The sequence below is a fragment of the Lactuca saligna genome, chromosome 1 (assembly GCF_052625555.1).
Source record: "Lactuca saligna cultivar CGN05327 chromosome 1, ASM5262555v1, whole genome shotgun sequence".
Lineage (NCBI taxonomy): Eukaryota > Viridiplantae > Streptophyta > Magnoliopsida > Asterales > Asteraceae > Lactuca > Lactuca saligna.
The window spans coordinates 190,304,547-190,376,635 of record NC_136417.1 but is presented as its reverse complement, the minus strand read 5'-3'; the positions used below and the strand labels follow the sequence as shown (position 1 = coordinate 190,376,635).

The 72,089-nt window shown below is 37.3% G+C and overlaps 3 protein-coding genes across 3 annotated transcripts; 1 reads left to right on the top strand and 2 right to left on the bottom strand.

The window, feature by feature from the left end:
• Positions 1-29,283: 29,283 nt before the first annotated feature.
• LOC145014491 (protein FAR-RED IMPAIRED RESPONSE 1-like) lies at positions 29,284-32,192 on the bottom strand. The gene is made up of 5 exons (XM_078972875.1): positions 32,136-32,192; positions 31,900-31,976; positions 31,564-31,825; positions 30,100-30,554; positions 29,284-29,533 (listed from the first exon to the last, which is right to left on the bottom strand). Exons 1-5 carry the CDS (start codon positions 32,190-32,192, stop codon positions 29,284-29,286), a joined length of 1,101 nt encoding a protein of 366 aa, XP_078829001.1.
• Positions 32,193-33,957: 1,765 nt separating this feature from the next.
• On the top strand, positions 33,958-35,733 carry LOC145047008 (sulfate adenylyltransferase subunit). The gene is made up of 3 exons (XM_078995261.1): positions 33,958-34,291; positions 34,885-35,100; positions 35,256-35,733. The coding sequence occupies exons 1-3, from the start codon at positions 34,091-34,093 to the stop codon at positions 35,454-35,456; spliced, it is 618 nt and encodes a 205-aa protein (XP_078851387.1). The 5' UTR covers positions 33,958-34,090; the 3' UTR covers positions 35,457-35,733.
• Positions 35,734-37,800: 2,067 nt separating this feature from the next.
• LOC145047000 (alkaline ceramidase-like) lies at positions 37,801-40,493 on the bottom strand. Its single transcript, XM_078995256.1, has 3 exons — positions 40,325-40,493; positions 39,320-39,681; positions 37,801-38,555 (listed from the first exon to the last, which is right to left on the bottom strand). Exons 2-3 carry the CDS (start codon positions 39,571-39,573, stop codon positions 38,042-38,044), a joined length of 768 nt encoding a protein of 255 aa, XP_078851382.1. The 5' UTR covers positions 39,574-39,681; positions 40,325-40,493; the 3' UTR covers positions 37,801-38,041.
• Between the last annotated feature and the right edge of the window lie 31,596 nt (positions 40,494-72,089).

Here is a 72,089-nt window from a genome sequence, read left to right as displayed (position 1 = left end):
GCATGGAGACCCCTACTACCCACAACAAGGCAACGAAGGATGGATTGAAGAGGATCCGGAGGAGGACGAGGAGCCCATTGAGTTGGATGGCGGGGACGACTCCGGGACAGACTCAGAACCGGAAATAGTCAACCCTCCACCCATTAGGAGGAACTTTCAAGGACCGACTCCCATCTGGGGAAGTCACCTCATCCACTGGAGCCAACAACAAAGTATACGCTCTCCCTATGGAATGTGCCGAGATTTCTACGATGTCTGAGGTGGAGGTTCAGCCGATCGGGCACCCCCGGTTATGGTGGGTAAATTCGCCAATTAGTCCTACCAATCGGGGGTTCAAGCAAACCGAATCCCAGAGGTAAACGTGGAAGTACAAATCCACACGGCTGATATCAACCGCCTAGAGATGTTACAGAACGACATCCACATCCGCGCCGAAGCATTCCAAGCACAAGCGAATGCAGCCTTCGCAGAATTGAGGGAACAACAAGCCGCCCTTGATAGGCGTCTTATGGAGTCGAAGCAATCAGATGCAGAATCGAGCTACAAGCGCAACACCCGTCGCAAGTAGTACTTGTGAAAACCTCAAATTTTGTTATAACTTAGGACCTTGGCTAAAAGTATTTAAATTTCTCGAACTTTGTAATCGAAGACCCTTATAAGGGTCAAATTTTCATGATCGTTGTATCAACTTTTATATTAATATAAGTGACACTATTATTACTACGTTGAGTAATTCGTTCAAACCTTGAAAGTCATCGAGAAACCAAATACTTGTTTCATACTTTCAGTCTTGCAAATAACTTTCATTTTTCTATGCTATCATCTATTGTTGAACCATGGCGATTTGGTTCATGAGACACATTCATTTGTCACTTATTCTTATCCATATCATCATCTTTTAAACGTATAGTTAAAGATGTCGCCACGCAGGAATACAAGACGAAACCCTATCAATGAAACACCGATACCACCACCACCTTCACCTTCACCTCCTCAATTTGATGTTGTCATGTTCCAAGCAGCAGTCACCGCAGCGGTAGCAGCTGCCATGTCACAACTAAATAACTCGAGTACTAATGACTCGAGAACTGGCACACACCTTTCCAACCATGGCGAGAGTCATGGGCAACCCCGAGAATGCACTTATAAGGACTTTACTAATGCCAAACCTCGTATGTTTTATAGAACTGGTGGTGTGATGGCTCTAAGATAGTGGATTGAAAGGACAGAAGCAGTCTTTGAAATCTGCTCCTGTCCCGAGCACAGCAAGGTCAAATTTGCAACCTTCACACTCATTGATAGAGCTTTAACATGGTGGAACGGCCACGTTAAAGTACTTACTCTAATTGTGGCAAACTCCATCAGCTGGGAGAGCCTCAAAGCCATGATGATGAGAGAATACTGCTCACGGGGAGAGATTCAAAGGCTTGAACATGAACTCTGGACTCTCGGGATTGTTGGTACCGACATCGCAACATATACCAACAGATTCTACGAGCTGGCAATCCTTTGCCCAGATATGATTGCTCCTGAGAGCAAGAAAATAGAGAGGTACATATGGGGACTGACGACCCAATTACGATCAAGTGTGTTAGCTTCCAAACCTGACACCTTTGAAAGTGCTAGGGAACTGGCACAATCTCTGATTGACTACAGAATTCATCAGAACTCAACCGTTTTTGCACCAGAACCACGGAGAGGAACCAACAACAACAACAACAGGAAGAGAGTATGGAATAGAGGGAAGGGTGGGCCTTCCCAAGAATCCACAAAGAAACAACTAGTTTCGGTGAATGCTACCACGGTACCTACTACAACTCCTACAAATACCTACCCAACAAAGCCTTATGAAGGTAACCGTCCAAAGTGCACCAAGTGCACTTACCACCACCATGGACCTTGTCGGGAAATGCAGTGCGCCAACTGCAACAGAAAGGGACACACAGCCCGTTTCTGCAAGGAGCCCGCAAGGCCAATCACCCAAATCCCCAGTATAGGTATAGGCTAGACTTGCTACGGTTGTGGTGAGGTGGGCCACTACAGGAGGAACTGCCCTAAGGCAGCAAGCACCGACGGTGTGGGACAAGTTTTGACTATAGGCCACGACGAAGCTATAATAGACCCAACTGTAGTTACTGGTACGTTCCTCCTCGATAATTCATATGTATGCATATTATTCGATAGTGGAGCGGAGAGAAGCTTCGTGAGTCAAAACTTTATTCACTTACTTAAACCTAAACCTAGCAAACTAGAAATTTCATTCACTATAGAGATGGCCAACGGAAAAACTGAAAACACTAACTACATATACAAGGATTGTACGTTAACTTTAGACAGTCATTCTTTCCCAATAAATCTCATGTCGGTTCCTATTAAAAGTTTTGACGTCATAGTCGGTATGGATTGGTTAAGTCTTCTTCGCACCGATATTATGTGTTTTGAAAAAGCAGTTCGCCGTAATCTTCCTAACAACGAGACATTAGTGATTTACGGCGACAAATCAAGTACGAACCTTCGTATCATTTCGTGCATCCAAGATCGAAAGTGTTTACGGAAGGATTGTCGAGCATTCCTAGCGCACATCGTCGATACAAGCCAGGAACTAAAGGACATCAAGAACATTCCATAAGTACGCGATTTTCTCGATATCTTTCCAGAAGAACTACCAGGATTACCACCATAACGCCAAGTCGATTCAGAATCAACTTAGTTCCAGGTGCTACCCCAGTAGCGAAATCGCCTTATCGTCTGGCACCAGCAGAGATGCAAGAACTTTCCAGTCAACTTAATGAACTCCTGCAAAAAGGATTCATAAGACCAAGTTTCTCACCTTGGGGAGCATAGGTCTTGTTCGTAAAGAAGAAGGACGGATCGTTCCGTATGTGCATCGACTACAGAGAGCTGAACAAACTTACTGTCAAGAACCGTTATTCTCTACCCCGCATTGACGATTTGTTTCATCAACTTCAAGGAGCAAACTACTTCTCGAAGATAGATCTACGATCCAGATATCACCAATTACGGGTACTTGAGGGGGATATTCCTAAGACAGCTTTCCGAACTCGTTATGGACACTACGAATTTGTAGTAATGCCATTTGGATTAACAAACGCACCAGCAGTATTTATGGACCTAATGAATAGGGTATGCTGTCCCTACTTAGATCAGTTCTTCATTGTCTTTATCGATGATATACTTATCTACTCCCGAAGTAAGGAAGAGCATAGTCAACACCTACGAAAAGTCCTAGAAACACTGCGATCAGATAAACTCTATGCGAAGTTCTCTAAATGCGAATTTTGGATTCGAAGAGTCGAATTTTTGGGCCACGTAGTTAGCGAGAAAGGGATACACTTGGACCCCTCCAAAATCAAGGCCATCGAGAACTGGTCGGCACCGAAGACACCTACAGAAATTCATCAATTTCTAGGTCTCACTGGCTACTATCGCAGATTTATAAAGAACTTCTCTAGCATTGCGAAACCTCTTACTACATTAACCCAGAAAGGCGTGGCCTTTGACTGGGAAGAAAAACAAGAGAAGGCATTCCAAACACTGAAACAGGCCTTGTGCACCGCACCGATACTATCCCTCCCCGAAGGGATAGAAGACTTCGTAGTGTATTGCAATGCGTCAAATCAAGGACTTGGTTGTGTTCTTATGCAAAGAGGGAAAGTTATTGCTTATGCCTCCCGACAGCTTAAGACACACAAAGTGAACTATACGACACACAATCTTGAGTTAGGAGCACTGATATTTTCTCTGAAGATCTGGAGACACTACTTATACGGAACAAAGAGTACTATTTTCACTGATCACAAGAGCCTTCAACACATTTTCGATCAGAAGGAACTCAACATGTGACAACGACGATGGGTTGAGTTACTAAATGACTACGAATGTGAAATTCGTTATCATCCTGGCTAGGCCAACGTGGTAGCTGATGCCCTCAGTTGAAAGGAATACACTGGTCGGAGGGTCAGATCTCTGACTATGACTATCCATTCCCACTTATCCACACAAATTAAAGAGGCACAAATGGAAGCTTTGCGACCTGAAAATGTGGTGGGTGAATCCCTGCGGGGAATGGAAAAGAATCTAGAAGTCAAGGGTGGCGGAGCATATTATCTTACGGACCGAATCTGGACGCTAAGACATGGCGGGTTCAGAGACGTAGTAATGACTGAAGCACACAACACGAGGTATTCCGTTCACCCGGGTTCAGATAAGATGTATCTAGATCTTAAGAACTTGTACTGGTGGCCTAACATGAAAGCAGAAATTGCTACCTTCGTAAGTAAATGCCTTACTTGCGCTAAGGTTAAGATCGAGTATCAGAAACCTTCAGGATTACTACAACAACCGGAGATACCAGAATGGAAATGGGAACGGATTACTATGGAATTCATAACCAAGTTGCCCAAGAAGACGGGTGGACTCGACACGATATGGGTCATCGTCGACAGGTTGACCAAATCCGCGCATTTCCTACCCATCAAGGAGACTGACAAAATGGAAAAGCTTACAAGAACTTACTTAAGGGAAGTAGTGCGACTGCATGGTGTTCCGATATCCATTATCTCCAACCAAGATAGTAGATTCACTTCAAGATTCTGGCAGTCACTACAAGGTTCCCTGGGGACTAAGCTAGACATGAGAACAGCCTACCACCCACAAACAGACGGGCAGAGTGAGAGAACGATACAGACCTTAGAAGATATGTTGAGAGCCTGTGTGATTGACTTTGGAAAGGCATGGGATATCCATTTACCCCTTGTCGAATTTTCATACAACAATAGTTATCATACAAGCATAAAGGCTGCTCCGTTCGAAGCCCTCTATGGTCGAAAGTGCAGATCCCCTCTATGCTAGGCTGAAGTTGGTGATACCCAGTTAGCTAAAGGAAGAGTTCCTGGACGCACTATCATCGGTCCAGAAATCATACGAGAAACAACTGAGAAGATCGTTCAGATTCGTGAACGATTGAAAGCCTCTAGAGACCGACAGAAAAGCTACGCTAACCAAAGGAGGAAACCTTTGAAATTCCAGGTAGGGGACCACGTTTTATTAAAGGTCTCACCGTGGAAGGGTTTAATATGCTTTGGAAAGCGGGGGAAACTAAATCCAAGATACATAGGGCCTTTCGAGATTCTTGCCAGAATCGGCCCTGTGGCTTACAAGCTTAACCTACCGCGTGAACTTAGTAACATACATCCAACCTTCCACGTCTCAAACTTGAAAAAGTGTCTGTCCGATGAGACTCTTGTTATTCCACTCAACGAAATCGAGATCAACGAGAGTCTTAACTTTGTGGAAGAACCAGTAGAAATCGTGGACCAAGAGGTCAAACAAACAAAACAAAGTCGCATACCCATCGTGAAGGTTCGCTGGAACGCCAAGCGGGGACCTGAATTCACATGGGAACGCGAAGATCAGATGAAACAAAAGTACCCTCATCTCTTTCATGTTCACTAGTGTCCTTACTACTTTAAATTTCGGGACGAAATTCCCTCTAACGGGGGGATGATGTGACAACCCGATATTTCAACTCTTTGTAATGGCCTAATAGGTCAAGTATTGTAACCATTTTTGAGTTAATCAAAATAAACGTTGATAATAAAATGTCCAAAAAGTTTCTATTTAACTACCTACTATGTTTTGTATCATTAAACCGGGATCGTACATAAAAGATAATGCCCAAACCCGACTTCGTATATTGAAATTAAGATTTTTCCAATTTCGGCTTAGCATCAGACAGCTAAAAACTCGAATTGGAGATCGAGCGACTTTTGGCCAGAATGACCTAAACGAGAATCGAAGGTCTCGACAATGGTAATTCAGCGGTAAAAAGTCTGGCAAAAACCGACGTCAGATAAAGAAGTTATGAATTTTTAAAGAAATTCCTTAATCACGTCATTTTAATAAATAAATAATAAAAATAATTTCGGAATTTGCCGACGGAATCTAAACGAAAGTTGTAGAGCGCAGTCTCACCTTCGCGGGGATATAAAGAACGTCAAAAACGGAGTCGTATGAAGAAGATATGAATTTTTGAAGTTTATTAAATAAATTGTATATTTATTTAATTATAAATTCTTGGTATTATCCGAAGGAGTCAGCACCTAGGGCCGAAGTACGCGTCGCGTACCCTCGTACGCCCTGCGTACTCAAGGCCAAGGCCACGGATCGTCCACGTTCCAGTCTATGCGAAGCCTAGCCTGTCCCATCCGAAGTCCGAGGCAGTCGAGGACTCGGTCATGCGTGACGTACGCATACGCCCCGCGTACGAGCGTACGTCCCGCGTACGGAGGCGGTTCCAACCTCCTATAAATAGGATGCGAGGGTTCTCGGAAAATTTGCTCATTCTCTCTCACTTTTCTTGCGTTTTACCTCGTTTTCCGTGCCCGCACTACCCCGAAGCCCTGGTCATTTTGTGCAAGTCCCAAAGGTCGATTTTACTCCCGAGATGCCCTAGAGATGTTGCGGCGCCAGTTTAATCTCATATTTTAGGATCCTATTTGTAATTGATTTTGAACATGTAACGTTTGACAAATGTAAACTTTCAATTATATATATATATATATATATATATATATATATATATATATATATATATATATATGGTTGTATTGCTTTCTTTACTATGTATTCACTTGTTACGCTACCACATGAAGTCATCCGCCCCCGAACGTTTCCGCCGTTCAGGTTTGGGGGTTTGACAGTCTGTAGAAAAGATATCCAAAGGATTTATATGGGTAGCCAATGAAAATACACCGCTCACTTCGAGGTTCAAGCTTGTCATGAGTTTCTCGTCTTACAAAAGTTTCACAACCCCAAACCTAGATATGTGCCAATGAGGGAACCTTCACTGTCGACATCTCGTGAGGTGTTTTTGCAACCTTCTTTGTCGGGACTAGATTAAGGATATGGGCAGCAATCTCTAAGTCATACCCCCAGAACGATATCGGAAGAGAAGCTTGACTTATCATGGAATGAACCATGTCCAACAAGGTTCGATTACGCCTCTCAGCAACACCATTAAGCTATGGTGTCCTAAGAGGTTTCAATTGTGAAACAATTACACATTCCTTAAGATAGTCATGGAACTCGATACTAAGATACCCACCACCCTTATTGGATCATGAACCGTAACATACTTGAAACGTCCCAAAACACGACCCAAAAATTTTTGTTTAAATATTACTAAAAATTGAATCATCAAGTATCACTTATAATAAAACCATGGAGTGAGTAACACAAATGTCATAATAACTGTGTCAAAACAAATTGTATCAATCATATAAATATCCAAAATAAACTCCCAGGATAAACTGGAGTTGTGGTGTGTGCGATGCCATCATCCCGAGCTCTTCCCTATACTAGCGGAAGTACCTGAAACCAAAACTGAAAACTGTAAGCACGAATATTAGTGAGCTCCCCTAAACTACCACATACCATACAATAACACATAAACAACTATTAGGCCTTACCCACTGCATCGGACCGGAGTCCGGAAATTGCTTTGGACCGAAGTCCGGAAATTGCATCGGACCGAAGTCCGAAACTAACCAGGGCCTTGCCCTCTGCATTGGACCAAAGTTCGGAAACTGCATCGGACTGAAGTCCGAAACTGACTAGGACCTTGTCCCCTGGATCGGACCAATTTCCGGAACTAACTGCATCGAATAGAAATCCAGAACTGACTGGGACCTTTTCCCCTACATCGGACCGATGTCTGGAAGTTGACTGAGCATAAGATAGCATAGAATAAACATATCAACTAGCATAAGCACATATACTGCATACTGCATCGGACCGAAGTCCGGAACACATAACATAAAGACATGCTTGAATCACAAAGACATCAAGCACATTGAACTACTACATCGGACCAAAGTTTGGAACTACTACTAACTAGACGTGTCGGCATTGTGGCCGTAGACCTGTTCCTACTGGAAGGAAACTCACCTCGTAATGCTGGCTGCTGAGATGCTAACTCTAACACTGGATGATTGTTGCTCCGGAACTATCCGGCTACAAATCCCAAAAACACTAGGTCAGGTACTGATAAATGCCCTCAGGGTAAAATGACTATTTTACCCCTGATCAAATTCAACCTCCAGTTGACCCGACTCGTTGGGTCAGGGTGTAGACTCGCTGAGTCCCTCCATTACTAACTCTAACTTTAGCTCACAGAGTCCCTTCCTCACTCACTCATTCACTTTGAACTCACCAATCGAGGAAAGACGGGGTACTCGTGACTCGACTCGTCGAGTCTGAAGAACAACTCGCCGAGTCCTAAGCATGTAAATCCGATACAGTCGATTCTAATCCATTTCAAAGCATCTAACTCGTAGATCTAAGCTCCTGGGACTATCTGAACACATAAAGTTGTTAAATTTACGTGTAACTAACAAGAAATGAAGCTATTTCACCCAAACTCTACTATTATAGGGTCAATAAGCCGAAACAAAACCATAGCTGCCTAAAAGGCGATCTCCTTGAGCTCTTGGAGCCCAAGAGAGGCTAGATCTGAAGTATAACTCGATCATAAGGCTTTATCACAAAGGGTTTGGGGTTTTTGAGCTTAATACCAATAATTTGGGGACAAACTAGATCTATTAGATCAATAAGCAAGATGGAGACTTTATTACCAGAAAAGATCACCACAAAGGAGTGTGTTCTGGATCTACTTCTTCTTCCTTGAACTCTTCAACCTTCTCCTTATTCTACTTGCTCCAAAATGCAACAAAAGATCCTTCACAAAGCAACAATCACTCACACACTCTTTAAGGGGACTAGGGTTTGGTAAGAAATGCTCTGAGGGTGATGGAGGCGAATTTGGGGTGCAATAAGATGTTTAAATATGGTGCAAACCCTAAAAATTAGGGCTTCATCCAGACAGGCGGACTTGCCGAGTCCCAGCATATGGACTCGTCGAGTTGCCAACTCCATTTGCGTGATCATCCCATCTCTACTCGACGAGTCGCGCTACAGACTCGTCGTGTACCCCTTATGAAATGAAAATACCTTATTTAAATTACCTACCAGAAATGGGGCATTACTACTGTCCCCCGCTTATCTTGGACTTCATCCTCGAAGTTAGCTGCTGTTGTATCTGAAAATAACTCCAGACAATGCTCCCTCATATCCCCCTCGGTCTCCCACGTCCACTCTAAACCCTTTAAGTGCTGCCACTACACCTTCACTAACTAAACCACCTTGTTCCTCAAGGTCTTCGTCTTCCGATCTAATATCGCAATTGGTCTCTCAATATAACTCAAGCTGCTATCAACCTAAATATCCTCCAAGGGTACAACTGCTGACTCATCCACCAAACACTTCCTCAACTGAGAAACATGGAAAGTGTTGTGGATCTGGCTAAGCTCTGCCTGAAGATCCAACCAATAAGCAACCCGACCCACCCGGGCCAAACCCCTAAAAGGACCAATGAACCTGGGGCCCAACTTGCCCCTCTTCCAAAACCTGATAACACCCTTCCAGGGTGATACCTTCAGGAGGACCATATCGCCCACCTGAAACTCCAAGTCCGAATGCCTCCTGTCGGCGTAACTCTTTTGCTGACTCTGCGCAGTCTACAGTTTGCTACAAACCTGCTGGATCAACTTTATGGTCTTGAGCACCACTTCGGTGCTCCCGATGACTCGCTAACTGACCTCGCCCAAACAAATCGGTGTCCTACACTTCCTCCCATAGAGCATCTCGAAAGGATGGCGGTCAATACTAGCGTGGTAACTGTTGTTATATGAAAATTCCGCCAGTGGAAGATATGTATCCCAACTACCACCGAAGTCTAGGACACATGCTCGAAGCATGTCCTCAAGAGTCTAAATCGTCCTCTCGCTCTACCCATCCATCAGAGGTGGAAAGCAGTGCTAAAATGAAGACGAGTCCCCATCTCGTCATGAAATTGCTTCCAAAACTTGGAAGTGAACCGGACGTCTCGATCTGATACTACTGATATAGGCACTCCATGCCGTGCTACTACCTCGCGCACATAAATATCGGCTAGATTCTCAGCCGATATACTCTCCTGGATCGGTATGAAATGCGCGCTCTTGGTCAACCGATCCACTATGACCCAAATAGAATCAACCCCCCGTGCTGTCCCGGGAAGCTTAGTGATGAAATCCATGGTGATATCCTCCTATTTCCACACAGGAATGTCTAACAGCTGCATCTTGTCGTCGGGTCTCTGGTGCTCCGCCTTAACCTTCCAACAGGTCAGGCACTTCTCTACATACCAGGCCACGTCCCGCTTCATGTAATGGCCACCAATAATCGGGTCGAAGATCTCTATACATCTTCGTCGCCCCTGGATGGATGGAGAACCGAGACTTGTGGGCCTCATCCATCAACACCTTTCGTACTCCTCCCTAATACTGCACCCAAACTCTCCCATGAAAGGTCAACAATCCTCGACTATCATAGTCGAAAGAAGCTACTCGACCCATAATCCTCTCACTCTTCTGCCTCTCCTCCTTCAGGCCCTCGACCTGGGCCTCTCTAATATGCTCCAACAATTGAGTAATCACCGTCATTTTCATACATATATCTCTAATCGGTGCCACCATCGCCTTGCGGCTCAGGGCGTCGGCCACAATGTTGGCCTTTCCCGGATGATAAAGGATCTCACAATCATAGTCCTTTACCACATCTAACCATCGACACTGCCTCATGTTCAAATCCGGCTGGTCCATGAGGTACCTCAGACTCTTATGATCTGTGTAAATGGTACAGCGGACCCCATAGAGGTAATGTCTCCAAATCTTGAGTGCAAACACCACTGCCCCCAGCTCTAAATCATGAGTCGGATAGTTAGCCTTGTGAGGCTTCAACTGTCTAGAGGCATAAGTTATCGCATGCCCTCATTGCATCAACACTGCTCCCATCCTTATGATCGAAGCATCACAATAGACTAAAAATCATCCACTCCCTCTGGTAGGGTGAGAATCGGTGCCTCGCACAATCGTTGTGTGAGGGTCTCAAATGTTGTCTACTGCTCAGGCCCCCAGCGAAACAACACCGACTTCCTAGTCAGTCGGGGAGTATAACTACTATCTTGGAGAAGTCTTGGATGAATCTCCTGTAGTACCCTAACAAACCTAGGAAGCTCCAAGTTTCTGATGGAGACCTCGGGATCTCCCACTGCATCACAGCCTCGATCTTGGCCGGATCTACTAGAATACACTTTTGGTTGACGAGGTGACCAAGGAACTACACCTCGCGCAACCAGAACTCACACTTGGAGAACTTCGCAAAAAGTCTCTCCCTCCTCAGCGTCTCTAGCACCTCTCTCAGGTGATCCTCGTTCTACTCCTGAGTCTTGGAGTAAAGCAAGATGTTGTCAATGAATACTATACAGACCGATACAACATCAACCTGCATATGCGGTTCATGAGATCCATGAATGCGGCTGGAACGTTGGTGAGCCCAAACGGCATCACCACAAACTCATAATGACCATAACGGGTCCTAAAAGCTGTCTTCTGAACATCCTCACCCCTGACCCGCATCTAATGATAACCATAGCGCAAATCAATCTTCGAAAACCAAGATGCTCCCTGAATCTGATCGAACAAGTCATCTATCCTCGAGAGTGGGTAACGGTTCTTCACCGTTACCTTGTTCAATTCCCGGTAATCTATGCACATACAGTGCAACCCATCCTTCTTCACAAACAGGATCGGGGCTCCCCATGGTGAACTACTCGGTCTGATAAAACCCTTGTCTAGCAGCTCTTGCAGCTGCGTAGACAACTCCTACATCTCTGGAGGAGCCAACCGATACGGTGCCTTGGCTATCGGAGCCGCACCAGGAAACAGATCAATCCTGAACTCAACCTGTCTCTCCGGAGGTATCCTAGGCAAATCCTCCGGGAATACACTCAGGTAGTCTCACACTACCGGTACATCATCGACTGTCGCCTTGCCCTTCTCCCGGGTATCCGAAACATAGGCGACGAACCCTGCGCAACCCTGCTGAAAGTAGCACCTCGCTCTCGCTGCTGAGCAAAGGATCGGTCCGCGCTATGGCTTCTTGCCCTTAATCACTAACTCTCCCCCACTGGGGGTGCGGACCCTCACTAGCTGTAGCTCACAATCAATCACCGCCCCATTGGGGCTCAGCCAATCCATACCCACTATAACCTTATTCCCTTACAGGGGAATAGGAACCAGGTCTACCGAAAACTTCTCATCAAATAACTAAAGCAAACACCCCTTATGCACTCTCGCGACTCTAGTGGTCCTGTCATCATCTATCTTAACCTCAAGTGGACAATCCAGCTCCCCCGGAGCTCTGCTAAACCTCTTGCTAAGTGCAAGCGAAATAAACGATCGGGTATCCCCCTAATCAAACAAGACTGTATCTGATATGCCGTTCACTAAGAACGACCCTATAATAAAAACATATAACTATAAGACACAATCAACAATAATAAAGAGATGAAGGGAAGATACATACCAGTCACCACATCAGGAGTCGCTCGCGCCTCCTCTGATGTCATCTGAAAAGCTCTACCCTTCGCCACTGGCACCTCACCTCAGCCCTAACGGCCATCTATAATCCTCAATGTTGTAGGGCAGGTGCTACTACCTTCCCTGCTGCTGCTATCAAACTCGGACACTGGGACTTTTTATGTTCCCTCTGATTGCAATGGAAGCAAATAAGATCAGATGTTGCGGTAACGGTGGGAGTAGCTATACAGTCTCTGCTCATATGCCCAGTTCGGCCACACTTGTAGCAACCTGGACTCCCTGCCTTGCACGCCCCATCATGCAATCTCCCACACTTGCCACACCAACTGTGGCTCTGCTGTCCTCTAGATCTGTGATCTAATACCTTAGGCTTTTTGCCCGAACCCCCTGTGCCAGATACTGTCTTGGGCTTCCTCTTCTTCTCCATCTCTAAATCAATCTCTCTCTCACGAGCCCTAGCAATCATGTCATCAAACGTTTTACAGCCGGATCGGCTCACAAACTGGCGGATATCACTCCGCAACATCTCATGATAGCGGGCCTTCTTCATTTCCTCATCAGCTGTGTACTAAGGAACGAGAATAGCCTCTCCCTGAATTTGGTGGTAATCTCCGCCACTGTCTCTATAGTCTGAGTGAGATCCTAAAACTCTCTTGCTAACTGCTACACCTCGATAATCGGTGCAAACTCAACTCTGAACCTGGTAGTAAAATCAGCCCAAGTCATAGCATCAAATGTTGCGTCATCCCCGATGACATGCCCAACCTCCTCCCACCAATCTCGTGCCCTATCCTTCAGAAGACATGATGCTAATTTAACCTTGTCCCCATCGAGACATCTGCTAGTGCAGAAAGCGTTGGCGACATCTGCCAACCACCTAGTACTCGTAATGGGGTCTCGTGCCCCATGATAGTCTAGAGCTCTACAAGCTCTGAACTCCCTGAAAGTGAGTGTGCGCGACCCCATCATGGTCGCCACCTCAGCACGGAATGTGCTCAACCTCTCATCCATCAACTCCAAAATACCCTCCTTGATCGAACCAAAGATCACAGGAGTCTGCTCAAGTATGATACGAGTAACCTCTCATGTGAGAAACTCTTTGGTCTGCTCATCTAGATGCTTGGCCCCCGAGCCTGATCCCGATCCCTCACCGGCTCCTGAACTGCCGACTACTGGCCTAGGGTGTAAAATCACCATTCTGAAAACACATCATGGTAAACGTCAGAAACACTGATATATCTCGAGGGATCGCTACTACTACTGGTTTCCTGTCCTTGCCTCAGCCTTCCTTGATTCAAGTACGGATCCTCTTCTTTCAATAGTACGGGCCCATACTACCTTCCACATCTATCCTTACTGTCCTCAAGAACTACCTCGACTCCACCAAGTCACTACTACAGCTACTGATCTCTGCTACTCTCATCCTAGGCTTGCCCTAGGGAAATCTCTGACTCAACCATAACCAGTCCTTAACTGCTGAAGGCCTTTTTGTAATGCCAATTAGTCATCACCTGAATACCATCACATGTGACGAGGCTCAGATAATCCTTTGAGTAAAAGACTCGTTCCTACAACGGTTGGACTCATATAAGATTTGCGTAGTAAGGCCAAATCCAGCACTCTGAGATTATTCAACCCTGATCACATGTGATGTGACGTATTCACCTAATGGCTAACTCCCACCACTCGGAGTCCCACAAAGCACAAAGAAAGCAACATTCGTACATAGGAAACTACTCAATCAATTCTATTCCCATAACAAGAAACTATACTAGCATACAATGCTAAGCTCATAATATCAGGCATAACCTAAACAGGCTATCCTACTGTTGTCTACTCAATGCTAGCATGCAATTCTCATAAAACTGAAACACATATAGCAGGTACATAAGGCATCCTCCTAGATCCTTAATCCTATTCTAGTATGTTGTTCTACTAAAACTGAAGCTGATAATCATAACATAAACTTGTATGGGTAACTTAGGAGTACTTACTTGAGCTCCGTTGATCGCATGCACCACACCCTTTTTAAGAAAACTCTTTTTCTTTCTAAATTCTATTTCAAAAATTCCTTTTCGAATATGTTTCTCTTTTGAAAATCTTTTACCATTTCCTTAGTTTAAGTTCAGACACACTCGAAAGCGTGCCCGAATCCCTCAACCAAAGCTCTAATACCAACTTGAAACGTCCCAAAACACGACCGAAAATTTTTTGTTTAAATATTACTAAAAATCGAATCATCGAGTATCACTTATAATAAAATCATGGAGTGAGTAACACACATGTCATAATAACTATGTCAAAACAAATTGTATCAATCATAACAATATCCGAAATAAACTCCGAGGATAAACTGGAGTTGTGGTGTGTGTGATGCCATCATCCCGAGCTCTTCCCTTTGCTAGCGGAAGTACCTGAAACCAAAACTGAAAATTATAAACACGAAGCTTAGTGAATGAGGCATGTCTTAGAGATCTGTTGGACTACTAGGTGTTCCAAGAATACTATCTCAACAGAAATAGTAGAACCACCTCCCGAGATAGTCCAACACTTCAGAAAATCTCTAAGGACTAATTTAGCCCTAAACAGAGACTGCTATCCATGAAACAGCAAATCGAGTAAGAGCATGATTCTTTCCAGTTAGGAATCATATTGTGAAAGTGTCAATTAGACGATGATGAAAAATCTAAAACTTTCTAAACAATTGTCTGGTAAAACCCTATCTCACCGACTTTAAGAGTTTCCATTAGAAACATTTCGAGAGTCAAAAGTGCAGGTTGATTGTTGCACTAAATCGAGATAGATGTCTCGTAACCAATATATATCAGTACGTAGCCATTACATCTGATGATCCAGAAAACCTCCGAATGCCGATCAGTGGGGAATACGAATCCGAAGACGACATGAGCCTTCTAAGAACCAACCCAGGAACTACGCCCTCAGTAAAAGAGAACTCTTAGAACATCAAAATGGCGATCACGCCAGTGATGATCTCACCATAGAAGTACATTATGTTCTAAGTACTGAAAAGCTCTATCTTTCCGAGAGCTTAGGACCATCCGAGATTCTTTATAAGAATTGGTCCAACCCTTGTCAGACCACGACTACTTTTGGGAATTCCATAAATTCCACTGTGGTCTATTTGCATCTCCAACATGGACAAGATGTTTGTCCGACGTGACTTGTAAAATCCCACTCGTCAATATCGAAATCAATGGGAACCTAACATTGCGTAGAAGAACCTATAGGAAATCATGAACCGAGCAATCAAGCGAACGAAACGAATCTGCATCCTGTTAGTGAAGGTTCGTTGGAACGCCAAGCGAAGACTGGAGTTCACTTGGGAGTGCGAGGACCAACCGAATAGGAAGTACCCTCATCTCCTTACTCGATTGTTCATGCCTACTTCCTTGCCTAAACTCTAATTTCGGGACGTAATTCCCTCTAATGGGGGGATGATATGACAACCCGAAATTTCCAATTGTTCTGTCTCCGTAATTAAGCACATCAAAAATTATCCAAATTTATCTCAAAATATTTTTGGCCGGATTTAAACCCGTTGGAATATTTTAAATAATATTCTTCAAGCGAACAAAAAAAATAAGGAAGTATAATTCAGAGTTGTCGTGTTTAACGTAAGTCGCGAAACTCCAAAAATTTGGAGTTTATGGGAGTAAACTCGGAGTTTACGACTACAAACCCCCGAGAGTATAAATATGACACTTAGTCATTTTCTCTCATTTTTCCAACCTCCACCTCAAAAACACTCAAGAAATCCTCTCAAGTATCATATTCCTTTTTCGTCAAATCCGCCAAAACGTAAGTGTTTCTTGCCTAGATTCGTTCATATAACACTTAATCTAGTGTTTTTACATCATTTAATCCATGGATTTCGATTTTTGCTTAGATCTTCAAGTGTTCTTCAAGAACACCAAGAACATATACTGGTGTTCTTGGCCAAAAATCGATCATTCAATACACTTGCCCTAACTTCTTGTGTGCTAAGTATGGTCTTATTTACACTCAAAAATCATCATTTCCCCATGTTCATATGGGTTTACAGTTTGGGGAGGCCTCCCAAAACCGTAAACACCTCCAAAGGGTGTTTAAGTGCCCTTAACACCTTCCTATGCTCGTATAAGTGACTAGAACCTTGCATGCATGAGTTAGAACCACCAAAACACAAGAGAAATGGAAAAACATGAGTTTACGGCCATAAACCCATGTGTTTATGACCATAAACTCCCAATGGAGTGGTCCAAAGACCGTAAACTCTAAAAAGTGTCCATTTTGAGCCCTAGTCACTTCCTTAGCCCTTAATTAGAGTCTAGCAGAGTATCTTGAGTGAGATAAGACCTTTAAACACCCCATGGCACCACTACCATGAGTTTATGGGTGTAAACTCATGGGGTTTATGTCCCAGAAACCGTAAACACCCCTAAGGGCCACCATTTGAGGAGTAAACTCCAATGTGAGGCCATACTCTCTTTATATGCAACCCTCGGTACTCCTAGCACTTGTGGTAAAGTGTTTCCATGCTTTAGGATGCCCTTACTTTCTTAATTAGTTATTTAATGACTAATTGGATACTTAAATGTATCATTACTTGTTAAATAGGATCCAAGTGTGTGTTCAAGTCCTCAATTGACACATAGCATCCTATATCGTCCGTCCATCTGAATCACCCACGTCAGGTGAGTTCATACCCCTGAATCAACCCTTTAAATGATTTTAAATGCTTTTATAGGGGGGGGGAATACAAGTTGAACTATAGAGTTATTAGATCAATCACATGTGATTAATAACTGTATAGCAAAATAGATTTTGCTTGTTAAGCTGCCTTATTCAGCTAAAAGTTTTTGACTCTTGTTTTCAAATCTCGTTTAAGGCATGAATATCTCGTTTTTGATTAATAAAGATTTTCCAAAGGTTTTCAAAGCTTGTTTTATAAACTGACATCAAGTCATAAGTTCTTATTGATAGATTTTCCAAAGGTTTTCAAAGCTTGTTTTATAAACTGACATCAAGTCATAAGTTCTTATTGATAGATTTTCCAAAGGTTTTACCAAAAGTTCTTTTATGATTGTATATTGTAAAGTGCATGCCTATATATGTATAGCTATAAAAGCAATGTTTGAAGGACTTAGGAAGGCTAACTTCTCTTAAATTCCTTTTCCTTGTTTGGATGTGGTTTAGAGTATCGGTTATCCATCCGAAGGTCATCTAAACATTGGTTGTATATCATGTATACATATGTAGTCATAAAAGTTCTCTCAGCCAGTTCATCTCCTTTGGGTAGCAAAGGCATCCTTCCATTATTCATATTTCTAGAACCCTAGTAACTATTATAGGAATAGTTAGGAGAGTCTATTTACTCTTTCTAGTACGAAGAATTCCATAAGAGTCAGTTCATTCGTGAGTCTATACTAGTACTATATTACTTTAAATAGAATGTGACGCACTGTTTCCCGATACGACGCTTCATAGCGCCATCGTCGTGTAACCAAAGTCTCCTGAAGGGAGAGCGAACATCATGTGTATAGATCTATACGGGACAGACACTCCCGCACCCTGACTACTAGCTACAGCCCGAGCCGGTAAGGCCCATGGGTGACATAATGTCACTAACTCTACGCATGACCTGGAGGGTCATCAGATACTCTATCGTCAATCAGCATGGTTACATACAAGTTCACATTCAACCCTTTTATTCACCTTTAGACTGAGCTAGGCGTATTGTTCATTCGATACCCTCCTAGAGTCTATATTTTATTTACCTATAGACTGAGCCAGGCGTATTGTTCATTCGATACCCTCCTGGAATCTATGACTTATTCACCTTTAGACTGAGGCATATTGTTCATTCAATACCCTCCTGGAGTCTATGTTTCATTTGCTTTAGCCAGCAGTATTACTGCTGAGGTATATATTATTTTCCCCTATTACTTTTACTTGTGATTTTCTCCCAATCCCTTTAAAGTAAAAACTATATTTTGGTAATGATAGTATTATGGGGAAATTACTCCTTAAAACATAAAACTGTCGGGTCTTGATAAAAGACTGCTTTTGATAAAGATACTTCTCGGTTTAAACATAGAATGATTGAGTCTTGGTAGAAGACTGATTTTATTTAGAAAATATAGGATTTTTTGGAAAGAACTCTAATACTCTGTAGATTCTAAACTACCATCTTTCATGAGGTTATTTTGAATAAAAATGTGTATTTATACTAATGTCATTAAATACTTATGAACTCACCAGCATTTAAAAATGTTGATACTCACTTTCAAAATAACTTGTATTCTCAGGTCATCGACAGACAGGTATACCCCGAGGAACTTTAGCAAAGACAACCTTGTACCGAGCTGCACTTTATGTTATTTTCTGCATTTTACACTTGATGTTGTTGCTAAATGTAACCTATGTAAAATTATTACTATTAATGCAATGGTTGTTGTACTTTGATTACTATATTGCATATGTTGTGATACTTGACATGACGTCCTCCACCCCAGAACGTTTCCGCTGTTCCGGTTTTGGGGTGTGACAGGGACCTTGTCCTCTGCATCGGACCGAAGTTCGGAACTAAATGCATTGGACCGAAATCCGGAACTAACTGGGACCTTGTCCCCTGCAACGGACCGAAGTCCGGAAACTGACTGAGCATAACATAGCATAACATAAACATATCAACTAGCATAAGCACATATACTGCATACTGCATCGGACCGAAGTCCGAAACACATAACACAAAGACATGCTTGAATCACAAAGACATCAAGCACACTGAACTACTGCATCGGACCAAAGTCCGGAACTACTGCTAACTATACGGTTCGGCATTGTGGCCGTAGACCCATTCCTACTAGAAGGGAACTCACCTCGTAACGTTGGTTGCTGAGATGCTAACTCTAACACTGGCTAACTGCTGCTTCGGAACTGTCCGGCTACAAATCCCAAAAACACTAGGTCGGGTACTGATAAATGCCCTTTAGGTAAAATGACTATTTTACCCCTGGTCAAAGTCAACCTCCAGTTGACCCGACTCGCTGGGTTAGGGTGTAGACTCTCCAAGTCCCTCCATTACTAACTCTAACTTTAACTCACCGAGTCCCTTCCCCACTCACTCATTCAATTTGAGCTCACCAATCAAGGAAATACGGGGGACTCGCGACTCGACTCGTCGAGTCCTAAGCATGCAGATCCCATACAGTCGATTAAAATCTATTTCAGAGCATCTAACTCATAGATCTAAGCTCCTGGGACTATCTGAACACATAAAGTTGTTAAATTTACGTGTAACTAAAAAGAAATGAAGTTATTTCACTCAAACTCTACTATTATGGGGTCAATAAGCCAAAACAAAACCATGGCTGCCAAAAAGGTGATCTCCTTGAGCTCCTGGAGCCCTAGATAGGCTAGATCTGATGTATAACTCGATCATAAGGCTTTATCACAAAGGATTTGAGGTTTTTGAGCTTAATACCAACAATTTGGGGACAAACTAGATCTATTAGATCAATAAGCAAGATGGAGACTTTATTACCTGCAAAGATGACCACAAAGGAGTATGTTTTGGATCTACTTCTTCTTCCTTGAACTGTTCAACCTTCTCCTTCTTCTACTTGCTCCAAAATGCACCAAAAGCTCCTTCACAAAGCAACAATCACTCACACACTCATTAAGGGGGCTAGGGTTTGGTAAGAAATGCTATGAGGGTGATGGAGGCGAAGTTAGGATGCAATAAGATGTTTACATAGGGTGCAAACCCTTAAAATTAGGGCTTCATCCAGACAGGTGGACTCTACGAGTCCCAACATATGGACTCGTCGAGTAGCCAGCTCCATTTGTGTGATCATCCCGTCTCTACTTGACGAGTCGGGCTACATACTCGTCGAGTACCCCTTAGGAAATGAAAATACCTTATTTAAATTACATACCAGAAATGGAGCGTTACAATACTTTAAAAAATGGTCCCTCCCATGATTGTCATATGGCTCTGTGGGCCACTATCATGGATCATTAACAGTAACATACTTTAAAAAATGGGCTAAAAGTAGGATCACAAACAACTAGATTGATTTTGGGCTTGAACAGTGATTTTTTGAGATTCAATTCCAAAATAAATACGATGAATAGTAAATCGAAAAAAAGAACACGATTCCATAAAATCGAGTGACATACCAAAATGGTTCGAATTGTGAAGAATTATCACATCATGGATCGTTCCATGAAACAATCATTTGAATCTTAATGGTTTGACTCTAACACCAATTGTTAGGATATGAAACCCGAATTTGACATGTAGAATAGTAAGAACACAACGGCACGACGATTTGGGTGCTAAAAAAATATATTCGATCATAATGAGGAGTTACAAAAAGGAACTATATATAATCTAAATAATCTACTTAACTCATATCTCTCATTGATTACATCTCTCAAGCACACTCAACAATAAATATGCCAATCACTATTTATATGTGCATGTACAAGTCTCTCTCTCTATCTCTCTCTCACTCTCTCTCTCTCTCTCTCTCTCTCTCTCTCTCCGCCTCACACACACACACACACACAAGTCATAAGGCATAAAACCCACATGTCTAAATGGATCTTCCAAGTCTTTTCTTTGTCATCCTCCACGAAGAACTTTGCATCCTAATAGAGACCATCGATTCAAGATGCAAGGAAGAGAATGAAGGGATTTAGTTTTCTTAGTCTATTTTTTGGGTTTTGGGTTCATTTTCCCTTTTTTAATTTCCACGGGGAGTGATTTGCGCTCGTCCGATTGATGAGCCTTCTAGCTTAGTGGAAAAAGTATTCAAGATGCAAAGAAGAAAAGAGATTGGAATTGGTTTTCTTGTTTTAGGTTTCTATCATGGTGAAGCATGATGTCATTGTTGGCAAATAAGAAAAAACGATGAACATGATGGGAAGGTCTTGAACACGATGTCATTGTTGGCAAATAAGAAAAAACGATGAGCATGATGGGAAGGTCTGGAACACGAGGAGACGCCATTGAGAGAGAAAGGGATATACACTTAGGTTTTATTATTATTTTTTATTTTGTAAATTAACATTAAAAGATAATCCACCTGCACCATATATTCAAAAACACAATTGAACATGCCCATTTTAATGAGGTGACGAAAGGGTAACCGATTTACCCGTTGGTAATATCAAAAGTCAACATTTAAATCCAACCAAACCTAACTTGTTTCCCAAGAGTAAAATAAAGATAAGGTGAATTTTGAAAATAAATGAAAAAAGTTTATAGGGTTAATATATATATATATATATATATATATATATATATATATATATATATATATATAGGGAGTGGTTCAAATAAGAACCAAAAAAGGTTAAGAACCGTAAGAACCTCTTACTTTAAATGTTTATAAAGGGTTTAGGGTTACCCTAAACCCTAAACCCTAAACCCTAACCCCTAAACCCTAAACCCTAAACCCTAAACCCTTTATAAACACCCTAAACCCTGTATAAACATCTAAAATCAGAGGTTCTTACGGTTCTTAATCTTTTTTTGTTATCATTTAGACCTTTACCTATATATATATATATATATATATATATATATATATATATATATATATATATATATATAGGGAAAAGATCAAATGAGAACACATAAAAGGTTGAGAACACGAGAACAAGTATATTCATTTCTGATTCCATGTATTCATTTGTGGAGAAATGATAAATTTTTACGCATAATCAACATGAATATTATTTTCTCTTCAATTGAAATTAAATGCGTAAAAATTTATCATTTCTCCGCAAATGAATACAGGGAATCGCAAATGAATATACTTTGTTCTCGCGTTCTCAACCTTTTTTCTGTTCTCATTTGATCCTACTCCTATATATATATATATATATATATATATATATATATATATATATATATATATATATATATATATATATATATATATATATATATATATACATACATATAGATGTTGGTTCCCTTGAGAATAAAAAAAAATTAGAGATTGTGAGATATGTGTATAACTGTTTGATTTGCTTATGTTTGTTTCTGAAGCTATGCGGTCATATATTTGTAATTATGTTTGTAACTTATTAAACTAACGCCGTTAATTTACGATTGTGGGCTATTGTTGTAATTTTACAAAGACTGATATGAATTTTGCAGGCTACAATACTATAACTGCCTGTTGTTTTCTTTTCTTTCTCGTTCGAAGTCTCAATTCGAACTCTCAGGAAACCCTCTTTTTCTTTCTTTATCTCATTTTGCCCTAGTTTTCGTTTCTTACCTGTATTGAGAAATCAGTAAATGTCTTCAGGAGAAAATATAAACGAAGTTGCATCTTCCTTAATCGAAATGAAAGGTTAGAATGCGATTTATTTTTCATTTTATTGATAATGTATGTTTTTATTAATTAGTTAACTATCGTTTTATGTTGATAATGGTGTTTTTTGTTTTGATTTAGTAGGTTTTTCGTCATTTTAACTTGATTTTGATGATTGTCTCGTTTAGAGTTGATATGTTTTTTATTATGTTTGTTTGTGGTGGTTTTTGATGTAAGTTCTTGTTTATATTTTCACAGATAAGGATTTCAAAAGAAACTATGTTCGAAAAAAATTCAAAAATCAGAAAAAATATCGAATGCGATAGAAGTGTTGTTATTTCCGAAGGTACGGTTCAAAAAAAATCATCTATGATTAGAAGTAGAAATAAACATATAACTTAATGTTTGAAGTTATTTGTTGTAATCATAACTGATTTTTTTATTTTTTCGGTGTATTGAACATAACATCTAGTTATATGTTTATTTTTACTTCTAATCGATTTTATACGTTTGTTTATAATCATTGGTAACTAGTAATGATAAATGTATTTTTATGTATCAAACATGAATATAAAGTTATTTTTGTAATCATAACTAATTTTGTGGTTCTTTTAAGTGGATTGTATATTACATTTAGCTTGTATTTTTATTTGTTCTTCTGTTTATAATCATTAGTGAATAGTAATGATAAATGTATGTTTTATTTTTTACTAACACTGTTTTTGTAATGAAAATTGTATTTAAAAAAGGGAATGTAGATGGCTCAAGGAAGACATGGTCATCTTCCAAATGAGAGAAGGCGAATGAGGTGTCACAAACACATTCAAAGACATCCAAAAAAAACAGTTATTGAACAACCAAAAGTGAAGCTGAGGGTTAAGGTCAAAACTGTAAGTAAGAAACGTGAACTATCTGATGAAGATGATTCAGATTTTCAAAGTCGTCCTGGATCTTCAAAGAAACCAAAGAGAGAAACTAAATTTTTGAAGAAAGATAAAAAAAAGCTGTTGTTATAAAAGAATTTACTTCACTGAAGAATAGATGTTCACCTGGGTCATTGTTGGGTGTTATTCAAGGTTTAAGTAGAGAACAAAAGGATTGTGTTAGGGTTATGGTATTTGGGAGTTTGTTAGGGATGAAGATGATTGACGTACTGTTGAAGATTGTTTATTATGTTCTTGATCATTTTAATTTTGAATCTTTGAAGGTGGAGTTTGATAATTGTGAAGTTAGTGTTGATAGTAAGTCTGTTCAAGAGATGTTAGGATTACCATCTGGTGGCTCATTACTTTCAAACATGGATTAAATTTCGGAGAATAATGAAGAGAGTTGTATGTTTGAGTGGAAGAAACAGTTTGAAAATATTGATAAATTCAGATTGAAACAGCTAAAGAATGAACTTGTTCAAACTAGTGCTACTGATGACAACTTCAGAATCAATTTTTTGGTTCTTTTTATTAGTACTTTCTATGAGTCTACAAGCATGTGTAAATGTAATCTGAATCCATTGTATTTAATCAGAAGAGATACTGATTTAAGTAGCATTGACTGGTGCGATTACATTATGGATTGTTTGGTAAGGACGAAGAAGGTTTACAATCCAGAGAAAGAATCTTCTTTCTTTTATGGACCAGCAGCATACCTTATGGTACGTGAGTTATTTTTTGATATTTATTATTCTTGTTAGTTGTAAAAATATGTTTGTTTTTATAATAAATCGTATATGATTTTATTACATATAATCATATACGATTATGTAGTATAATATTTGTTTAATTATATATTACACATCAAAATCATATATGATGTTATATATGTTATAATTTTATATATGTTTTTTTTAGTTGTTGTATGTGGATACTTTCAAGTTTGATCATTTGCAAGTCACACGTAAACATCTAACTATTTTTTATTGGATGTCAGAGAAGATAAGGTTTCTTGAGGATATTTTACAAGAGAGTGGAGGATTTGGATGTGGACATGTTAATGAAGCATATGTTGAAGAAGAATTTCAAGAATCTGAGTATAATGAGGAGGAATCTAGTGGTGATGAGGTTGAATCTGATGTTGAAGAGGATTTATGTGATGAGGATGAAGAAGATTTTGATGTTAATAAAGTTAGTGATGTGGAGGTAATTCTATAGTTTTATTCATTTATGATTTAATTAGTTTATTCATTTATGACTTTTTATGTTTAAGTATTTTAGTTCTAAGTATCTTTTTTCTTATGTAGGTGTATGAAAGTAAAATTTCACGTATGTATTAGAAGATGGAGGATTTGAAAAAGGATCTTGTTGTAAAGATAGATGAGGAAGTGTTGAAGTTTCCTCAAAGTCAGGTTTTGAAAAATTGGAAATTGTTATTTCCTGTTGAAGATTTAAGCACTGAAAGTTTTGATTTCCGTTATGTTTCACAAAAATATAAAGAACCGATATTAACACCTGGTTTGTTCAAGTTAATGATGAAGATTATGGGAATAATTTTCGTAATGATAATGAAAATGTTGAAGATTATGATCAAGGGAAATGTTTTGGTGGTCAGGGGGATGGAAGTGGTCCACATGAGGGCAATATTGGTAAAAATCACGTTGAAGGTAAAGGTGATTATGATGAATATGATGAACAAGGAAGTGGAAGTGGATGTAATAAAGAAGAGGATATGAATTTAAATTTTGTTGTAGAAAATGTTACTAAGAGTGTGGGTCTAATTGATAGCCAGGAAGGTGTATCTTTTAGTCAATTTATTTGCGATCTAGTCGTTGAAATTTTTCTTAAAACTTTGGATCAAGGTAGGCATAATTTGACTGGTATTGATGATGGTAAGTATTTATTTATGTATTTTTAATACATAAAATATATATAAATATGTTATATAGATGATTCATTTATGATTTTAATAATTTAGGGACTGTAAATTTGGGTGAGGATGATCATAAGAATAAAGTAATTTCAGATCGTAGTGTTGATAAAATTATTGTAGTAAAGAAGGACGGAGAAGGTGAAGATGTTGAAGATTGTTCAAATAAAAATAAAGATGGAGGTAATTTGTTTATAATTATTGCTTATTCATATGTATTTGTGTTTATAATTATTGTTTATTCATATATGATTTTTATAATTTTATTGGGTAGAAAATGTTGAAGATTGTGCAAATAAAAACAATGATTCAAATAAGACTCGATCATTGAAAAATGATCTTGTTCAAAGTTTTAGTCTTGGATTTAGTCAAGATTCTGAAGGTTCCAAGAAGTCATCTCAAAGTCAAATTTCTTCTGAACGGATGACAAAGAAAAAGATTAAGGATAGAGTTATTTTGGGAATATTTTGGGAAACCCAAGTGCTAGTCTAGAGTGTGTTATTCCAAATGCAGATGTTATTGATGCTAGTCCAGTTTCTTTTGCACCCCCTTTGGGTACATTTGAAGGACCATCAAAACTTGTTTCTTGCAAACATAAAGATATAAAGGAAGAAGCAACCTCAGTAGTGGATGTCAAAGGAAAGAGACAAATGAAATTTTCTTATGTTTATAAGTCACCATTTAAGGAAAGGTTGATTGATTTTAAAACTTGTTTGACACAAGTAGAAAATGTTGTTTGTGAATGGCTTTTCAGTCTTCAAGGAAATCTAGGGTAATTTTTTTTAATTTAGTTTTTTATTTTTATAATTATAATTTTTTCTTTTAAATAACATTTAAATAAATATATACAGAGATATTGTATTGCTTATGGAAACAAATGTTATTGGGTTTAGAGCTAATTATGAAAGTCTTTATAAAAAACCCATTTGCATGTTAGTGTTCTTGACTCATGGTCTCGTATACTAAATCACGAAGAGAAATTCAGAGATATTGTTAATTCTCCACTCAGATTGTTCATGAATTTTGACACTGTAAGTTTTTATTTTATTATTAAATATTTACATGTTATTATATAATCATTTATGATTTTCTTATATTACAGACTTTGTTATTTGAATATACTCATTTGAATGAAAGTGGAAAATATAAAGTTTTCAAGGAGAGGTTTTCTCGCAGTGTTTGTGGTGATAGAGACTTGAAGGTTTTAAAGGATGTTGATATGGTATATTTATTTTTTTATACATTTATATATACATACATATATATATATATATATATATATATATATATATATATATATTATTTCTAATATTATACATGTTGATGTTAGGTATTTTTCCCGGTTTTGAGGCATGAGCACATATATCTTATTGCTATTAATCTGAAGAAACGTGCTTTTAAGGTTATTAATAATGGTGCAGATGATGCTGATTTCGATGATAAGTATGGTGCAGTTTTTAAACCTCTTGTAAGTTTCAAATTATATTTATTCTTTAAATTTGAAATCATATATGATATATTTTATAATTATTATACTTATATTTTTCTGACTTGAAATCATATATGATTTTCAGAAAAAGTCTTTTTTGAAGTATCTAAAAGAGATCGGTCATGTTAAAGCAAATGAAATGGCTGATAAAAGTATTACTCCAGTAAGATTGACAATGCCATGGAGGATAATTTATAATAAAGTGGATTGTGGAGTTTTTGCTATGAGACATATGGAGAGTTATTTTGGAGAAAAAGGTTCTAAATGGAAATGTGGTCTTCCAAAAGAAGGTGGTTCTCAAGAAAAAATTCTGGAAAAGTTGAGGTTCTAAATGGAAATGTGGTCTTCCAAAAGAAGATGGTTCTCAAGAAAAAATTCTGGAAAAGTTAGAATGAAATATGCAGCAGAAATCTTAACTTCTGAGATTAATACAAAGCGTGATGATGTGTTGAAAGCTGCATATGAGTATCAAAAAGTTGATCAAAAGATTCGTGGTAAGCATGCATATGATGCTCAATGGAATATAGAAAGAAGGTTGTCAAATTTTTTTTGATTGAATATTTTCTTATTGATGATGTTATAAGAACAAGGTTGTTTATGTTGTGTATGTTATGGATATTGTGAAGAATGTTTGTTTTTATGATGATGGAAAACATGGTGATGGAAAACAAGTTAATATGTATTTTGGTAGATTTTATTATCTAAGTTTGTTTGTGTGAATTATGTTATTGAATGTTAATCATTAGTGATTATGTTATATTTTTATATGTAATTTATGTTTTTACTATTGATTATATGTTGCTTATATGTAATCATTAGTGATTGTATTGATTATTTTTTTTATTTTTTTGTAATAATAAATTATTATATTTGTTGTACAACACATTATAATTTATTATATATTTTTCTTGATAAGTGAGTTTATCTTTACTGCATGGAATACATCACCATGCAGAATCTTATCTTTGTAAGATTTTATTTTTGTTTTTTAATGTTTGTACTGAAGAATCTTTTCTTTATAAATGAAAACTAAAGTTGGTAGCCTCATGCTATGCCTTGTATTTCTTCAAAGATGGGTCCTTATATTTCCAAATGGTTAGTTTTGTTTATTAATTTCTTCAATTTTTATATATCACCATTATTTATTTATGATCTAAACAACTTCCATTTTGTTTCAGGTAAAATATGAAGTCTATAAGTCTAAAAGAACTTTTTGTTGTATCTAATAACATGTTCCCCATTTTTTCAAGATTCTTGTTCTTTTATTTGTAGCTAGATTTTCATACGGATTGTAGCTGACTCCAAGAATGCCTCTTCCACCATTACATAAAAAGTTTATCTTCATTGAACATATCAGATCTTTACTAGATGTCTTTGAAGTAGAGGAATGTTGTTCATTTAAAGAATATTTCTTTTTAATGAACAACATTTCTCTACATCAGATATGTAGTAAAGATTTGTTAGGTTCAATGGAGATAATCTTTCTAAGTAATGGTGGAAGACTTCTTGGAGTCAGCTACAATCTGTATGAAAATCTAGCTAGGAACATGAAGAACAAGAATCTTGGAAAATGGGGAACTTGATATTTGAGACTTGTGAAATTGTTTGTTATTGAATATTTTATCATGTTTGGTGTTATTTTATGATGATCAATATTGTTATCTTTATATTTTTTTAGTAGCAGTGTTGTATATTTGTTAGGAACAATGTTGTTGTATATGGTTATATGTAATGGTTAGATGTTTTTTTTTATGTGTAATCATATTTTTAATCACTTATGATTAAACAAAACATATGAAGTAGTATTATATAATATTTTATGATTTTACAGATGAATATTGTATATGGTTATGTGTAATGATTACATGTATTGAATAATAGTTATATGTAATCTTAAATGCTTGTAGTAACATTTAATAAAAGTTTAATCATGAATGAATATATTATCAAATCAGAGAAAGAATTATCAATGTAGATTAACTCCAGAAGACAAAATCATAGTAAATTCTATTTTATAAAAAGAGTAAAGTGTACTAAACAAAAAGTATATTATTTTGAAAAAAAAAATTATGACTTATTCATTACTGATTAAAGCAGTGAATATCTATGTAGCTTTTGATGATTGTTCTGCTGCAAGTTTGATTTGGAATGTCCACAAGTTATGAGGAGCCCTTTCTCCACATCCTGAGCATCTTCTTGTTTGCTTGTTTGAATTTTTATACGCTATTTCTGCTGCACTTTGAATTCTATTTTTCTTTCCGCATCCTTTATTGCTTTGAACATTTGGAACATTGATGTCAATGTCTTTTGGAATAGTTATGCCCATAAGCTTTCCTACCTCTTCAACATATGTCCTATTTTTTTTGCAATTCATTTGTAGGATCGTTTTCATATTCCTTCAGCATGCTTTCTGTTTTCTTAACAAACAAATCCATTTTTTCTTTATTTTTTCTTACGTATTCCAAACATGCTTCAAAGTTGTAGTATGCTTGATTGACAGATTTATTAATTTCACTGTCTCCTAAATCATATACATGTCTACCAAAATTATAATGCCTTGGTATCACATCCTTTCTCCAACGATTCTTAATGTATTGTTCAGGTATCTCCTTAATTCCATGTTTCATGAGTATGTTGAATGCATGTCTGCACAAAGTCCCAAAGTGGTTGAAGTGTTCACATGTACATTTTACATCATTTGTTGGAAGTTTATTTCCACCCGTTCAAAATAAAATTAAAGCATTAAGTGCTTTATAATCATAAATGAATACTTTTTTTATATTATGTGTTGATTCAACAAAAATTAAAATAAGAATATATTACCTCAAATTCTGTTTTTAGATCACTGTTTTTGTTCAGTTGTTCCACTTTGTATAACTCACATTCATTTTTTGTTGCAAGATGTTCGTATTAGCAGTACCAGGAACCTTTATAGATTTCTTTCTGTACTTGTATAAACTTTTGCAGCATTTTTTGTATTAGTCGTGGTGAAATAAATTTATATACTGCCTTCTTTGTTTGATGATCAAGCTCTTGTTGTGTATTTCGTTGTTTTTGAATTGTTGTGTCATAGTTCATCATGAAATGTAAAAGTAAATTTAAAGATTGAGAGTAAGTGTTGAAGAAGGAATTCATGCTTTCTGATCTTGAAGTGGTTTTCATCAATCCAGACATTCTTGTGTCACTGAAGTATGCAGGTATCCATTTGTCACGTAATTCAAACATATCATTAAACCATCTTTTATCTTCCAGATTGAATTCATTAATAATCAAATCCCACTTCTTTTCAAATTCATCAGGTTTGATATGCATGTTCCAAACAAGCTTGTTAAATCTTTTCTTGAAGTCTTTATTTTTAAATAAATCGCCAGTAATCTGTGAAATAACAATATTGCTTATATAAGTATAAATTATATACCTATTTCGATATATCATATATGATTAATCATATATGAGATTAATATGATTAATCATATATGATTACGGTAATATAGGATATACCATCTATGATTAATCATATATCATACTGTAATCATATATGATTATTTAATCATATATGATTAATCATATATCATATATGTACTGTAATCATATATGATTACTGTAATGTAGGATATATCATGTATGATTAATCATATATCATATATGTACTGTAAACATATATGTTTAATCATATATGATTAATCATATATCATATATGTACTATAATCATATATGTTTAATCATATATGATTAATGTAATTTAGGATATATCATCTATGATTCATCATATATCATATATGTATTGTAATCATATATGATTATTTAGTCATATATGATTAATCATATATCATATATGTACTGTAATCATATATGTTTAATCATATATGATTAATCATATATGATTACTGTAATGTAGGATATATCATGTATGATTAATCATATATTATATATGTATTGTAATCATATATGATTAATCATATATCATTAATCATATATCATTAATCATATATCATTAATCATATATGATTATATTGTATCATCATAATCATAGTATGATATATGATAACTTATATTATTATAATTATATATGGTTAATCATATATAATCATATTATTAATATACTTAATTATATATCATTATATCAATCATATATGATTAAGTATTTTTTTAATAATAAGATTATATATCATATATGATTATATACTGTATTATCATATTACATACTATGTAATCATATATGTTTATACAGTATGGTATCTAATAATTCATATTATTAGAATAGTTAATCATATATGATTAATTATATATGGTTATATAGTATGATATCTGATAAGTCATATATGAATCATCTGTCATAATACTATATAATCATATATGATTATATAATGTATTTTTTTTATACCTTTGCTTGCAGTTTTTTCACTATGTGCCACATGCATAGTCTGTGTCTTGAATTTGGTAAGATAGATTCCCCTACTTGTTTTATTGCTGCATCTTGATCAGTTAGAAAATTTTTTGGTGATTTCCCTTCATGAGCTCTAAGAAAAGCTTTAAGCATCCATTCATACGACTCAATTGTCTCTCTACTTAGCAACCCAACACCAACAGTAACTGATTTCTTGTGGTGGTCAACTGCTGTGAATCGAACAAATACCATTTTATACCTATATAAAGAAAATGTGTTTAGTACAATCATATTTGATTAATAGTATGTTTGAATTTATATACATTAACTTACTTGTTTGTTCTAAAAGTTGCATCAAAAGGTATAACTTCTCCAAACTCTACATAAAAAGCCTTTTCTCTTTCATCTGCCTAAAACATAGCAGCCAACGGATCTCCATCACGTAGGAACTCAAATGAATAATTTGGGTAATGATCTCTATGATCATTCATTTTGTTTATCATTATTTGAGCATCCTTGTAACATAAGATTCTATTTACTCCTCTCCTCAAGTTTTTGTAGTATGTTACCTTCGCCCCTACATATTCATATCCTCCTTTCAAAACTGCTCGTATTTTGTGAGCCATTGTCGGACCAATTTTAGCTTTTGATGCACGTACTACAAACTCTTTTCAGAATATGACATCTTTCTTGCCTTTTTCGTATAAGGTCTTTCCTCAATACTTTCCAGTGGGTGGTTGTGTATTTCAAATAATTTCTTAACTTTGTAATCTGTTGTTCCATAAACATTTTCAAATATAATCTTTGTTGTACACCCACTAATTATCTTATTTGAATTTGGTTTCCTCTTGACAGAACTTGTAGCCAACGTATCACAAGGTTTTGGTTTATCCTTGCCACCCCTATTGCATATAACATATTTTTCTTTTATTATTTGGCTATTGTATTTTGATTGACTACTCAATCTTGTACGAAAACCTGCCATTTCTGCATAATCAGTATACATTTTTATTGCCAAATTTAGTGATTTGAAAACACTGTTTACAACTGGTACAAATTCTGTAGGGACATCTGGTTTATATTCAGATTCTTCAATTATGTTACTGCAATATTATTCATTTGTTGAATTGGAACTTTCACCTGATAAAAGAAAAGAATGACAAATATGTTATTATATAATTTTATGTTGTAATAATCATATGTGATTAACGATATGTATTTATATTTTAGTATAAACAATCATATATGATTTTAGATATTAATATATTATTAGATGTTAAATCATATTTATTTGTACATTGTATTATATGATTGATCATATAATATACTGTGTAATCATAAATGATTATACGTATCAATTTATAAATAATCATACTTGATATTGTTTAATCATGTATGATTAATCATATGTATTTGTAGTTTGTAATATATGATTAATCCTATTTTATGATGTATAATCATATATGATTATTCATCCAAATGTAATATTAATATAGATTTCAATTTGAAAACATATATGATAAATCATAATTACAAACTATAAATACATATGATTAATCATAGATATGAATAATCATACCTTATATGATTAAATCACATATTGTATTGTATAATCATATAGGATTATTCATAATTTATATTATATAATAAAAGAATAAGAATGAAATGTAGAAACTATCATGTAATATGTAGTATTAAAACGAATTAGTTGTACCTTCAATACGAATCGTAGTTTGAAGTTCTTCAGAAGTGAAAGAAATTGAATCGATTTGTTCGTCGTTAGGAGATGAATTGATTTCAGCTATAATAGTATCAGTTGCGATCGACTTGTCAATTTCTTTTGGATGCGACATTATTTACGAAAATTGATTTTGATTCGATTTTCAAATGCTTTGTTTACGATTAAGAGGTGCTTGTTTCTTCGATTTGTGGTTTGTATCTCGTATTTATGAGGATATGAACTGATGCTCTGTTTCGATGGTTTTTTTTTATATGAAGATTGCGAATAATTTGATAACAGATTCAGTAAAAATATGATCTTTTTTATTATATTGAATGAGTTGTTGAAGATTTGATGATATGATTACGTAACTGATACTGAAAATCGATGATTTAGCGATATGATGATTTTTAGAGAAGGAAGGTGTCCGCTTTCTCAACATTAATTTGAACTTTACTATTATACCCCTTAATCATTTAACAGTTGACGTTAAGTTTCATTGGCTGATATTTAATCTCACAATCTCTAATTTTTTATTAATCTCAAGGAACCATCCCATATATATATATATATATATATATATATATATATATATATATATATATATATATATATATATATATATATATATATATATATATATATATATATATATATATATATATAATAAAAACCCTAATTTGATTGTATCCGCAAGTTTCAAACCTCTTCCTAACAAGTAACAATGGTGTTTCCAACTCTAGTACTAGTCATGAGGCAGCTGTATTAAGAACATAGAATTCGATTGAAGTGTCCTTCGTCTCTATGGCGCAGATTCTAAGTATAAGCCACCCAAGTTCTTCCAAATCTCTAGCAATTGGATATCGTGTTGCTCTCTCAGATGCTCAGTCAATCAATTTGACTCGCCGCCGCCGTCAAGAGTCGAGCCATAGCTGGAATTCTCTACAGCGTGACCTAAAATCTAATGGAAGAATCTATTGCCTATTCTCTGATAATCGTAGCAAGGTATTATCACTTAGAAACGTTTTGCTTATTCCTTCAATTATACTGCATATACTTTCGTTTGTTCCAATTTCATTTTTTACCCAACAAGCCAACACCTGTTGTGATTATTGGTGTAGAATCACTCTGAATTGAAAGTAACGTTATCTCCTCATGCCAATTTCGATAGAACGATTTTCAAATCCATCGACAAAATCTGTATATGAGAATGCTTGCACTAAGTCAGATTTATAGATTTTTTTTGCATATACTTTAGATAGAAAACTTGGGTGGACTCTCTTTTAAGAATTATTAAACCACAAACCGGGAAATCGGGAATTTTGTACTCAAGTCAAGGACAAGCTCCATAAATTCATCTACGAAATGCATCCCAAGGATTCTGCAAAAGTAAAAGCTACGAAAGCTATTGTGTTGCTATTTAAAGGTTCAATCAAATTCATGGAGTAATAATGTGTAAGGTGATAGAGAGATTCGCAGTTTGGACACTGGCTATAACGACCAATGATAGACACATACCACATGTGTCAAATGACTCATTTGCCCTTCTTCAGTTTCTTGTCATTTCACATTTTACTTTTGTACATCATTTGTTGCAGGATCAGGCCAAGAAAGCACTAGAAAGTGCACTTGGTGGCAAGAAAATGGAGTTTGAGAAGTGGGACAAGGAGATAAAGAAGAGGGAGGAGGCAGGTGGCGGCAATGGTGGTGGTGGTGGAGGGTGGTGGGGCAGGTGGTTTGGTGGGTCAGATGGTGAACATTTCTGGCATGAAGCACAGCAAGTCAGTCTTACCCTCTTGGTACTAGCTGTCATGGTAAAAAAAAAAAATATTCTTTACCTCTTTATTAGATTCCATTCTTTCACATTTGCATTAATAAATGTATGTTCATATTACAATTTCTTTACATTATTGTATGCTGTTTCTTCATATTTGAAATTTTGAATTCTGTTTTTTGTTTACATTTGCAGACTCTGATACTTGCAAAAGGTGATGTATTGTTTGCGGTTGTACTCAATCCGTTGCTATCATTTTTACGGGCCCCACGAAACGGATTGCGATACATTACATCGAAAATCAATAAAAATGGATCTCCTCAACAAGAAACATCATATGTTGCTACTACTTCTGCAAAGGAGTCTGTTATTAGCAAATGGGCTAGTGATTCTTAGTATTTTTTTTTTTCTAGTTTATTGTTTTTAAATCCACAATTAAAAAAAAAAAAAGAGTCAAATTCCATTTTGATTTTGCGGAAAATGCTAAATGTCATGAGTTTCATCATATATGGTTAAAAAAATTTGAAATCGTGTTTGTGGTTGAAATTTGATGTCGTAAAAAAGTATATGGGCCAAATTTAACTAGTGCAAACATGCAACGATTCATAGTATTTTGTTTGAGGTGTACCAATCAACATTATGTGTTAATAATATGTTATTGCTGTTATTGATATTGCGGATTGTTTTATGTTTATATGGTATTTTAATTTACGAATATGATCCGGTATTTTCAGCTTTTTGACATTCGGGTCGATCACAGTTTACTCATGCTTTTTGTCAATATACATTATTACTTTTTAGAGGCCATATTCATAAAAGTTGACAAACTATAGGGACTAATAATGTAACTTATCCAATAATTGCAGATCCGCTCAAAGTTGGCCTCACATTTGTTTAGAACCTTCCCTTAAAAACCAACCAGATTTTTATTTGTTTAGAAGTGTTTGTTCAAAAAGTTGTTAAAAGTGTGTGAAGTTATATAAAAGGTAAAAGGTAAAAGGTAAAAGTTTTATAAACCTATTTTAAATTATTTTTGGAGTATGACAATTTTATTTATAATAGAAGTTTTAATTCTGTGTTGCCGAAAAATATTTTCTTTATAATATATATATTTTTTTAGTCTAAAAAATGGGCTAAAAACCGTTACCCTTAAAGTCTAACCTACCCCAAAATATATGTATATTTTTTCCCAACATGATTTGTGGGTGTTGAGTGTTTATTATTGTATTTAATTAACTAGGGTTATGACCATCCGCACGTTGCTGCGGAAGCTCCAGTATGTTAAAAAATGCAGTTTGATACCATATATACAACGAAAACGATTAAATCATATAAAATGGAATACAAAAATATCAAAATAAAACATGAATACAAACAATTGATTTGAAAGTGTATCTTTAAGAAATTAATAAAAAAAAGATTATTAAAAAATTATATAAGGAGCCAAAAGATAACTTTAAAATATAGTAAGTGACAAAATTATAATGTATAAAATACTCATAAATTAACTTTAAAATTATAAGGGTTGAAAACTGTTATATAAAAATTAATTAAGGAGAAAGAGTATAAATATATATAATTTTTAAAATTATAAGGATAAAAAATTGTTACATCAAAAATTGTTTAGGGGTATAAAATATAAAACAAATAAAAGTAAAGGGTGGAAAATGAAAAAAAAATTAAGGATAAAAAATGTTACATAAAAATTAGTTTAAGGGTATAAAATATAAAAACAAATAAAAGTAAAGGGCGGAAAATGAAAAAAAAATACATCAAAATTAGTAGCGGTACAAAATATAAAAACAAATAAAAATAAAAGGTAGAAAATGAAAAAAAAAAAAAAAAAAAAAAAAAAAATTGAAAGTATGAAAGTATGAAATGTGCTTACGTGGAATGAATAGTAAATCCTTACATACCAATTTTGGTAATTAATATATATCCTTCTTAATAAATGAATGTTTTTTTTACCACATGTCAATCTCTTATGAGTTTTGATACTTGTCATTTTGTGATATTTTTGAAATAAATACTATACACTTGTCAATTTTTGATTTGTTTCAATTTTTAAAATTAAAATCATTATTTATATATGTAAAGTATTAAATATCATATATATGATATTAAATTGCAATAAATAAGTTTCTTCCTTTCTCATTTTAAAATTATACATTAAAAAATATTTTATGTTTACATTTTAATTTAAAATTTATTTTTTTTTAAAATCAACCCGTGTAACACACGGATCTCACACCTAGTATAATAATGATTTATCCTTAATGTAATATTTGTTTAGCAAATTATTGTTGCAAATACAATTAATACGATATGATATTTGTATTTGTTACTTATTAGTGCCATTTTTGCCCATGCAATCCGAGTATGGGAATATTTGTTGTTATAGATCTATCTATAAATATATTTATGGGCTTCCACTATCTACGAAAGAAGAGAAAAGGCACTTACTTTGGAGGTGAAATTTCAAAGCTTTGAGCTAAAGTAGACTATACTGTTGTACATCGTGCAGTCATACTTGTACACTCAGTCCTCGTCCCCTTTACTTTTCACTTTTCAGTCGTACTTGAACTTTGACTTACTAAAGAAAGGTAACTGCTTTTTTTAAATATACAAAAGAACTAGAATCCTTTAACTTGTATTTAGAACAAAACTACACAATATATGATAAAGAGAACGATGTTAAACAAAAGCCAAATCATTTCCAAAATTAAAAAGAAAAAAAACAGATTGAAACTATGATCTTTAATAGAAAGAAAAGTAGCATGCTATAATAAACAAATAAATGAAAATACGTTGCTATTTCTTGCAATTAATCCTACCATCAACAAAACCATAGAATATATTGTACACTTTCACAACCTAAAAAGTCCCACAAAACCCTACCCTTACCAAACCATCTTTAATCCAAAAAAAAAAAAAAAAACAAATCCATCAAACCAAAGTACGTTGCTATTTCCCACGTCTTGTCACTGCGCCTTGACCTTCTCAATCCTCACATACGGCAAAACCCCACAAAACCTCACCACCTCGGGGCTCCACTCCCTTTGTTGGGCCCTACAAAACATCAAAAACGTATTTGCGAAATACGCATTGAATCCCATGAAGACATGCCACAACGCATGCCCTTGCGGGTTGACCGGCCACTTGGACACCTGCCCGCAAAAAAACCGGTCAACAAACCAACACAAACTACCGAGAAACAAGGTCGCCACGTAGGATTTGGCAAGGCGTTTAGCGGATGTGTTTTGCGTGTAGATGTAGTATTTGTAGACACGGGGGATACAGAGGAGACAGAGGAGTATGTAATGGAGTTTGAAACCGATATCGAAACGGATTATGGAATGGAGCACTGCGAATGAGACACCGTAGAGGAAGAGGAAAGTAGGCATGGTGCTACGGTAGTGCCAGTCGGGGGAGTAGAGGATGTAGATGTAGAGCAGCATTTCCCATACCATTGGGGTTTCGTCGCTTTGTTGTTGACTGAAACAAAAAGTTATGTTATCGAAATGTATAATGAATTTAATAAAGATTTTGATATTGTGCAAGACTACGGGCATGTTTCGGTTAGCTTTTTTAGCCTAAAAGTGATTTATAAGAAAAGTGCTTATTAGTTTATGGTTTTTAGGAAAAGCTGATTTTAAAAAGTGTTTGGATAAGAAAATATGCTTTTCAGGAGTAAAATGGCTTAAAAAGCTAAAAAAGCTAGGATTTTCCAGCTTTTTAAAAGCTTTACTTTTTCCTATCCAAAAAACTGTTTTAAAAAAGCATTTTTTAAATACACAAACACTTTCTTAGCTTATTAACTTTTTGAAAAGCTAAAAAGGTAATAAACTATTTTAAAAAGTTATCCCAAACACCTACTACAACTTTAATATCTTTAAAATTATGTTATTCAAGTGTACCATCAAATTTATGGTTTTTAGTTCATATAAATACTCTTTCTCTATGTTCCTATGTCGAACCTTTTTGAGCGGGACAAAAAATTGCAATTTCTATCGCAATAAGTGTACTGCACACCAAATACAGTACAACTTGTCTTATCCTGCCAAGCAACCAACAAGAGCTTATGGAAGTATATGTTTTAAATTGCCAACTTAAATTTACGTATTGACCCCAGTGTTCAAAATTTTAAAACTAAAAATATAGAGTCAACTAAAAAAGTTTCTATTTCTTGCATTTAACCCTTTACATAAAGAAAAAACACAAACTTGCAAGAAACTGAATGTTGAAAATAGTTCACTTACACATGTTGTAGTGTGGCATGATACATCATGCTTCCAATAGCAAGTGCCATATTTGATAAGTGTAGAACACTAAATCTCTTCTCAAAACGTTGAATCAATGAACTTAGAAGACCAATGAGTGCCAAAAGAATGCATGGGATGTTTGAGATTGTGTTGAAAAATTCAGCAATGTAAGAAGAATATACATAATTCTTCTCACACCATTCATGTGAAGATGTGACTGGACCCCAAAAACTTGATATACCATCTGCCATATAAATATATATAGATATATATGTTCTCCCTCACCAAGCAAAATGTAGCAAGCTATATCATCACTTTTATAGTGCTGTTTTCACGATTGGAAGCATCAACTGATGTACCTGTAGATAAAGATTCATTATTCAAACCTCAGATATCATCACCCAACAAGAAATAAGATGTTTCTTTTTTACTCAATGGACCTATGATTCATTTTCTTCCTTCTTCTTACATCACATATGTTTCAGACCTTTCAATGTTTTATTTCTTTCTTCATAAACGTATGATGAGAATGTTTCAGCCAGCATTAACTAGTTTGAGATGAATGGGATAGTTATTCTAATGAGTGAACCAACAATAGGAATCAACTAACTAACTACTTCACAACTTAAAATCCCATATAAATTATTCAGTTCAAAATTCGTAGAATTTGAATACCAGGCTCTGGAACTGGGAATCAAGGAAGAGGCAAATTTAACGAGTAAATGAGTTATACTTGTGCGATTATCGAATACTCTACACGAGTTTAGCGAAGATACAACATATATTATCACAAAACCATGATTAAACTATGTCGAAATTTCAAAATTCCATCAGATCCAATCATACAATTTTAATCATGTGACATATATATCAACGAAAGTTGCTAAAACAATCCATAGAGCTGCAATTGAATACAATTTCGAAAATACATAATACTGAGGGAAGAACCCTAGGTGATTGGATTGCGTGAAGATGCAAAAGGGAAAGGGAAAGCAAACCCACCTGTATTAGCATTAGATCGCTGGTTGTTGGCTCTGTGAGTGAAAAAAAAAAATTGGGTTCGATCGGAAGGGATGGATGATAACGGCGACAAGGAAGGACCACTCCTCTTTTGGGGAATTCAAGGTCTGAGAGTGTACCAGTCGGCATATATTTATTATTTCCTAATTTTTTATAATAACGTTCAAAGTTTATTCTTCCAAGTATATTATATTAGATAAATAACACGGAAATTCAATAATCTAAACATTTATATATTGTTATTTTAAAGTAATATGTTAGATTTTTTTTTTAAACATAACTATTTTGTCAATAATGGATTATTTTGTAATTAAATCAGGCCCAACCCATTCCGATTGGGTTTTCCATACAAACCATTACAAATATCATAATCATATTTTAGATTAAGTTGGTAAATATCTGATTCCGATGATTAGAAGATTTTGTGGTTGAGTTTTTGACTCATTTGTTTATAATTGCTTAAATTAGAATTATATTTGTAAATAAGTGGGTTCCAAACCAAAAAAAAACTGGTCAAGAACGTAAAGAATGGGTCTGAAATGTTACCTTTAACTTTGAATGTGTTTAGGTAGTTTTTTAGTATTAGAAATGACCATAATATTATAGAGTTAGTTTTTTTAGTGTCTTGCGTTATTCCACAGTGAAAATTTGTAGTCTAGAACAAACATAACGTATTCTAGAACACACATAACATGTCCGAAATGTCACGAACTACTCTGGAATCCGAAGAACAAGCCTTAAATATTCAACATAGTGTGTTTCGAATGACCAATTATATTCCAGAATTATTTTGAAAATTTGAAATTAATGGTTTCATTATTTGTTTGCAAAGTTTTCCATGCTCCTCTTCAATATCTTGCAAACCTACAATTGTTGCATATATTCTTACTAAACTTAAGGCCCAACCGTCATGCGAGGCTATGTTTCAAAAGACTTGTTATGTTTCAAAAGACGTGTTTTGAGAGTAGAGATGATTTCTTTAGCCAACACACAATTTTCCACAATATGATAAATATCATATGGAAGTGCAAAGCAAATGGTAGCCTTAGCCCTGACATCGAGATTAACCCGTCTCCTTTCATCATGTGTTCACTGATGGGTAGGCGCCCTTTTTGTATTGGATCATTTCCTTCTTTTGTGATGGTTCGCCATGGAACAAATGTGTTGGATTAGGATATATACTTGAATTAAAAGTAAAGTTTTTTTAGGTTGCTCTCAAAACTAATCATTGATTATAATGATTTTTGGAGAGAGAGATTGATTTATTGATTTATTATATGGATAATAAATAGCAATAAGTTATTTTTAATATATTATGAGATTAATATATTAATTAGAAATAGTATTATTTAATTAATAATTAATCAGAAATTAATTAGAATTAATTAGATCAATTAAAAAGTGTAAGGACTTAAGTTGTAATTGTTTAATAGTTGAACAAGTGGGGTTTCAGAACCTTCCATGGGTTATGGACGGTTTTTAGGCGTTTTTTTTAATGATTTTGGATTAATCATTAAAGATAATTAAGGAGTTGGATAATTACCAATTTTGAAATAATAGTATCATATTCAAATTATGGTTTCCAAGACTCTTTGTATAAGCTATAAATATAGCCTCTTGGCTCCTCATTTTCAGCCACCACTTCTACCAAAGGAATAGCTAAAAATTATATTCCCTCTCCTCTCTCCACAAGTGTTCTTATTTTCTAGGGTTTGGTTACAAACCATTAGAGGTATTAGATTTTTGGTGCTTGCTTTTTAAGAGCTTTTTGAAAAAGGATTTGGTTTATTATTTACAATAATAATCAAAAGGTATGTAAACCCTAATCCCTTGTAATTTTCGATTATAGTAGGGTTTCCTTAGGGTTATTGATGTTCATAGATTGTTGCTATCAATAGAGAAAACTTAGATGCAAATAGGTTGCATGTGAACTTAAGGGTTGTAACGTCCCCAAAATTAAGACTAATAATTTTAATTTTTAAGATAATAAAATGTAACGACCCAAAAATCAAGGGTAAAAATTTCATTTTTCATTACAGTCAAAACACGTATATCTTTTTAATCCAAGATTTTCAAAAACATTGATAATTAAAAACATTTATCAGAGTTCATCCCAAAATCATATATTACGGAAACACGGGTGTGTGCGCTGCGATCAAGTCGGACCCTTCCTTTCCAAACCAATGATACCTGAAACCATAAACAAAACTGTAAGCACGAAGCTTAGTGAGTTCCCCAGAGCATACCCCCACATAATCACATAAACCATATTAATCACATAACCATTCATATATACATATAAGGATGCCATGGAAACCTTCCAAGGTCTTATACACATAATCACAAAAATCATATCAACTACACAAACCATGCACATAAACATATAGGGAAGCCATGGAAACCCTCCAAGGTCTTACTCCGGGTGCCATAGGAACCCCCTCATGATCTTAGCCCACTGTCATGGGAACCCCCACACGGTCTTAATTACCTGCCATATAGACCATATATACAAACATATCATAGTGCCCTGGAAACCCTCCAAGGTTTTACATTGGGTGCCATAGGAACCCCCTCATAGTCTTAGCTCACTGCCATGGGAACCCCCCACATGGTCTTAGCCTAGAATGTCATAGGAACCCCCACATGGTCTTATATCCAACTGTCTCAGGAACCCCCTAGGGTTTTCCAACCAAGTATCACAGAGACTGCTAGTATATCATATATCACATAATCTACTAGTATACCACATATCACATAATAGGCCATGGAACCCCCACATGGTCTTTGCATAAATACATAACATATTAACAACACATTCGCAAATATCCACTACATGCAAGAGTCACAAAGACAATTGTAACATCCCGACTCCCATGAACAATATTTTATTAGATTGCATTCATGATGTCAGAGCAAATCAACAATTGGATGCCCCAACTCACCGAGTAGAAGAGTTAATGGTCACGTGATTTTTAGAGTATACAGGACAAGTTAGAGGACCCCAACTCAACGAGTAGGAGCTGAGTGAGAAAACCATTATTTTCAGGGTTTGTGTACTATTTAAAGGGCCTTAAGCCTTCATTTCCACCTCCCTTATCATCTTAACACTCTGAGAAAAAAAACCTAATCGAGTATATCCTTGTGTGATAGAAAGAGAGGCTAATATTTTGTACTTTAGTGCATCTTTGGAGGAAGATTGAGGAGGAAAAGGCTTGGGATGAGTGGGAGCTCTTGGATCCGGTGTTCTTTCATTTATAGCTTCTGGTTGAAGGTAAAAAGCTACCACCTTGATCATTGTTTGGTTAGATCTCTTTTTCTAGGGAGTTTAGGGCCTTTTTCCATCCTTCGTTGAGTTCTGGAGTTGTTTGAGCTTGCCATGGAGTTGAGACTTCAGATATGGACAATATGAGGTCCCTTGAGCCCAAAGATCCAAGCTTTATCAAGCTAGCGGCAAGCTTTTATGCATTAAACCCTATATATAGCTTGTTTTGGCATTTTGAGCCTTAGATGCCATGCATGGACGTAAAGCTTGCAGCTTTACATGGTATTTCAGCCTTGGGATGCGAGTTTGGGACCTTATTTCTACATAGAATCATCTGAATGAGAATTGGTCTTGAGGGACTCGATGAGTGCATGAGCCAACTTGACAAGTCAGCTAGGGTTTTCCCCGATAGTCTGGACGCGTTGCAACTCGGTAAGTTAGTGAGACAACTCAATGAGTTGAGACGGATTTTCCCGATACTTCATAGAAAATGAAGGAACTCAACGAGTTGCATAGATGCACTCGGCGAGTTGGATCAACATAGACTATTAACTTGAGTGTTGACTTTTGTTGACTTTTAGGGTTTGGTCAAGATATGAATTGTGACGACCACGGAGGGGTAAAATGGTCTTTCACCTTTTTCGTGAGTTAAAGAAGGGGTTAGACTATCTATTTAGGGTTGTGTTTATTAAGTGTTAATTAGAGATGATTATGATATGTAGGCGGAGTCTAGACTATTCGTGGAGTACGAGACCTACTTGCTTACTTACGAGGTGAGTCTTCTCACTATACTTACCTAAGTGGTAATAATGTGCAACCGGGAGGGTCTTATATGCTTATAATGAGTTATGTGATATCGTGCATTTGTCTTTGTGATTTATGATGTATATTATCTTGTGCTTTATTTGTTAGGACCGGAGGGTCCAACCCGAAATGTGAGACTGAAGGGTCTTCACTGAGACACATGACAGGAGGGTCCTTATCGAGATATAGCCATGAGAGGCTAATTATTTGTGTGTGGTATTTTGGGGAACTCACTAAGCTTCATGCTTACAGTGTTGTGCGATAGGTGTTTCAGGTACCTCTCAGGATCACGGGAAGGCATCGGCTTGATTGTACACACCAGTCAGAGATTATGTTTTTTGTGGATTTTGGGATATTATAAAACATTTGTTGTCTGTGTTTGACAACTTCTACATTTTGTGATTTTTGAGAAATGTGATATTGGGTTTTATGTGATTTTAAAAATGAAAATTTTCTTTGGGAATTTAGAGTGTTACAAAAATTGGCATACTACATATAACTAATTGCCATGGGAACCCCCATATGGTCTTAACTAACTACCATGGGAACCCCCACATGGTCTTCACATAAATACACAATGTATCGATAACACATTCACAATAATCTCCACAACTAAATAAATGGGTCTGTCTTGGTACCTTCGACCCATTAGTATGGTGAGGAGACTCACCTCACATTGTCGAAGTCCCGCGGATAAAACTCTAGTTGTTGGTTGACATATTCTCGAACTGTCAACATCAAAACAACACCTAATTAGTAATTGGGTTTCAATTCATAACTACAACTCCACACCTGGGGTAAAAGGACCATTTTACCCCTAACCTATCTTAGCTTAAACCAAGGCCCAACTCACACTTTGAAAGCCCAAAGCCAAATAATCAGCCAAGGCCCAACATATGGCCTAATTTTCCAAATTGGTCCCAATCCTCTACTTGGTCTTATCTTAAGGCCCAATCATTTATTCTATTCCAAAAAAATTGACATTCCGATGGTCCAATATCTCATAATCATCAAGGCCTAATTACGACCCACTTATGACCTAATTCTCCAAATTGGGCCCAAGCCTTTCCAATGGGCCTTATCCTAAAGCCCAGTAATTTCCTTAGTCCACAAACTTGTTCCCATTTGGCCCACGAAGTCCCACAGCAACCCAGTCCAAGAAATGGCCCAACAAGAACCCAAACCTAATTAGGGTTTTTTTTTTTACATAAAGTGACGATTAGGGTTAAGTGTTCCTACTTAACCCACTCAGGACTTAATCCATTAAGTCCACCACTCCAAACCTATAATGTAGTTGGGCGTAATTCAAAATTCCAAATCCAATGGTCCAAATGTAACATCATGTTTATTTAATAAATAAATAGATATAATTTATGAAAGAGTAATAGCCTTAAAATCCATTATATTCAGTGAGATGTCGGTTTCAGGAGCCAAATGTTATAAATTGGATTATCCGATGATTAAAGTGTAATTTTGTGATTTATTTTGTAAACATTTTTAGAATTCGGGGGTTAAAATGTATTTGGGTTAGTTTCGTAAATATTTATGAAGGCAGGGGCTAATTGGTGAATTATTGGGACTCAAATTGAAGAGATTTTAGAAGCTTAGGGGCTGAGTGGTAACATATAGACTTCATTTGAGAACAATTTGTAGAAGGGGGGCCGATTGGTAAATTTTAGACTTTATTTGTTAGGGATTTCAGAAGATGGGGTTTAAAAGGCAAATATGGGGTTTATTTCGAAAATAATTCTGAAGGGAGGGACCATAAGTGTCATTATAGAAATCAGTTTCATGGAGGCGGGTATATAATCCTAAGGAACCCTAACCCTAACGTATAACCCAGCCATCACCTCCATCCTGATGCCTCCTACCACCGGAGACCATCCTCCTTTTTCAACTTTTGGCATCGCACCACCACCACTGAGACCGTCGAACATCGAAGCCGCCATCATGAACCTGCTGCTACCGCTATCGTCGGTTTTACGCCACCTCAAGTTTCCGCTGGAGGAGCCGAGGGAGTTGAAGTCCGATATCGGGACAGGTGTTGCTACCGTTCCCAGCCGACAACAGCGCCATCAGCTTGAGCCGTCAGCCGCCAACGTCCTCGTCGCCATCTTGTAGTCAAACACCACAGCCACCTCTGTTTCAACGACCTCCAGCCGTTGCCTTCCCAACTGCCACCCTATCCCTTCATTGCAATGCCGCCGCCGTCGGCCAAGAGTGATGTTGCTGCCATTCCTAGTCGACGACAGTGCCACCGGACCTCCTCCTTCCTCCTTCCATCTGTCGTGACTTCATCGGTGCCCTCCAGCTCCATCCGCTGCCCATTGCTACGGACCTTAGCCACTACCGCTGTGATACCCTAATCTGCTGCCACAATCCACGGTGAAAGGTGGTTGTATGCGCGTTGTGGAATTTGTGTTTGTATGTTGTGATGATATAAGACTGCAGGAACATCTTTCGGTTGGAGATATGAAGAAGACCCCACCGCCACCACTCGCTACCGCCGACCACCACAAGGTGGTTATGTGTTTGTGCATGTGTATTTAGCATTATATTTGTATGTTTATTTTAGAGGTTGGCATTGTAAATTATAAAAAAAATGGAATAATGGAAAGAAAGTCAAAACCACCATCGTGAGGTGGTTGCTGCCGCCATCGGCTGCCTGTTGGGTGGCGGTGTGCCTCGTTTAGAAAGACTTAGCTATTGGGCCTATTGGGCTAACATGGGATTGGAAACCCTAATTAGGGTTTAGAAAACCTTAATATTAGATTTATGGCTTTGGACTTATCAGGATCCACATTTGGGCCATTAGAATTGTGTATTAAGCCCAATCACACCATATGACTTATCTAGTAGAGTGATGGACTTAATGGATTAAGTCCTTAATGGGTTAAGTGAGAAAAACTTAACCCTAATCATCATTTTATGTGAAAACCCAAATTTCACTTGGGCCTTGAGTTTGGCCTTTCTATTGGGCTTTGGTGATTGGATATTAATGGGCCATCCAAGAACAATTATATGGACTACAATAATTAATTGGCTTTAGGGTAAGGCCTATGTGAAGGTTTGGGCCCAATTTGAAATTTTGGGCCATATATAGGCCATAATTAGGCCTGTATGATTATGAGATATTAGGCCATTAGAAATGCCAAATGTTTGGACTGGACTAAATGGTTGGTCCTTTGAATGAGACCATGCAAAGGTTGGGCCCAATTTGGAAAATTGGGCCATATGTTGGGCTTTAGTCTATTTTTTGACTTTTAGGCCTTTGGATTGGGCCTTGGACTGAATAAAGACAAGTTAGGGTAAAGTAGTCTTTTACCCTAAGTATTGAGTTGTGGTTATGCATTAGGACCTAATTATTAATTGGGTATTGTTTGATGTTGACAGTTCGAGAACCTGTTAACTAGCACTGGAGTTTTATATGCGGGACTTTAGTAGTGTCAGGTGAGTCTCCTCACCATACCAATGGGTCTAAGGCACCAATGCCGACCCATTTTATGATATGTGATACACTATCTCAAGTTGTATTATGTGGCATGTTAGCTGGTTATGTGATAGGGATTATGCTAGTGATTATGTGGTATGTTAATTGATTATGTGGTACGTGATATGCTAGTGGTCTTTATGATACTTACGTGGAAGACCTCAGGGGGTTCCTATGTCACTTAGGTGTAAGACCTTGGAGGGTTTCCACAACATCCAAGGTAAAGACCTCAGGGGGTTCCCAAGGCACTATGGTGTAAGACCTTGGAGGGTTTCCATGGCATCCTTAGTTAAGACCATGTGGGGATTCCCATGACATTGGGCTAAGACAATGTGGGGGTTTCCATGCCCCCCGGTGTAAGACCCTGGAGGGTTTCCAAGGCATCCTTATGTGTTTGCATGATTAGCTTATATGTTGGTATGTATGGTTTGTTTGGTAGTTAGTGAAGACCATGTAGGGGTTCCCATGGCAATGAGCTAAGACCCTGGAGGGTTTCCATGGCACCCGGTGTAAGACCTTGGTGGGTTTCCAAGGCTTCCCTATATCTTTATATGCATGGCTGGTGTAGTTGATATGATTTACGTGAGTATGTGAAAAGACCTTGGAGGGTTTCCATGGCATCTTTATATGTGTATATGCATGCTTATGTGATTGTTACGAATTATGTAGCTATTATAGCTGATATGTATTATGTGGTTATGTGTATTGTGTGGGGTATGCTCTAAGGAACTCGCTAAGCTTCGTGCTTACAATTTTGTTTATGGTTTCATGTATCATTGGTTTGGAAAAGAAGGGCTCGGATTGATCGTAGTGCACACACCTATGATTTCCACATTGAATGATTTTGGGATAAACTCTGATAAATAATTTACTTAATGATGATTTGAAATGTTTAAAATAAATGGTATCAATGCTTTAGCTACATTTAAAAATGAAAATTTTACCTTTTATTTTTGGGTCGTTACAAGTTGGTATCAGAGCCTTAGTTTGAGGGATTCGGGTATACCTTCGGGTGTATCTGAACTGAAACTGAGGATCCGTAAAGTTTTCAAAAAATTTCAAAAGAAAATGTTTTCAAGGAAAAGGTTTTCTAAGACAAGAAAGGGTGTGGTGTATGCAATCAACCAAGCTCAAGTAAGTTTCCCATAAATACCCACATATGTTGTCTGTTATGATTTGGTTTATGAATCTGTGAATCGCATGCTAGTTAGGGCTAGGGGAGATGTCTGTATATGTTGTATGAGCTAGTGGAATTGCATGCTAGTGCTGAGCAATTAGCAATAGGTTGGCTTGATATGTGGTGCTTGTAGCCTTGGGAATATTTGATGCCATGTTGGACTGAGAATGATAATTGGTATTTGTAATTGCTAAGTGTATGTTTTTAAAATTGTACACTGTTAGGATCTTATAGTCTTATAATAATAGATTTGGCCTTATTTCATGTTCCTTGTTTAGTTGTGGTCCTAGGGTAGGGTCTATTATTCGACAGTCTATTAGATCCTGTTCTGTGTATAATTTGCATGCATAAGGCAGCCAACAATAAGGATGGATGGATATGGACAACACGAGTCGCGATATGTGGGCTGAGTGTTCAATAATAGTCCTTTGGATCAGAGTGCTACTGCACGAATGCTTCTTGCTTTGTGATTTGTGGAGCTCTTAAGTGATAGGAGTCAGCGACTAAGTGGATATGATGATATCCATGAGGTAGATGGATTGCATCATGGGGAGTTCTTCAGCAACTGATGGCAGGGTGAGGTTGGGAACCTAGGAAAGCCTAGGATATGCTCCAATGAGTTAGTGGGGTGGTTCAGTGAGGTTGGGAACCTAGGAGGTGCTTCGGGGGATATTGTGTTGTTGTTTAGCAGACATTTAGTACATCATGGGAGTAGGTGACTTAGAGGATTCAGGATGATTTTGGAGGAAAGTATGGATATGTGTGGAAGGTAGTATTGGGCCCGTACTGCTAAAAGCATAGGATCCATACTCGAATCGAGGAAAGTCTTGGAGAATCTAAGAAGCCTAGGAAGGAGAACTCTAGGTTAAGATTAGACTGTGGGGATAGCTACTATGCAGAATGCGGATGAGCATGCAAGGGGAAGAATTGCTGACTCAAGTAGAGAGCTAGTTAGCGGAAGGACCGCCAGGACTTGAAGTTCACCTTGGACCTCTTATATCAGGCGGCAAGGATTGATTGTGCGGTCTATTGCGCTTCACGATTAGAGACTATGTCTTGGAGGTAGTTTGTAGCCTGATTTAGGACAGAGATTGCATAAGTTACTGCATTTTGTGTAGCACCTGATTCCTGGTATGTATTTTATTTAATGTATTTTGCATTTTTGGCCTGGGATTCGGCGAGTTGAAGGCCCAACTCGTCGAGTAGGAGCGGGTTTGGACACGAGACTTAAGTGCCGAACTCATCGAGTCGGCGGCCAGACTCGACGAGTAGGCTCTGACTGGACAAAAACCCTAATATGAGCGTTTGCACCCTATTTAATCATCTCTTTCAGCCACCACTCGTCCCTATTGCTCCCAAAGACCCTCACTAGCAAACCCTAAGTGTTTTGGTGCAAGAGCTAAGGCTTTTAAGTGATTTTTGTGGTTTTTGACCTCAAGGAAGAAGGAAGAGCATAGAAGGATCAAGAGGAGACTGAAGGATTCGAGTTTGCTTCATCATTTGCAGTCTTTGAAAGGTATAAAGTATGTACCTTGCTTGCTTGTTTGTTAGATCCCTTTTTGGGGAAGATTTAGGGCTTTTAAGCCATATGAGGTGACCAACCATAATTTTCAAACATGGTTGGGGGTCAAGACTTCAGATCTAGCATGTGGGAAGAGTCACAAGGCAGATTGGAGTTGCTTTTGCACTCAAGGAAGGTCCCATGCATTATAAGAACCAATTTAGGGCCTTTTAGGCTCAAAAGTCCCATGCATACACGTAAAGTTCGTAACTTTACATCCTAGATCGAGCTTAGGGGCTTGGATCTATCATTTGGTCAAGTGTTGTACATCAGAAATCGAGGATTTAGGGTGTGGACATTATCGACTCGGCGAGTCCATTCTTGGGGCTTGACGAGTCCAAGGCATTAAGTCCCATATCTGTTGAGGATAAAAAGAACTTAGGTGGGTGTTAGAAGGGTTGGAGCAGGTCAGAAGGAGTGATCCAACACATTGGACTAAGTTTTAGACCTGGAGTTCATGGGACTCGACGAGTGCTAGAATAGACTTGGCGAGTCCAAGGCAATCTCTATATGGTTGAAGATGAACTCGACGATTTGTTCATACAACTCGGCGAGTCAAGGTCAGTACTTGTTCATCAGATGAAGGTGAACTCGACGAGTTGTTCATACAACTCGGCAAGTCGGATGAAGGTTCATTCGATGCTCGTAAAGAAGAGGAACTCGTCGATTTGTTACCAAACTCGATGAGTCGAGTCATGGATAAGGATGGGTAAAAGGTTAGGGACTCGACGAGTTGACGGCCCAACTCAGCGAGTCGGGTCAACTTGAAGTTGACTTTGAGTGGACTTGAACTAACCCTGTTTAGGGTTGCATGTTCTGTGTGCGAAATTGAAGGTTGTCGTGTAGGGATCGAGGAGTCGAAGGGAGTTGACTTGTACGCCTAGCATAGCTCAAACATTGCACGACATTGAGGTGAGTTACCTTCCAGTAGAGGTGGGTCTAAGGCCGCAATGCCGGCTCACCAAAGACGGGTATTTAGAAGCTGATTGTCTTTGTGATAATTATCTTGGTCTGTTTATGTGCTTTGTTCATGAGATTTATCTGTATGATATGTTATGTGTATAGTAGGGATCAGTTTCCCTAACAACGGTCCTTAGGACCGAATGGTAGGTCAGTACCTGGATATGCCTGACTGTATGTTTATATCTTGTTGTTGTATGCTAGTGGTAGGGGTGGAATAGTCCCAGTTACTGGTTGAAAGATACCGATGACAGGTACCGGTTGAAAGATATCGATGATGATTACCGGTTGAAAGATACCGACGATGTTTACCGGTTGGAAGATACTGATGATGATTACCTGTTGAAAGATACCGATAGAAGTAACCGGTTGAAAGATACTGACGATATTGTATGGTATGTGGTATGATGGGGGAACTCACTAAGCTTTGCGCTTACAGTTTTAGTTTTGGTTTCAGGTACCTCTTCGTCTAAGGGGAAGGAGCCGACGACATAGCATCGCATCACACAGACACATGATTCCGCATCGGACTTTCTGGGATTGTACTCTGATTTTTAATGTACTGATGATATGGATTTTGAGACATGACTTTACCATTTTCTTTATTGAAAATGTTCTGGTGTTATGACTTATTGTATACTTAATTTAAAATGAATTTTTGGGCTTGAATTTTGGATGTTACAAGTTGGTATCAGAGCCCTGGTTTGAGGGATTCGGACACACCCTCGGGGGTGTCTAGACTCAAACTGAGGGACTAAAAGATTGATACAAGGAAAATGGTTTTCTAAAATCTAAATGGAGGGATTTTAAGAAAGAAGAGGTGTGTGATGCATGCAACCAGCTGGGCTCAAGTAAGTTTTCCCCAAGATACCCATACTTGCTATGTTATGTATATGGTTTTGATTCTGAAAACTGCATGCTAGAATACGACTAAGGATCTAGGAGGATGCCTTGTGTGCCTGATATATGATTCTGAGAATTGCATGCTAGTTAGGGCTAAGGGTCTAGGGAGGATGCCTCATATGCCTGTTGTATGAGTTGTATGTTAGGACTGTTTAGTCAGCAGTAGGATAGCCTGTGTAGGTTATGCCTGGTTTGGTTACCTGATAGTTTCATTTTATTTACTTCTTTTTATAGTTTATTTTAGCACATTTCATCCATAATCTAGTTAATTTCCTTGCATATTTTCCTTTTTTTGTTATTTTATGACTATTTCGGGTACTTTCTAGTTTCGTGAGCTTTATTGCAGATTTCATGGTGATTAGTGGAGCGGGAATGTTCAGGACGTATGGAAAGCGATAGGAATTGGTGGACAACAAGGATCTTAGGCTTAATGGGTGGTGGAGATGATGCATGGAGCGAGCTTGATGATTATTTGAAGGATTGGAGCGAAATAAACTTTAAATTTGCAAGATGCGGGAGTTTATTCAAGCGTGCGTAGATTATTAACCGGGCGAGTTTGGATCATTTGGAGAAGCCAAATTGGGTTTAAATTGAAGAAAACTTGAAGAAAAATGGGCTAGGAGCTGATTGGACTCAAACTGGGCCAAGTGGGCTAAGCTATGGAGGCCCAAACCTCAAAGATGCTACATCCAGGGGCCACCCGGGCAACCCACCCGCACACCAGCATGCGGGTCAGGCAACCCCCTGCAGGGGCAATTCCAGAAATTCTTCTTTTGAGCTATATGGGCAAGGTTGGTGCCTATCTTTTTGAGACTCTTAGACATCCGATTTTTGAAGATTCTCTCTGGAGTTTTGAAGACATTTGAAGGAGAAGAACACCTCAAGAACATCATCTTTTTACCTCTTGATTCTTGCTTAATGTTTGGTACAATCTTCTCTAACTTTGTTTCTTTGAGTTTAGCCATGCTTGGCTAACCTAATCTTGGTTGACTTTTGTTGAACGTTGAAGAATCCATGAACATGTTCTTAAATCTTTATGGGAATGTTTTGTGTTTTAACATCTTATCACTACTTGTATGTTTTAGTTAATGAGTTTAAATGTATTTGTGGTGATTAGTTGGATAATTTCTTGATTAAGTAAAGGATCCTCAAATTAGCAAAAAACAAATGATTTTTGTGTTGTTTTTGCTTCACACAATCATAAAAACATTTCCTCCAACATGGTGGTGAAAGCATTTGACCTCTCTTGGATTTGGTGACTTTTTGGTTCTTAATGCTAGTTGACTTTCACTAATTACATGCTTAATGGAAATTGTGACTTTAATTAAGGAAATTGTTATAAGCTTCTCTAACCATTTTAATAACTAAGAATAGTCTAGGTAATCTCAAGCTTCTTGGATTACTTTTATAGCCAAATTAAAGATTTAAATCAAGTATTGCACCTTTGGATTCTAATGATATGTTCTTCAAAAATTCAAAGTGAGGAAACCTTAAGTCAACCACCCTGCTCTTATTGATTTACATCAAACTCTTATTTTTATTGAAATTGTTTATTTAAATCTTAGTTTAATTCTAGTTTATTTCAAGTATTTCAAAAGATCAATCCCCCATTTTTAATTTATTGTCATTTTACAAGTATTTTTACAAAGAGATTTTTCATAGAGTTATATATAAAATTGAACCAATCTCTGTGGATTCGATCCCTTTACCACTGTGACAACCGTCAAATTTCGGTCAAGTCAAAGTCAACTAAAGTCAGCATGTCAAACCGTTTGACTCAATTTGCCCGTGAGTACTAAAAATTACATTATGAAATTTCTACATAACTCTCTATTCTAATGAGAGATCATAAATCAAAAGTGCGAACACCTAGATCTCTTTAACCTAAAACTGTGGTACGTGGCGACCCAAACGGATAAAACAATGTTGCATACTCATCGGGAGTGTGTAAGATCTTTAAACAAGGCTTAACAGGGTTTACGAACCATGCATTGCGATGCCGGACACTCACAATTGTCACACATGGAACCTCTCTCAATCGTTTTCACTCTATCTCTCCCTATGTCAAATCTCTCCCAAATCTCTCCAAGTATGTGAAACCTCTCTCAAATATCTCTTTGTATGAGAAATCTCTCAAAGAATGTCAAATCTCTCCCAAATCTCTCCAAGTATGTGAAACCTTTCTCAAATATCTCTTTGTATGAGAAATCTCTCCAAGAATGTCAAATCTCTCCCAAATCTCTCCAAGTATGTGAAATCTCTCTCAAATATCTCTCTGTATGAGAAATCTATTCAAGAATGTCAAATCTCTCCCAAATCTCTCCAAGTATGTGAAACCTCTCTCAAATATCTCTTTGTATGAGAAATCTCTCCAAGAACGTCAAATCTCTCCCAAATCTGTCCAAGTATGAGAAATCTCTCCCAAATCTCCCTCAAATAGTTCCCGTAACTTTTTAGAATTATTCGGGTCATTCTGGCCCTTAACCGGGTCAAAAACGGCTTAAAACGGGATAAAAATGAGAAAATGAGACCTTAGGAACCGAAACCCTTCTTAAGGAGGCGAAGCTCCTTAAGGCCGAGAGTACCCTGGACAAACCGAGCCTCTGTTGGCCGAAACCGGAGGACCGAATCACTGTAGCTGAGACCGAGCCTCGGTCTCTTTCGCTTCTCACTCTCTGTTCGCTTCTCACTCTCTGTTCGCTTCTCTGCCTCTCTATCTCTACTCCGCCTCTCTGTCTCTATTCCGCCTCTCTTCCCTCCTCTCGGTCTCTGCTTCTTTCTCTCCTCTCTGTCTTCTCACGCCTCTCTGTCTCTTCCCTCCTATCGGTCTCTGCTCCCTCTCTTCTCCTCTCTCGGTTCCCTCTCTCTCCTTTCTCCCCTCTCGGTTCCTACTCTCCCTCCTTTCTCCCCTCTCGGTTCCTACTCTCCCTCTTCTTCCCTCTCGGTTTCTATCCTCCCTCCTCTCGGTTTCAGCATCAGAAGGCCGAACCTCGGCCAGATTTCGGAAATTTGTCACTTTTAGCCCATTTTTGATATTTTTAACATTTTAAGCCCGTTTTTCGTGATTTTAAAGCGGGATTTTCTCCAGAAATTATATTTTAACATAATAAACTCTAAATATTCATAATTTAAACATATTTTGATGAAAATCATTATTTAAATAATAAAAATCAAATGGTGAATTATTAAAGGTGGAGTGTTGACTTTGCTTTATCCAATGTCACAAGCAACCACCCCACACCCACTCTTTGACTAACCACACCTCCCCACCTTACCTAAGTCACTTCAATGCCCCTTGCACTCATTTTCCACCCATTCCCACGTTTTTAGAGCTGGAATAAACATCCTCTCTCCTCATTTCTCTCATTTTCTCTCATTTCACTAAGTATCAAACACCACTTTTCTCTTAAACTTTTTCTCCACCAAACTTGAGATTCAAGGCTGATTATCAAGTGTTCTTCCACATTTGGTAAGCATAATCCATTCTCCTTATGATTATCTCACTTATTTCCACTCAAATCATGGATATCTTACACAAACTCCATCATATTTGTGTTAGAGCTTCGAATCTTCAAGTGATTCTTCAAGTGTTCTTGGCTTGAACACTTCTCTTCTTCAACACTTATCTTCTGAAATCACTCAAGGTGAGTTCATAACCCTATATTTTCATGTTTTCTCAAGTTTTCAGGGGGGGGGGGGGAATACAAGTTAAAACACTAAGAACATAACTAAAATTTTCTAACAGCCTTCATCAGAAAAGTTCAACTCCATTCACGGACTGTTTTGGGCATCTTAAAAATTTTTGTTTTCAAAACTGTACAAGGTGAAAATAGTTCAAGTTTTTAGCTTTAAAATTACTACTTGCACATCTCCATACGATTTTTCTACAATTTATGGTGATTTTTACAAAACTGCCTATCATTTCAAACAACAATCCGGACCAGTCTGTGATTATGGACTTTTTCACCCAAGTTGGAGGTCATTAAAAATCGTGATAAAAATTATGAATAAACTAGACACATTTTTCGAACTCTCAGAATTTACGGATCTAGTTTTCGACTTTGTATGATTTTTCTATGATTTTTCCAAAACAGGGCAGAATGGCTAAAGTTAGCCATCAGCATGTAAATATCATAACACTTTGTATTATGTTGAGCAAAGTGTATAATAATAAGTTCTAATTATTGAATGTGTTTCCTTGTTAGTTTATCATCATGAACTGAAACTAAGCCATTCATAATAAATATTATTCACTCATTTTAGAACACGTATATTAAACTATAAAAAGTATAGTTTGATAAATTCATAACACTAATACATTTCCATAAAAGAGTTCATACATATTACATACATTTTAGATAAATTATAACAGGTATAGTTTATGATACATCACTCAACACACTCGTACAAAAAGGGTACATTCATACAAGAAAGATTTATATTCACACACATTTCACGTAAACTTGTTAACCTATAGTTTGATAAATTCATAACACCAATACATTTCCATAAAAGAGTTCATACATATTACATACATTTTAGATAAACTATAATAGGTATAGTTTATGATACATCACTCAACACACTCGTACAAAAAGGGTACATTCATACAAGAAAGATTTATATTCACACACATTTCACGTAAACTTGTTAACCTATATTGTGAGACTCTCTCTCTCTCTCTCTCTCTCCCCGTACGTCCGAGTGCGGGATATAATTTCTGGTAGTTATAATCAGAATCTCCTTGAGGGAGAATGTGATACTTGTATATAGATCTATATTGGGTTTGACACCCCACACCTTGCTGCTAGTTACAGTGGGACCTGCAGGTCTACGGGTGACAAATGTCATTTTAATTTTCGCGACGCCTGAGAACGTCGTGGCAGGTTCACATAGTCATAGTATGATTATAGCGACTCACATAGGGATATAACAATCCATAAGTTTACGGGATTTTATTTTTAAAACCTAAATGAGTTTTATGTCGATTTAAAATCACTTTTTATCTCTATGAGTACAGATATTACTGTACACTTTTGGTTTTGGTAGTTATGACTACACATCATTTGAAACCACATTTATACTTTTAAGTATGGTCAATACTTGTTATTTCTCGCTCCTCTAATTTAGGACTACATATATATAAAGTATTAACAAACATGAGAACATACATAAATTTCATTTAATTCAAACTCGTCCATGTCCATTTAAGCACATAACATTTTCTATTAATAAGAAAGGTTAATTATACATTTTGGTCTTCAGTCATAAGACTACATTACACAAATTTTAAAGAAAATATCGGATTTTCTGGATACATATTCTAACGCTTTTACAAGGAAAACGATTTACTTTTCTAACGAAATCTCTTATGAACTCACCAACCTTTGTGTTGACACTTTTCAAAACTACTTGTATTCTCAGGAATTCAGTGAAAACAGGAAATCAACAACGTTTTGAGGATGGGACAATAAATCGTCAAACAGTTCATTTTGTATCATAATGTAATTGATTTGAATCATGTAAACATGTGCTTTGATGTAACGTTTTCAATTATATTTGTGTTGGTTGTATTTACTTTGAGCACTATTATACTCATTGTTGTGATACTCTACATGAAGTCCTCCACCCCCGGACGTTTCCGCCATCCTTGGTTTGGGGGTGTGACAGATTGGTATCAGAGCATTGTTTATAGTGAACTCAGTATATCAAACCACATAATATATACAAACTATAAATGCATTGGGACTAAGTCTCTGATTTAAAGTTTCAAAACAACTATACTTTTAGAAATATATAGTTTCTTATTAAAGGTATACATGCATACATACATATTAAGGTCAGCACCACTCTAGAATAAAACAAAAGTAATGATTGTTGAATATCACAGGTAAGCTCAGGGATGTATGGTCAGTCTTGGGAGTGGCATAGCCTGATCAACTATGCTGGTCCGAGGAGTGATTAGCACATGCCCAAGAATAGTTGTGATATGGCAACAAGTCTAAAACTTACCAACACTACCACAATGAGAACATTAGAACAGAACATGAGTTTAAAATACTATAGGAGTATTTTGTAATATCATAACTTATATGAAAACTAAATAGATCCTTAATAATAGGTCTATAGTCCCTAAGTGGATACTTTAAGGTTATATATTACTTAGAAATTATAGACTTAGAATTTGTGGTCATTACTTTACTTCCTTTTCCTTGTTTGGATGTGGACCTAGAGTGGGATCACTTATTCAAAGGTCTATCGTATCTTGTTATATGTAATTAGTATGCACTATGTCATTATAAAAGTAAATAATAAGGATCACCCCTATAAGTAAGTGATAATAGAGTTAGACACATAGTACTTATCTCCTCCACTTCTATTCTCGCAAATACGGCATAGCAAAAATCCTACTTACCGAACGACCATTACTTTCCTAATCCGAACTCGAGGAATGGTGAAAGATTATGAGAAGAATCATAAGCGGGACCGGAGGTAATCGATCCTCCATGCATAACAAGGGTTCCGCGAACCGTTTCGACTATAATGAACCTGTGACCCGTTGGGCAATCGTGATCGAGGGTTGAATGTCGACAACAATGACAACAACCACCATGTGGAGACCAACGAGGGTGCTATGACCTCAACCACGGCGGACTGATGGACAGAGCCCTCCCGGCTAAGACCCAGCGGATCGCGATCATCGGGGATTAATACAGGAAGACTACAATCCGAGTTCAGAAAACTGCACACTACTCCAGACCCTATCATCTTTCGTACCCGTGACTCAGAATTCGACTACTATTCCTGAGACCAACTCTCTTTTTAGGACCTTATCGCCACTCGTGTAGAGGAAAGAGAGTAAAAGGGTAGGACACACAACATTCAAAGAAAGGATGATTGTAGCCAAGCGTTGATTGGCAAAGCTACAAAATTGCATCGACCTTGCCTCAGGCATCACAAGGGATGGATCATCGTAAGTAGAGTTCGTGTCGCTCACCAGACCTGGTAAATTAGCTTCATAAGTATGCGTTGGTGCTACTCTATTGTAAGTAAAATCACGACACTACAAATTAAGTGGTCATACTAATCGAGAAATCTATCTACTATCAAAACCCGCCCATGCACAAATGTGAAGTAGACCTGCATCGAGGTCAAAATTTTCACTAAAATCATGATTACTAAAGTCATATTAACAAGATGGGCTTAGGATGTACCTAACAGACTCGAAGGACTATCTAGCCTTGATTATATAACTAAGCATACATCAATAGGTCGTGATAAGGACTTAGCTTGGGTCAAGTATAAGGTTTCACTTGGATACAGAGCTACTAAAATACATGAGTTTATTATACAAAGAATCTCGTTATAAATTGTTTTCAGAACACCCTAAATAACCAAACTTTGATACAAATCGATATGACATAAACTTAGTTAGAAAACTCGCGACATATAGCCCTTCTAAAAACTCATTATTGTCTCACCTTTAAACATTTGTTGTGAAGTTTCTTCTTCATAGACCTATGGAGTGCGAACGTTCCAGCACTAATGCACCGGATCCCATCAAAATTCCTCAGCCAAGTGTGTTCGGACAAACATGATTCTAAGAGGAGTAAAGCTCAACGTCCGTATGAAACCTACTCCTACCTACTGCCATAACTCCATCTCGGGAGCGTTAGCAGAAACACTAAGGATAGTACAGTAATGTGCAAAAATTTATATGCGTAAATATAAATTGTAAGGATGCACTTAAGACAATCATTTCCACTAACGAAGTCGTTTTTCGTCATGAAACAGAGCTATGTCTTCACCAAGAGGCAACAAACCAACTAGCAAGGCGCCAACACTTCAGATAGATGCTGCTACTTTTCAAGCTGCAGTCACGGCAGCCGTGGCAGCCGTCATGGTGCATTTCAATACTAACAACGTCAGCAAGGGTGGAAGCGGTACTAACAATACAAATTGTGGTAACAATCAGGGACACCAATGGGTACCTACCAACAAAAATACCTTAGGCCACGAACCTACGAACAATAAGAGAAAGTTTTGGGACATGAAAGAGCGCCACCAATCTAAAGGATACACTAAAAGACAACAACCTAGGGCCGCCCCTACCATTACAACAGCAGTCATGACACATGCCTCGACACTAGCCTTGGGGTCTGCCACCCAAATGCCTACCAGACCATATGAGGGATCACTCCCAAAGTGCAACAAATGTGGCTTTCATCACCATGGGGCTTGCCGGGAGATGCACTGTAAAAACTGCAACAGGAAAGGGCATACCGTTCATTTCTGTAGGGCCTCGGCCCATCACATCCCTTCAATCAACTGCACCAAGGTAGGCCCAGTATGCTACCTATGTGGTGAAATGGGACACTTCAAGAGAGAATGTCCAACTGAGAAGAATGACGAAGGAACAGGAGGAATGTGATGAACACACCAACAGGAGCAGCAAGGGAACCATGTTAGGACTTTTGTAATGTTCCCAACGACAAAACGTTTAAGTACTATATGTTTGTAATGAATTTGGTACGCTTACTAAAGTAACCTTCCTTCTAAAAAGTAGCTAAAATATTTTCTCTCTCATACAAATCAAACCAAAGACATTCATATGTGACCTTAGGAGCATTACCTGTAAGTTGTGATGACCTTGTCCATACATCGGGGTTAATTTAAAATCAAAATACTTAAGTCTTGAAATAGATAATTCCATCCTGACTCCGATTCCATGTCTAGTATTAGGGGTTGAGTGGGGTCACCCACTCGACAATTTCGCGATGTCAATTTACATACGACGATCATATACCGCTCGATCGTAAGGAGACCTGTCAGGAATCATGATATCAAGTATCATTACTGGCTATCGAAAACACACCCACTACCAGTGCTAGACACTGTGGTATGAATCATCTAAAATAATCATAACATCAAACAAAACGGAACACACAGAAAAGAAATACAGGACACTCTATCACTCTAGTGATCTCTTCCTTCGAATACAACTTATCTCATGTTATCTAAAAAGATAGTGTTGTCGTATTCCAATTTTGATTGATATTGCCCTCGTCTTCCTGATTAAACGACTACAAAAGGGCCTTTCGCCTAACCCCTAAATATCGAAACTATCGTCTCTCATAAACACCCAACACGGACCTTTGGGCCATCTCTCGCTATGGAACTCCAAAACACGAACCAGAGGAGTGTCATACTTCCCGAAGCCTTATCACATGTATTTACAGGAGACCTTCGGGAATGTCACGCATGTATCAGACAAGATTCAAGCATAGAAGCCTGGGACAGATATGGTACGAGTCCTTCCATGAGCTTCGGGCTAAGGTTGCCCAGAAGGACGAGTAAATGTCCTACCATTCAAAAAGTCCTAGTCGCGTGAACCAAACCTACATACTTCCTACCGAGCTTCAAGAGCTATCAGGTCAAACCTGTCGAACTACTCAACAATGAAATTGAAGAACCAAGCTTCTCACCCTGAAAAGCTCTGGTCTTATTCTTCAAATTAGAAAGACAAATTGCTCATAATTCCATCGATTTCAGAGGCCTCGACAAAATCTCTAATAGAAACCTTTACATTCTGCCTCGCATAGACGAATAGGCCAACCAACCTCAAGGAACGAGGTACCCTTCAGGATTTGGACCTGAGATCAGAATATCACCAGTCACGAGTATTGAAGAAGGATGTCCGAGAACAATCCTCCAATTTCGATGCAGACGCTGAAAGTTCGTAGTGATAACCCTCGGATAGGACCAAACCCACTCGTTGGATTCATGAACGTAATAAATAGGATATACCATTCTTGCTAGGATCAGTTCATCATCGTCATTACAAATGACTTACTTATCTACCCTCGTAGTAAGAAGGAAACCAAGGAGAGCAGCTACAACAAACCACGAAAGCATTACGATCAGAGAAGTATTACCCAAAGTTCTCTAGATACGAGTTTTGGAATTGAGGAGTTCAATTCGCAAGACACATCGTTATCAAGGTGGAAATTCATAAGGACCCTTTCAATTGATCAAAACCGTTGAGAAACAGTCAGCACCGAAGGCGTTAGCAGAAATACACCAAAATTCTGGGTCTCGCTGATCTACCGTCTTAGTTCTTTTGGAACTTCTCGAAAAATACGGACCCCCTCCCAACTTTGACCCTAAAGGGAGCAACCCTTGACAGGAAGAGAAGCAAGAAGAAGAAACCTTTAGAACTCCAGAATAACCGACCAAATTCCTCTAGAAACACTCACTCTGGGAAGGCTTAGTACGCTTCGGAAAGCGTGGAAAGCCAATACCCCAAATAATTGTGTCTTCCGAAATTCTTGTCAGAATCAGCCCTGTAACTCGCTACTTCAATCTACTCCCACGAGCTTGGTAAAGTACACCCTACCCAACACGTCCCAAATTTACAAGAAGAATCTATCCGACGAGACTCTTGCAATTCCCCTCGATGAGATCGAGTTCCACAAGAGCCTCACCTTTTTGGAAGAACCATGGTGACCATGGACCGAGGTCAAGCGGATGAAACAACGCCACTTCCCATTAGTGAATGTTCGCTGGAATACTAACCAAGAACCTAAAGTCTTGGGAGCGTGAGAATTAGTCGATTAGGAAGTATCCTCACTTCTCGGCTTGATTATTCATGCCTACTCGTTGCATAAATTCAAATTTCGGGACGAAATTCCCTCTAACGGGGGGATGATGTGACAACCGTCAAATTTCGGTCAAGTCAAAGTCAACTAAAGTCAGCATGTCAAACCGTTTGACTCAATTTGCCCGTGAGTACTAAAAATTACATTATGAAATTTCTACATAACTCTCTATTCTAATGAGAGATCATAAATCAAAAGTGTGAACACCTAGATCTCCTTAACCTAAAACTGTGGTACGTGGCGACCCAAACCGATAAAACAATGTTGCATACTCATCGGGAGTGTGTAAGATCCTTAAACAAGGCTTAACAGGGTTTACGAACCATGCATTGCGATGCCGGACACTCACAATTGTCACACATGGAACCTCTCTCAATCGTTTTCACTCTATCTCTCCCTATGTCAAATCTCTCCCAAATCTCTCCAAGTATGTGAAACCTCTCTCAAATATCTCTTTGTATGAGAAATCTCTCCAAGAATGTCAAATCTCTCCCAAATCTCTCCAAGTATGTGAAACCTCTCTCAAATATCTCTTTGTATGAGAAATCTCTCCAAGAATGTCAAATCTCTCCCAAATCTCTCCAAGTATGTGAAATCTCTCTCAAATATCTCTCTGTATGAGAAATCTCTCCAAGAATGTCAAATCTCTCCCAAATCTCTCCAAGTATGTGAAACCTCTCTCAAATATCTTTGTATGAGAAATATCTCCAAGAATGTCAAATCTCTCCCAAATCTCTCCATGTATGAGAAATCTCTCCCAAATCTCCCTCAAATAGTTCCCGTAACTTTTTAGAATCATTCGGGTCATTCCGGCCCTTAACCGGGTCAAAAACGGCTTAAAACGGGGTAAAAACGAGAAAATGGGACCTTAGGAACCGAAACCCTTCTTAAGGAGGCGAAGCTCCTTAAGGCCAAGAGTACCCTGGATGAACCGAGCCTCTGTTGGCCGAAACCGGAGGACCGAATCACTGTAGCTGAGACCGAGCCTCGGTCTCTGTCGCTTCTCACTCTCTATTCGCTTCTCACTCTCTGTTCGCTTCTCACTCTCTGTTCGCTTCTCCGCCTCTCTGTCTCTACTCCGCCTCTCTGTCTCTATTCCGCCTCTCTTCCCTCCTCTCGGTCTCTGCTTCTTTCTCCCCTCTCTGTCTTCTCGCGCCTCTCTGTCTCTTCCCTCCTCTCGGCCTCTGCTCCCTCTCTTCTCCGCTCTCGGTTCCCTCTCTCTCCTTTCTCCCCTCTCGGTTCCTACTCTCCCTCTTCTTCCCTCTCGGTTTCTACCCTCCCTCCTCTCGGTTTCAGCATCAGAAGGCCGAACCTCGGCCAGATTTCGGAAATTTGTCACTTTTAGCCCATTTTTGATACTTTTAACATTTTAAGCCCGTTTTTCGTGATTTTAAAGCGGGATTTTCTCCAGAAATTATATTTTAACATAATAAACTCTAAATATTCATAATTTAAACATATTTTGATGAAAATCATTATTTAAATAATAAAAATCAAATGGTGAATTATTAAAGGTGGAGTGTTGACTTTGCTTTATCCAATGTCACAAGCAACCACCCCACACCCACTCTTTGACTAACCACACCTCCCCACCTTACCTAAGTCACTTCAATGCCCCTTGCACTCATTTTCCACCCATTCCCACGTTTTTAGAGCTAGAATAAACATCCTCTCTCCTCATTTCTCTCATTTTCTCTCATTTCACTAAGTATCAAACACCACTTTTCTCTTAAACTTTTTCTCCTCCAAACTTGAGATTCAAGGCTGATTATCAAGTGTTCTTCCACATTTGGTAAGCATAATCCATTCTCCTTATGATTATCTCACTTATTTCCACTCAAATCATGGATATCTTACACAAACTCCATCATATTTGTGTTAGAGCTTTGAATCTTCAAGTGATTCTTCAAGTGTTCTTGGCTTGAACACTTCTCTTCTTCAACACTTATCTTCTGAAATCACTCAAGGTGAGTTCATAACCCTACATTTTCATGTTTTCTCAAGTTTTCAGGGGGGGAATACAAGTTAAAACACTAAGAACATAACTAAAATTTTCTAACAGCCTTCATCAGAAAAGTTCAACTCCATTCACGGACTGTTTTGGGCATCTTAAACATTTTTGTTTTCAAAACTGTACAAGGTGAAAATAGTTCAAGTTTTTATCTTTAAAATGACTACTTGCACATCTCCATACGATTTTTCTACAATTTATGGTGATTTTTACAAAACTGCCTATCATTTCAAATAACAATCCGGACCAGTCTGTGATTATGGACTTTTTCACCCAAGTTGGAGGTCATTAAAAATCGTGATAAAAATTATGAATAAACTAGACACATTTTTTGAACTCTCAGAATTTACGGATCTAGTTTTCGACTTTGTATGATTTTTCTATGATTTTTCCAAAACAGGGCAGAATGGCTAAAGTTAGCCATCAGCATGTAAATATCATAACACTTTGTATTATGTTGAGCAAAGTGTATAATCATAAGTTCTAATTATTGAATGTGTTTCCTTGTTAGTTTATCATCATGAACTGAAACTAAGTCATTCATAATAAATATTATTCACTCATTTTAGAACACGTATATTAAACTATAAAAAGTATAGTTTGATAAATTCATAACACTAATACATTTCCATAAAAGAGTTCATACATATTACATACATTTTAGATAAATTATAACAGGTATAGTTTATGATACATCACTCAACACACTCGTACAAAAAGGGTACATTCATACAAGAAAGATTTATATTCACACACATTTCACGTAAACTTGTTAACCTATAGTTTGATAAATTCATAACACCAATACATTTCCATAAAAGAGTTCATACATATTACATACATTTTAGATAAACTATAATAGGTATAGTTTATGATACATCACTCAACACACTCGTACAAAAAGGGTACATTCATACAAGAAAGATTTATATTCACACACATTTCACGTAAACTTGTTAACCTATATTGTGAGACTCTCTCTCTCTCTCTCTCTCTCTCTCTCTCCCCGTACGTCCGAGTGCGGGATATAATTCCTGGTAGTTATAATCAGAATCTCCTTGAGGGAGAACGTGATACTTGTATATAGATCTATATTGGGTTTGACACCCCACACCTTGCTGCTAGCTACAGTGGGACCTGCAGGTCTACGGGTGACAAATATCATTTTAATTTTCGCGACGCCTGAGAACGTTGTGGCAGGTTCACATAGTCATAGTATGATTATAGCGACTCACATAGGGATATAACAATCCATAAGTTTACGGGATTTTATTTTTAAAACCTAAATGAGTTTTATGTCGATTTAAAATCACTTTTTATCTCTATGAGTACAGATATTACTGTACACTTTTGGTTTTGGTAGTTATGACTACACATCATTTGAAACCACATTTATACTTTTAAGTATGGTCAATACTTGTTATTTCTCGCTCCTCTAATTTAGGACTACATATATATAAAGTATTAACAAACATGAGAACATACAGAAATTACATTTAATTCAAACGCGTCCATGTCCATTTAAGCACATAACATTTTCTATTAATAAGAAAGGTTAATTATACATTTTGGTCTTCAGTCATAAGACTACATTACACAAATTTTAAAGAAAATATCGGATTTTCTGGATACATATTCTAACACTTTTACAAGGAAAACGATTTACTTTTCTAACGAAATCTCTTATGAACTCACCAACCTTTGTGTTGACACTTTTCAAAACTACTTGTATTCTCAGGAATTCAGTGAAAACAGGAAATCAACAACGTTTTGAGGATGGGACGATAAATCGTCAAACAGTTCATTTTGTATCATAATGTAATTGATTTGAATCATGTAAACATATGCTTTGATGTAACGTTTTCAATTATATTTGTGTTGGTTGTATTTACTTTGAGCACTATTATACTCATTGTTGTGATACTCTACATGAAGTCCTCCACCCCCGGACGTTTCCGCCATCCTTGGTTTGGGGGTGTGACAACCACTATACACTATTTTAGTGTAAAAGATTTAGGGTTATTAATTTTGTTGGCCTCGATAACCACCAAATTTTGGCGCCGTTGCCAGGGATTGGTTTATTTTTAATCAGTTTGTTTCTCTATGCCCAGATCTCATTGTATATGTACTCTAATCTACAATCCCGAATTTGAAAAAAAAGTATGGCTTGAAAATGAACACTCATTGCATTGAAGATCAACTTTCTGAGCTAGCTCAGTTAGTTATGATGATTAAAAGTGACCAAAGTGTGCAGCCCATGCCTATTCTTTGTGAATTTTGCGCCCAAAATGGACATCATTCCGACATGTGTCCATATTTACAAGGAAGATGGGAAGAAGTGCAATATAAGGGAAGCTACTAGCGGTCAAACCAATGGAGTTATTATCAGCCTCAACATGATCATTGGTGGGACAACAACCAAGTTTGGGGAAATAACCAATGTCAAAACCCATACCAAACTTGGGGAAATAACCAATACCAACCAACTCCGCAGTTCCAAGAACCATATCCTTACCCTCCTCAATAAACTGAAACGCCAAACATGTCCTTGGAGGAAATTGTGAAAAGCATTGCTACTTCTACCCAAATTTTCCAGGAAACAACTCAAGCTAGCCTCAATATCTTAGAGCAACAAATAACACAAATTGCTCAATCATTGAGTATAGTGGAAGCTCAACACAAATTACCATCTGAAGAGAGCCAATGTCATAACGCATGTTGCATTCCTTTGAAAGATGAGAAAACTTTTGATGGCCCAAGAGTGTTATTTGAAGAAGAGGAAGAAGTAGAAGTGGAAGAAGTTGTCAAAGAGGAAGAAGAAATTAAGAATGTTGTCAATGAAACTGTAAAGGAAGTAATAGGGGTTAACGAAAGAGAGATTGAGCCACCCACTACCAATGAGAAACTAACTCTAGTGGTAGAACAACTACAAGAGTCGGATATGATAAATCTATCGGACCCTTCAAAGGATACCTATCCCTAGAAAGAAGACGCCCAACCGGTCACCTACTCAACCACCATGTAAAAGAGGGAAGATTTGGTCACCTTACGGAACAAGTACAAGAGAGAATATGGTTGGATGATTTCTATAATCAAAGGTCTAAGTTCGGTATGGTTCTCTCGTAAAAAGAAGGTCAAATACAAGAAAAGAGTCCCAATGGAGGTGTGGAAATTAAAAAATGTGGACATGGGGAAATTTTGCAAGGTTAATGGACATCGATTGAAGCCATTCAATGAAGGTTTTGATTCAAAAGCCCAATATGTCATTCATTTGGATGCCCCAAAGTGTTAAAGTGAAGTTTGGAGGCGTCTCTCCAAAGACGTTAAAGAATGGCATTTTTGGAAAGCATTGTGTTTTCGTGTTTTTAATTTGAATAAATGAGTTTTGAAGATGTTTTGGGATTTAAAAGGGTTGTTTTTGAAGAAATCAAGAGTTTCTAAGTGTTTGGGGCCTTCCAAAGCAAGAATGGGTGAAAAACGAAGAAAATGAAGCAAAAATGAAGATCAGGATCAGCGGGTTGCGCGACCTGCGTGTTGTTGCGCGGGTGGTCTACGCGGCCAGACTCAAGCATGCAACATTGGCCCAAGCCTTAACTGCATGGTCTGCGCGACCCGCGCACTATGCTGGGCAATTTGGGCAATTTTTGGCTATTATTTGACCAGGTGTTGAACAAAGGTTTACTAAGTTGACCTTTTGACTTTTCTTGACCGAAATTGACCCTTCTTGACCCATAGAGTAAAATGTTCAACTTCCCTTCTTCTTCATTTAACCATCTTGACCTCCCACTCCATTCCTCTCAAGAACATAACCTTCCAATACCCACCTCGCCGAAAAAAATCAAGATTGTCAGAGTTCTACTGGTCAGAATTTCACAAAACCACCGCCACGGACACTTTCCGCCACCCGTCCTCCGATTTTGGTCATTTACGCCCTTACCTTAAGCATTGAAGACAATGCTTGTTCTTAAGCTTGGGGTGGGGTATTTCCTTTTACTTTTTTTATGCATTTTTTAATTAGGTTGCACAACATTTTAGTTTTAAGCTATTTTTCATTCAATTTTTTTTAATAAAATTCACAAAAAGATTTTATTTTCTTTTTTTCCACTTTTTATTTTTGCATAATATTTAGCTTAGGGCATTAACATTCTTGCATTTTTGTTGTCTATTTATTCTCACCTCCCTTGGATGCCATGGAACAGGTTCACAGTTATTATATTATTAGTGGTCCAGGATCTTGTTTCTATCTCACCCATCGAACCAGGACCACTAGCTGCAGTTTGAGATTTCATACTTGGGATCAAATGCTGGTAGCTTAAAGGGGTAAGTGATTATGGCCAGGTAGTTTTCATGAAGAATTATGCATACAATACTAATGACTGTAGGATATACTATAGCAATGGATGTCTTAGCCTTGCGGTCACTACCACCGAGAGGATCACACTTGATCATGTTTGAACCGTTAGGATGAAGCACTAGTTCTTGTCCCTTAGTAGAATCCATATCCGACCTCTTTACATCATCATATCTTTTTGCGATATTCTTAGGATTTTAGAGAAGTCTTTTAGTCCGCATGTGGATATTTTCATTATTTTTGAAAAAAAAAAATCACAAATTTGAAAAGGATCTTACATTACATCTTTATGCTCCACACATGGTCATTTTCTCGCTAAGACCATTCGGATTATATTACTACCCTTTCGGTTCCACTTACACACCTTAGGAACCAAATTTTGAGTCATAGGGTTTTCTTGTTAAAAAATCTGATTGTTAGTATATTACCTTCAAGTATGTGTTATCATATTGATACCTCCAAAAAAAAAACAAAAACAAAAAAATACAAAAAAAATAAAAATCCAAGCGGCGATTATCTTAGATGGGCGACCGGTTCAATTATTGAACAAATTTTCCAATATTTTGATCACCCGACGTTGATATTAATTTTTATAGGTTTGTTTTATTGTATATAGATCGAGTTGTTTTTCGCAAATTGGTGATGTTAGGGAGATTGTCGAGTTGGATACTACGGGAGGTTTGGGCCAACACTAAGTGAACTGATTCCTGCAACGGTGCCCAAGTGATAAACCAAATCACACTTGAGAGTGGCCGAAAAACGTGAGATCATGCAACTTTCGTGATTAGAGTGTACACTTAAAAAGAAGAGCTCTATACGAGCCTATCCATTTGCTTTCTCCCTACTACATATGTTCTTCATTGTATGCATGTTCCATTGGGGCTGCGACTGACCATCCCTCCTTACTTACCTAGAGGAGTTGTTCTGGCTGTGGTTTATGGTTCCATTGTCATCGGATGAAAAATTCGTGAGATAATAGCAAGATCAATTATGACCATGTTGACTAATGATGATCAGGTTCCGCGGTTCTATCCATTATTTTTATTTTTCTTAGGTTAGTTCATCCCGAGTTCATTTTAGTCTTGTCTTACTTGAGGACAAGTAAGGTTTAAGCTTGGAGTGATTTGATAGTTTCATTTTATTTACTTCCTTTTGTAGTTTATTTTAACACATTTCATCCATAATCTAGTTAATTTCCTTGCATATTTTCCTTTTTTTGTTATTTTATGACTATTTCGGGTACTTTCTAGTTTCGTGAGCTTTATTGCAGAATTCATGGTGATTAGTGGAGCAGGAATGTTCGGGACATATGGAAAGCGATAGGAATTGGTGAACAACAAGGATCTTAGGCTTGATGGGTAGTGGAGATGATGCATGGAGCGAGCTTGATGATTATTTGAAGGATTGGAGCGAAATAAACTTTAAATTTGCAAGATGCGGGAGTTTATTCAAGCGTGCGTAGATTATTAACCGTGCGAGTTTGGATCATTTAGAGAAGCCAAATTGGGTTTAAATTGAAGAAAACTTGAAGAAAAATGGGCTAGGAGCTGATTGGACTCAAACTGGGCCAAGTGGGCTAAGCTATGGAGGCCCAAACCTCAAAGATGCTACATCCAGGGGCCACCCGGGCAACCCACCCGCACACCAGCATGCGGGTCGCGCAACCCCCTGCAGGGGCAATTCCAGAAATTCTTCTTTTGAGCTATATGGGAAAGGTTGGTGCCTATCTTTTTGAGACTCTTAGACATCCGTTTTTTGAAAATTCTCTCTGGAGTTTTGAAGACATTTGAAGGACAAGAACACCTCAAGAACATCATCTTTTTACCTCTTGATTCTTGCTTAAGTTGGTACAATCTTCTCTAACTTTGTTTCTTTGAGTTTAGCCATGCTTGGCTAAAATAATCGTGGTTGACTTTTGTTGAATCCTTTGAACTTTTGTTGAATGTTGAAGAATCCATGAACATGTTCTTAAATCGTTATGGGAATGTTTTGTGTTTTAACATCTTATCACTACTTGTAATTTTTAGTTCATGAGTTTAAATGTGTTTGTGGTGATTAGTTGGCTAATTTCTTGATTAAATAAAGGATCCTCAAATTAGCGAGCAACAAATGATTTTTGTGTTGTTTTTGCTTCACACAATCATAAAAACATTTCCTCCAACATGGCGGTGAAAGCATTTGACCCCTCTTGGATTTGGTGACTTTTTGGTTCTTAATTCTAGTTGACTTTCACAAATTACATGCTTAATGGAAATTGTGACTTTAAATAAGGAAATTGTTATGAGCTTCTCTAACCATTTTAACAACTAAGAAAAGTCTAGGTTATCTCAAGCTTCTTGGATTACTATAACCAAATTAAGGATTTAAATCAAGTATTGCACCTTTGGATTCTAATGATATGTTCTTCAAAAATTCAAAGTGAGGAAACCTTAGGTCAACCACCCTGCTCTTATTGATTTACATCAAACTCTTATTTTTGTTGAAATTGTTTATTTAAATCTTAGTTTAATTCTAGTTTATTTCAAGTATTTCAAAAGATCAATCCCCCCATTTTTAATTTATTGTCATTT

Bases quoted from the DNA above. Each gene is read 5' to 3' on its own strand.
- LOC145014491 (XM_078972875.1), bottom strand. From the start codon at position 32,192: ATGGCTCACAAAATACGAGCAGTTTTGAAAGGAGGATATGAATATGTA. The intron at 30,555-31,563 runs GTATAAAAAAAA...GTTATTTCACAG, and splicing joins TGAAAAAACTGCAAGCAAAG to ATTACTGGCGATTTATTTAA. The intron at 29,534-30,099 runs GTACTGCTAATA...CAAAAAAAATAG, and splicing joins GAAATCTATAAAGGTTCCTG to GACATATGTTGAAGAGGTAG.
- LOC145047008 (XM_078995261.1), top strand. From the start codon at position 34,091: ATGGCGCAGATTCTAAGTATAAGCCACCCAAGTTCTTCCAAATCTCTA. The intron at 34,292-34,884 runs GTATTATCACTT...CATTTGTTGCAG, and splicing joins TCTCTGATAATCGTAGCAAG to GATCAGGCCAAGAAAGCACT. The intron at 35,101-35,255 runs GTAAAAAAAAAA...TTACATTTGCAG, and splicing joins TCTTGGTACTAGCTGTCATG to ACTCTGATACTTGCAAAAGG.
- LOC145047000 (XM_078995256.1), bottom strand. From the start codon at position 39,573: ATGGCAGATGGTATATCAAGTTTTTGGGGTCCAGTCACATCTTCACAT. The intron at 38,556-39,319 runs GTAAGTGAACTA...TTTTTGTTTCAG, and splicing joins CATGCCACACTACAACATGT to TCAACAACAAAGCGACGAAA.